The 72,089-nt window shown below is 36.6% G+C and overlaps 1 protein-coding gene across 7 annotated transcripts; it reads left to right on the plus strand.

The window, feature by feature from the left end:
- Positions 1-3,364: 3,364 nt before the first annotated feature.
- LOC143558373 (uncharacterized) lies at positions 3,365-56,893 on the plus strand. Of its 7 annotated transcripts, XM_077047218.1 has the most exons (5): positions 3,365-4,892; positions 5,679-6,721; positions 55,771-55,992; positions 56,065-56,389; positions 56,420-56,893. In XM_077047218.1, the coding sequence occupies exons 1-5, from the start codon at positions 4,724-4,726 to the stop codon at positions 56,674-56,676; spliced, it is 2,016 nt and encodes a 671-aa protein (XP_076903333.1). In that variant the 5' UTR covers positions 3,365-4,723; the 3' UTR covers positions 56,677-56,893. The 7 variants fall into 7 exon arrangements, with proteins under 7 accessions (XP_076903333.1, XP_076903330.1, XP_076903329.1 ...); XM_077047215.1 differs by having other exon boundaries at positions 55,771-56,389; XM_077047214.1 differs by having other exon boundaries at positions 55,771-56,893.
- The last annotated feature ends 15,196 nt before the right edge of the window (positions 56,894-72,089 follow it).

Raw genomic sequence — 72,089 nt, forward strand, 5'->3', positions numbered from 1 at the left:
CGGGTGTGACAAAACGGGTTAGAAAAATTGAATATTATTTGCTGATCACATTGAGTTTTTTTCCTTTTATGATAACCTTGTTACATGATGTTGATTATGAAGTTCAAAGCCTCGTTCTTATGCTTATACAACTATATCCGAAAGAGATAAAGAGAAGATGATTCGAAATGAAAAATGGGAGACGCTTATTGTGAGGTGGAGAATTTAAATGAAAGACAACGGGCAATGAAGTGATCATGGAAGAAATTCGATGGCATCGGTCTAAGGAGGAGATTGTTGGGTCTTATATTTTAGACCGACGCATCGAATTAATTTGTGGGTGAAAAATATATTGTTTGGTCTCAACCAAGGATGGACGGCTTGATGACCAAGTCATTCTAGACTAGTATAAATAGATGTTTTTATTCATTTGTCTAGTATAAATGAGTGTATTGTGTATTGAGTGAGATCTATGGTTTTATCCCTATGAAAGAGTCTCCTCCCCGAGGATTAGCTCTCCCGGGGTGGCTGATATTTCTTGTGTATGTATGAATGCATGCATGAGTGGTTCTTCTTTTAGGGAATCATTTGACTAATGAAATCATACTGACAGTTCTATCTGGTTTGTGTTTCGATTACATATATGTTTTCAACCTATTTTATTGATTATTGTTATTCGAATCAGGCTCCCTCCCAATACATCTCATCCGTCCATTAGATCGTTCAAGAGTGAATACGAGTGAGATTCGATCCTAACCCCAGATCCGAGCGACCGTTAATACCGACCATCATTCACGATTACGCACCGGGGCTCGGGTTCTGTCCTTTTTTGTAACTAATTTATTTTCTCTTTGATTTTTTTATCCTACACAAAACAATTTATTCTTACACTAAAATTTCTTTCTATCTAAAAACTGTTTCTTTCAATTCAATATATATATATATATATATATATAGAGAGAGAGAGAGAGAGAGAAACTCATTCTCAGATAGAAAACTTAAAAACTCTTAACAAATTAATTTTAATTAAAAATTACAAAATATTTTTAAATTTTTGTTTTTTCCATTACTCTTGACTAGAAAAAAATAAAAAAAAAAACGACGTTGTAATGCACATATGTATTATTGTGCGATACTGTTATATTACACATGTGTATTACTATGTATTTTTATGTTCAATAGTGTTTAATTGTATATATTCAATATTTGTGTATTGTATAAGTGAAGTAATGTTGTATTATATGCCAAAAATAAAAAAATAAAAAATAAAATTCAATATAGTGTAAATGTGCATTAATGTCATATTACACATGCGTACTAATGTATATTTGATGTGTGTATTTGCCTTATATTGCATCTATACAATAGTGTGTTCCAAATATGTACAATAGTGTTGTATTCTATGCAATACAACACTTCATACATGTGCACTACACCTCAACGTATAAGAATAATTGAAAAAAAAAAAACAACAAACAATTTTTTTTTTCTAAAGTTTAAAAGAATACTTTAAAAGTTTTTAAATTTTCTCTTTAAAATAAGTTTTCATTTGATCCCACACATATAGGATTGAGATCACGTGAGACTCATTTTGAAATTGATAACTTTGAGAACAATTTTTTATAAAACTGGAATGAAATATAAAAATTTTGGGTTTTTACTTTTTAATAAATTTTGTTTTATAACTTTTCTTGGGATTTTTTGTATGTCAAAAATGATTCTTAAAGTTCTCAATTTCAAAACGTTCTCTTAGGATGCTCACCACACACACACATATATATATATATATATATATGTGTGTGTGTGTATGTAGAAAATTGTTCAAATAAAAATAAAGAATTTCCTAAGAATGGTAAAAACCAATAAAATTTTGACATGTGGCATTACAACTTATAATGGTGAATTTTAGGAAACTGTGTTGGTTTTTGGTATTTTTTAAATCTCAACAATTGTTTATCTTGAACTAATGACTATGATTTATTCTAAGTTTTTGTAGGAAACTACTTATTTTTAGGATAATCATCCTCTATATATTTATACTAACAGGAAACCGCGCGATGTGACAGAAGCATGACGTGACTTTAGTCGGGTAACTTTTGTACTAGTGGCGAGTATTCATTGTCAGTTAACCATTGATACATAAAATGATGTATTTTTTACGGGTCCCTTACATTAGAAAACAATGCCTTTAATTTGCTACAGACCATTACATTAAATGTTGTTTGAAATATATCATTACAGTTAGGCTATCTCCATCAACAATCTTACAATCTCAATCTCACATTATAAAATTAATTTCTCTCTCTTCAATTTACAAAATTTAACCCACTCCAATCTTTTACTCCCATTAACAACCCAATCTCATCCTTTTTTTATTAAATAAATTCAACTTATAATTAGTTTTGATTAACTATATAAAATTTTATATAAAAAATATGATTTTTTAAACAAACTCCATTTTTAACGAAATTTATACCGGAATGCTCACAAAAAAAAACTAAGTAAGACTGTGTTTTTAGATTTTTCTAAAAAGTCAAATATAATAAGTTATAAAACAAAAACAAAAAATATATATAATTAATTGGTGAGAATAAAAAAGAAAAAAAAAATTACATCCACTCACATTGTGACATGTGGTCACAAGTTGACCAAATTTGAGATTGCAATCTCAATTGAGCCATCGATTGGATTGCCTTTTCTTTTTTTTTTTAAATAAATTGAGGGTTTGCAATCTTGGATTGCCAATGGTTGTAGTCTTAAACCTTATATATTATGACACATTTTAGAAATCACATTAGAAAAAATGCCACGAATATGTTTGTCTAATTAAGTTCTTGAAATTTTACAGTTCATTTCCATGTTTAAAAAGCCATCCGGGTAACCGTCGTATTGGCTACCGGAGACATCACTGGTACGATAGATTCAAGTCTAATTAGGGTGCCGGTATACTTATCGAAACGCCGGAAAATCCAGTATTACTGTTGCATACCAATGAACCAGTTTATACCCATGTTCAATTTTGTGTTAAATTTTTAAACTCCCTGTTATAACATTAGGCTTTCCTATTTAACTCACTAAGTTTTAGTATATTATGATTATTGGTAACTAAAATTTCTTATTTAATATTGTAGGAAATGAAAATAGTTATGTTCTTATTGACGAGGATGACAATGCTAGTGAATTTCATCTTTTGAGCGATCGTGAACTTGATGCATTCAATACTCGAATGCCATAAACTTTTATTAAAAACAACTTCATTGGAAATTGATTTTTAATTATGAAATTATATAGTTCTGGATTACTTTTTGAATTAAAGTTGTATTTTAAAAACCGTTTCTGAGCCCGACCCGGTACGGTATAAAAGTAGGTTATTGTTTCTATTGAGTAAATGAGATATGTGTATCACTTTAATGCATCATTTTAATTTATTATCTTCCAGCTGGATGATACAACAATGTCTAGCTAACCCCAAAAATATTTTTTCAAAGGTTGCCATGCTCATGAATAACATCATACTCATCATTACTGAAGCATGGCTCTTGAGGCTGTAACAAGATTATAAAAGTATGATCCTGATGATTTCAAACCGAAGCTATAAAGACCTGCTGGATACTATATAGAGTTTATTATAGATAAAATGACCAAAATGTCCATTTGAGCAGTAAATGTCGACAAAATGTTTATATGACAAACCAATTCTCAAAATGTCCACCCTAAAACTCATCGAACCGATAACTTTTTAATCATTACTCGACGGGATTTTTAACTAACCAAACTCAACCACTTGTCCAAAAAATCTCGTTGGAAGCCAAAATATTCACGTTGGACACCAAAACAAATCTCATCGAACACCAAAACAAATATCGTTAGAAGCCAAAATAATCTCATCGGACACATAAAAAGCCCATCGGATCCAACAATTAAAACAACAACAAAACACATTATCGACCTGATAATTTTATGATGCGTGGCAGAATCTGGCTGGTTAAAAATCTTGTCGATTAATGATTATAAAATGAATGGGTTGAAGAGTTTTAGGGTGGACATTTTGAGATTTGGTTGGTTAAATGGACATTTTGGTCGTTATCCCTTTATTATCTATGGTTGCTAATCAGCTGTCATAAGTGTTGAATAACTTAAACAAAGCATGCAAGGTAATGGTTGTTAAAACTTTGATTTTAAATTACCGCACCCTGTTCATGCGCGCTGGTTTATAGAATCGATCTTTTTGGAATTATATACATTTGATTATAAGGTTGTTCAATTCCGCTCATAAGTTGAAAAGATTTCAAAGAAAGTTTATCAAATTAAGTTCTTGAAATAACATCAACCTGTAAGTCTGTAACCATCTCCATCATCTTTTAGGAAGCACCAAGAAATGAAGGTATTAATCATGAATGGAACAGCATTTAGTAAGTAGGTCATATAGATGTCAGATTTACTTATTTACATACTAGCCAAGTATACAGTGCAGCTGAGAGCACAATCAATGAAAGATAACTGAACCTAGCAACCTATTGTTTTTTTTATTTATTTTCTACATCTTTAACTCTCATTTAAATGCGGGTCCTTACCATCATGTGATCTTGTTCATAGTCGGCGAGCAGCTTCTATAGGCAAAGTGTCATAACTGATCATAAGCTCCCATGTTATAGTATATAAACAACATAGTAGTAAACTGATCAAGCTACCAAAAATGAGCTAGTATTATTTAGAAACTTGCGTATAATATATATCAGTCTCGATGCAGGTTTACTCAGTGTGTCGGCATGAAGCCCTTTTGGGACTCTTGCTGATTTTGTTGTTTTGTAGCAGTTTGTGTCATGGTGATGACAAAGTTGTTGAGGTAGTTGGGATTGGAGAATGTGGTGATTGTAAGGAGAATAATATTAAGAACAGCCATGCTTTATCAGGTAACATTGCATGATATATGATATTACATGATAAAATCACGAAATATTTATTTAGTTTTAACTTGGAAAATTAACAAAATAGCTTTGACTTTTAAAATTACTAATTAACCAGAGCGTGACAAGTTCAATCTAGCAAGGCAGCTTTCAAAATGACGTAATAAATTCGACCATTTTGGTGTTCCTAGAGCGTCAGATCCATGTATGGAACATCATATTTGTTCTACTGCGCCAGAGACCTCACAAATTATCACAAACTAAAAAAATTTTTTTTTTTCTAATATAACACATGTCGCGGGAGATTTCACTCCAACTCAAGAGATTTACTCAAACCGAAGCTATAAAGACCTGCTGGATACTATATAGAGTTTATTATAGATAAAATGACCAAAATGTCCATTTGAGCAGTAAATGTCGACAAAATGTTTATATGACAAACCAATTCTCAAAATGTCCACCCTAAAACTCATCGAACCGATAACTTTTTAATCATTACTCGACGGGATTTTTAACTAACCAAACTCAACCACTTGTCCAAAAAATCTCGTTGGAAGCCAAAATATTCACGTTGGACACCAAAACAAATCGAGGGTCTAATCCGTTAGTGAGTGATTGATGACGCGTGTCCTCCTGTGATTGGTGGAAGTTATTGGAAATTGAAAATAAAAAAGTAAAATGGCTATTTTGTAATATCAAAAAGCTAAGTTAATTTTGTTAATATCCTAAGTCAAAATGGTATTTTCTTCATTTTCCTTATTTAACGCGGAGAATGTTACGTATTTTGTTCAGGGCTTAAAGTAACAGTCGAGTGCAAACTCGCAAACGGGATGGTGAAAACAAGAGGTGTTGGGGAACTTAATGGAGAAGGAAATTTTAAAATTTCTTTACCACGGGAGATGTTGAAAGATGGAAAGCTGGCAGAAGAATGTTACATACAATTTCACAATGCAGCAAATGAACCGTGTGCAGTTGATCATGATGGTACTTTAAAGATTATGTTTTTGTCAAAGTCAGACCAAAAGCACACATTTGGACCAACAGGAAAACTAAAGTTTTCATCGGCTGTTTGTACTTCTGCATTCTTGTGGCCATTTTTTAAGTACCCTCCCCTGCTGAAACTGCCACATTGGCCAAAAAAAGACAATTTTTTTGGCCACCATTTTCCACTTCCACCGAAGGTGTATCCTTCTTTTCCGTTCCCACCGAAAATACCATTTAAGAAATTTTTTCCTCCGCCTGTATATGATCCACCGGTTGTTGAACCTCCTCCTGTTCCAGTGTACAACCCAACACCCAACCCACCGGTACCATCAACACCACCTGTTGTTGAGCCTCCTCCTCCAACTCCTGTCCAGACGCCAGAGCCTAAACCCCAGCCACCAGTTGTCAAGCCAGAGCCAAAACCAGAGCCACCTGTTTACAAGCCAAAACCAAAGCCACCAGTTGTCAAACCGGAACCAAAGCCAAATCCACCCGATTACAAGCCAGAGCCAAAGCCAAATCCACCTGTTTACAAGCCAGAGCCAAAACCAAAGCCAAATCCACCTGTTTACAAGCCAAAGCCAAAGCCAAATCCACCTGTTTACAAGCCAGAGCCAGAGCCAAAGCCACCAGTTTACAAGCCAGAACCAAAGCCACCTGTTTACAAGCCAGAGCCAAAGCCAAAGCCACCTCTGTACAAGCCAGAGCCAAAGCCAAAGCCACCTGTTTACAAGCCGAAGCCAAAGCCAACTCCACCTGTTTACAAGCCAAACCCAAAGCCACCTGTTTACAAGCCAGAGCCAAAGCCAAAGCCACCTATTTACAAGCCAGAGCCAAAACCAAATCCACCTGTTTACAAACCAGAACCCCCAATTGTCAAGCCAAAGCCACCGGTCGTCAAGCCACCAAATTGTGAGCCCAAACCGAAACCACCTGTTTCTAAGCCAACTCCAGTCCCAGAATACAAACCAAAGCCAAAACCGAAGCCGCCTGTTTCCAAGCCACCTCCTATTCCAACATACAAGCCAAATCCACCAGTTTTCATGCCCCCTCCGGTGCCAGATTACAAACCAAAGCCAAAGCCTCCACAAGTTCCAATTTACAAGCCAAAGCCACCAGTTTTTAAGCCTCCACCAATTCCAATTTACAAGCCAAAGCCACCAGTTTTCAAGCCTCCTCAGGTTCCAATCTACAAACCAACACCAAAGCCACCATTGCCACCACTAGTAAATCCACCTTCTCCGATTAGCTTGCCACCACATGTTCCCATTTACAAACCTCTTCCACCAATTTATAAGAAACCCTGCCCTCCTATTTCTCTTCCAAAACTTCCTCCAAAAGATATCCCTCCCCTACCTCCTCATCAATAAGAATTAATCTGCGTGCTATCAAGAAACACACATAGACTTCATGATTCAAAACAACTTCAAGAAAACATGCCTGCATGATGACATAAAACTTGATACAAAGAAACTTGGGTTTCCCTTATGCATGATGCCAATGTATTGGAAGGAGTTTGTGTGTTAATTTCTAAGTTTGATTTCTCTATTGTATCAAGTTGTTTCAGTAATGGCGTTTTTAGTTGAAATAAGTTATTGTCAGGTTTACGTGATCGATCTGCATGTGTACTTAACTTGGCTATCGTGTGTTATTAATATTTTAGCTAAATGCGGCTTATAAAGGTGCAATTCCTCATCTTTAGTATCATTACAAAATTCACTAGGATAACAAAATCTTACTTTTTTTCTTTTTCTTATAATTTAGCACTATTATATCTTTCTTGATTTCTATTTGGATTGATTTAAGAATTTGAAAATATATATTGATATAGATAAAAAGACTATGGATTTTATTACTTTTATCTTTTTCTAACTCTTATAATTCACTTCTATTACTTTATTTGGATTGATTTAAGAATTTGAAAATTTTAATATAAAGAGAGTAGAAACAAAAGTTATTTTATTTGTTGAAGTAGAAAAAAATAATTGTAAATGAGTTGTATTTTTATTTGTAAAACTAAAATATATATGTTTATTAATTATAACTATACGTGCACGCATATATATTACTAGGCTATAAAAACATGTGTATTACACAAGTCGATTAAAGAATATATATTAAATTAAATATTAAATAGTTAGTATTAAATATTAGAAATTAAAAAAGAACAGAAAACAAACTTATTTATTACGTGAATAAAAAAGAACTGAAAAGACGAGAAACAAACTTATTTACTAACCAAAAAGAACAAGCATGAAAAGTAAATAAGGCGTAATTTGTGAATTAAAATTAATAACAATAAATGCCATTGCATTAACAATTTGGGAGTCGTTCTGTAGTTTTGTCTCGCTTTTTCTAATTTCTTTTTAGCCGTGTTTATTTAAATAAAACTTTTGCCATTCAAAAAGACACGTAGAACAAAATGGAAACAACCTTCCCGTAGAACAAAATGGAAACAACCTTCCAGTTAGACATGCAAAAAAACCGGTTCCGTACCTGACTCGATGGAACTGACCTGGAATCGGTTTCAATTTGTACCCGGTATACCCTATACCCAGGTTGGGTTAGTTTATACCTGGAAAACCCAACCCGGTTCTCTCTTTTGTTTCAGAAATCGGATCCTACCCGGTTTTGGTTCCAACCTAGTTCGGTTCGTACCCAGAAAACTGGTTCCACCGGGGATTGCATTAAATGAGTTGCAGACTTGAATAATAGCCGTTGAAACTGGTTCCAACGGCTTTATAGCCGTTTTAGGACCGTTGGAACCGGGTTTTGAGGTCCTACAACTATATAACATCGGTTTTGATCAATTGTTTGAGTACCCAAGTCAAAAACACCAAAAAAAACTTATCGTTTTACACTCCAGACTTACCTACATCTCAAATTGTTTTCACTTCCACCACCACTTGTTATGGCAAGGAAAAACAAAGGCAAAAATAAGGCGAATTTTACATCCGTTTTTATTGACCCGGTCCGTGTTGAAGATGACCCTGAAGCTGCACGGGTTATCCCGCATAACTGCAACGAAGATGTATGGCGGAATTGGCATTTGGTTGAGTTGATCAATGGAGACCTTAAGGCTCGTTGCAAATTTTGTAGCACTTTTTTAAAGCATGATTCGAACTCAACTTAAAAAAGCATATTGAATAGAAATTTTTGCAAGGTGTTGGAAGATGTTCCCGCATCGGACCAAGTCAAATTGGGTCGCGATGGTACAATATTACGTTACACCATGAAAGCGGTTCATAATAGAATGACGAAGATCGTGATTCAAGAAGGTTCGTTGTTTAACCACTTTGGCAGCCCTGTTTGACTACCATGATTCGAGAGTCTCTTTAACCTCGCTACACTCATGTAAGTCGTACCACCCTTAGACGTCATTGTCTAAAATTGTGGGAATGTGCAAAAAATTATTTAAATGAGTTTTTTCGAACCATACAAACGGGTGCGAATTTAACTAGTGATATTTGTTCGGCACCACATGGGGTTACCGGAATCCTACCTTTGTGTCACCGCTCATTGAGTCGATATGGTTTCTTGGAAAGTGATGAAACGCACCATCACGGTTGAAAAACTTTACATAAAATATACACCACCTTGCTACGGAAAGTTTTTTTTTGCTTGATGTGTTGCCCATATTATCAATTTGGTTGTTCAAGACGATCTCGCTAGTGATACCATGGACACCAGTTTGAAAAGCGTTAAATGTATGTTGCAAGATATTTTTATAGGTGGGAAAAGAAGACACCAGTTTGAAAAGCCTGTAGATGAGCATGAATACAGAGCAAAAATTGGTTCTTTATTGTATCTTACTGCATCAAGACCTGATATCATGTTTGCAGTATTTGTATGTGCTAGGTTCCAGTCAAGTCCTAAGATGTCTCATATGACAGCAGTCAAGAGGATCTTCAGATACTTGAAGGGAAAACCATATTTAGGGATTTGGTATCCAAAGAATAAATCTTTTGATTTGATAGCTTTTACTGACAGTGACTATGATTGATGCAATATGAGCAGAAAGTACACATCTGGGTGATGTCAATTCTTAAGAGACAGACTGGTGTCTTGGTAGTGCAAGAAACAAAATACCGTGTCAATCTCAACTACAGAAGTTGAGTACATTGCTACATCTGCCTGCTGTGCACAAGTCCTTTGGATTCAAAATCAGATGCTAGATTATGGTCTAAACTGATTGAACACTCCTATTTACATTGATAATACTGCTGTATTTTTCATAGTTAAAATCCTGTTCAACACTCCAAGACCAAGCACATTGATATCAGACATCATTTCATCAAGGATTGTAATGAAAAAGGTTTGATTGAAATGAAAAGAGCTGACACAAGTGAGAATTTGGATGACCTATTCACAAAACCACTTGATTGAACCAGGTTCAACTTTCTGTTGAAATCACTAGGCATGATCAAATCTGATGAGGTCTGATTAAGGATGTGTGCTTGCTGTGCAAACTGACTATCTTTTATGTAAATTTCTTGGTAAGTGTTTATGTTCTTTGTATGTGATTATGGGATTATGATAATAACCGATCTGTGCTTACTTGATTATCTGTTGAACTTAGGTGTCTTTGATACTTAGGTTAATGATCAGTGAGGGTGTGTGATGTCGTGATAAGTGTATTGCAATGATATATTAGTTAGGTGTGCTTATTTGATATCTTTATTGTGTGATATTATGTGTTTAATCTGATCTAATGATGTTATTAGGATATGTTAGACTATGCTTTGTGTGAAGGCTGCTTGCTTTGATAATGTCATGTGTGATTAAGATTGAATATGTTGCTTTCTTTTGTGTCAAAATGTGTTTTTGAGTCAAATTAATATGCTCAAATGAATATTGTCAAGATAAACTTTTAATCAAAACAATTTTGATAAAGCAGAGCAAGTTGATTATGGTGCAGAGATATGATAAGATTATTCAGTTCAAGCTTTATAGAAACTAGAAAGAAAAAGGATTTCAATGAAAATTGATCCAACCTTTGGGAGATGATAGTACATTAACTATTTAAAGCTAATCATATGGATTTAATAAGCTAAAAAGACTTTTAGTATAGTCATTAGCATGTATGGTGGCTTTCCATGATGATGTAAAAGTTGAGGTGATATAAACATAACGAATATTCTAAACTTAATGTGGAGATACATTGTTGAAGATGCTTGTTCCAACATACATCTCTCCACATGATAAGAAAAAAAATGATTATCCAGTCATACACAAGCCCGTTGGTATTTGGTCACCAAAATAAAGTATCTTTTATCTATGACAAAGAACAAATATGAGAAATGTCGAAGATACAAGAAAAATGTCAAAAAGATTAATAAATCAATCAAAAGTTGATAAGTATGTAAAGTTTTATTATTTAATCAAACAAAGAGGGTTTAAACTAGAACTAAAGAGATGGGGGCATACAAATAAGTCATGTCATGTCTCGAATGAAAGGATTGTAAGTCCGGATGGTATGTAAGTCCAACGTTCAACCTCTAGTAGTTTGAAAAGAAAATACAAAAATATTTAAATAAGTTCTGTCATAAAACAAAATTTTGACCAAATATCAGGGGGTTGGAGTCAAATTGGGGTGATCTAGAGAAAGCCAAATAAGCTTTGAGAAGAGCATCATAGCATAATAAGTGTTATCCATTTATGTCTTATGCTATAAACTGAACCTTAAGCATATCACCAATGCAATGAAATTCATGCAAAGTCTAGACCTGCTATTAACCTGTCTATTATGTTATAATAATGCTGAGAATGAAGTATGGAGAAGCTACTTAGTCAATATGATCCCATGTTGAGGTCTTTTCAACAAAGATAGAAAATTTTTTGAAAGGAATACTTGACTCAAATTTGATCTCAAAATGCTACATTTGCTCATTAAACTTTAAAATTGAAGTGAAAATGTTTATAATAAAGTTTAAGTTCAAACAGTGTTGCATTTTACTTAAATATGTTTGGATATGTAATGTCGAGTAAGGTTTGATATTTATTAACCTTCTCGGGCACACTTAGGTGTTTTTATCTAAGTTTACCATTTTCGAGCATGCTTTGATGGTTTACAAACTTTCGGGTAGACCTTACTGCTTTATTCAAAGTATAACTTACTTCGGGCAAGCTTGATAATTAACTATGTTTGAATCTGTTATTACTAGCAAGCTTTGATAGTTTATACTTTCTAGCATACTTTGTTGTTTTCTTTGAGAGAATGACTATTTCTAGCAAGCTACTTGAATGTGATAATGTCTAGCAAACTTTAAAGTACTTAAAGTTTTCTAGCAAAATTTGTTAACATTGATCAAGTCTAGCAAGCTCTCAAGTTCTTATTAACCTTCGAGCAAGCTATGTTGATTTGAATCAAGCCTAGAAAACTTTTGTGTCATTTAATGTTGTCTAGCAATCTTTAATGTTTTCAAAACAATTCTAGAACACTTAGGTGGTTTATGAATTTTTGATTAATTCTAAAAAGCTTTGTGATGTTTAAGTACTTAAATGATTTATTCTTGCATTTTCGGGTACACTTTGACATTATTTAGTTTCCGAGTAATCTTAGGTTATGGAAAGTCAATATGTCTAGCATACTTGATGATTTGCAGTTACCTGGTGAAATTACAAGTGCTGCTGGGTAAACTTTGTTTATCGGGTACACTTTATGCTTCGGGCACACTTGTTAATATTCATTTTATATTCCAAGTGTTTCCCAAGCATACTTGGTAATTTCACAATATTTCTAGCATACTTTATTTTTAGAGTACACTTTGTGTTTAGAGCACACTTGTGTATCTAAGGATAACAAGTCTCCTCTAGCACACTTTACTCATGTGAAGTATTTTTCGTGCATACTTTTCTTTAAGAGTATACTTGAATGACTTGTGAACTGATTATGTATTTTCGGGTAAGGTTTATGAAGTTTAGGTATTCGAGCAATGTTGATTATTAGAAATATATCTAAGTTGTATTTTGGGATTCTTAATTGATTCCTAGCAAGGTAGCCTATTTGATATTTTGTACTCGATTATTTGTCTTGTGATGTATTTCTCGAGCAATCTTGTATTTCGAGTAAGCTTCCTTCATTTTCTTTACTTAGTGTATTTTTAATTACTTAATAATATCTAAGCTTCTGAAACAAGCAAGCTTTGAGAAAGTGGAAAGTACCTAGCAAGCTTTGTAAATAATCACTTTTCCGAGCAAGGTTTGCTAACTGAACTTTATCGAACAAGGTTTTAAATGAAAATATATTTAATGGATAATGTTACTGGTTGACAGCTATTTACTCACTAAATGACAAAATGCATTTAAAGCCCACATTCAAAAGGGTATAAGAGAGGGAGTTAGAGAAATTTTACACATTCTCATCTCTCTCTCCTTCCACTTTAGCTCTTGTTTCGGAAACCCAACCAACTTATTGCAATAATCTCATAATCCTAACCCTAATTTACCAGCCCACACAATCCGACTCGGTAAGCATCAATTAAGTGTTTTCCGACAATGATTATGTGATAATGGGCTATGATTATTCATTTTTACTAACTCTTTGTTTCTTGTGTAGGTTATAAATTTGTTGAAGCTCAAGTTCTTAAAGAAATTTCTTTTTATCTTCTTCAAATTATAACTTATACCTATTCAAAGATTTGAACTTTATGACTAATTTATGTTTTGAATGTGTTTCTTGTTTCTGTTTGTACAGATATGGTAGGTGATGAACCAAAATATCTTTTCAAACACAAGCACAACATGTGTGCTTTATTACAAGTTACACCGGACAATCAAGAGGTGGCATACATGATACGGTGGCTTCAAAGATCAAATATTCGATTCGCCTTGACAGAGTGCCCTATCTTATATAGAAATCATCTGTTAGATTTCTGGCGCTCAGCCACACTTAATGATGACGTCAATGGCAGGCGGTTGGAGGCCACAGTGGCAAATCAAGAGATTCGGATAACTGAGAGACTTATCCGAACATGTCTTCAGTTGAATGATGATGATCACAATCCGATTCACTTTACAACTCATCATCTGCTGAAGATATTTGTTCAAACAAAAGGTTATCAAGGGAATGTCCATGAAGGACAGTTCCAGAAGGGAATGTTCCCAAACCTGTATAGGTTCTTGATTCACCACATCATTCAGGGTTTTGCTTCTAGAAAGGGATCTTGGACTCTCATGAGTTGGGACTTGGCCAATGCAACTGTTGCAGTGGTTTATGATCTACCTTTCAATTTTTCGAAGATGATCTTTGAAAGGATGGTGAGCATATTAAGGAAGCCGAATAAAGAAAAATTCCTAGCCTATCCCAGATTTTTGCAAATAATATTTAATCACGAGCTACATGGTTTACCCACAATGGGTACAACACATGTCCTGCAGAATCTAAATGTCTATAAACGGATTGCTAATCTGGCTAGCACAAGCAGATTCAATCCAAATGCTGAGTTTGATGTGTTACCATGGTTGATTAACCATGAGGCTGAAATTATGCATGTAACTAAGTTGATATCAGAGGAGGAGGAAAAAGGTGAAGAGGAGGATGATGAGTCTAGTGATGATGATAGAGGAGATGGAAATGAAGGGGGAGCTGGAGGAAAGTTTGTTGATACTGCACAAGTTCAGGGGGAGGATCAAACTTTACCCTTACCTACACCACCAACCACACCATTAGCAACACCATCATCAACACCTATCCCTACCCCACCAACTACACCACCTTTCTCACAACCACCACATGACCAAACTACCCAATCCCCACCGATCCAAACACCACCCACACACACCCAAAGCCCACCTGAAACCTTAAACCAAACACCACCTCAAACCACTGACCAAACAACATCCCAATCCTTAACCCAAACCCATACCCAAGACCTAAGCCATACACTACATGAACCATATATCCTAGAAATACTTCCCGAACACTTACAAACCTTTCCATCCACACCAATTACATCCCCAACACATTCCCAACCCTTAGAACAACCCATCCAACCTACATTCACAATAACCCATTCCAGAACACTTTTAATACCAAGCATCAACCCTTTACCCTCAACAAGTGAAAACATTTTTTTGAACCCAAGCGCTCCCACTGACCCAATCCTTCCACACTCCCAAACCTTTAAACTAACCGATGAACATATCCAACCTTTACCCGAACCTTTCTCTACTTCACCACCACAAACTCCTCCCTCTGGTACTTACCTGTTTGAGAGGAATTTGGACCTTCTGATGGAAAATGCTACCTTGAGAAAGAAAATGAAGAGGTGTTGAAAGAGAATGAGGAGTTGAAAAAACAGCTTGTCCATGCTCAATTGAGAATTCAAACCCTAGAGGCCGAGGTTGAGAAGACCTCAGCTGCCCCAAAACAGGGGAAGAATATTAAAGAGGCCACTGTTACTGATGAGGTTGTCGTTGAAATAATGGTGGATGCAGAGGTGGAAGTAGTTAATGTTGATGGTTTGAAAAGTATATTAAATGCATTTGATGATGATAGTGGTGAAAGAATGATCTTTGATGAGGATTATGAAGGTGATATATATGGTGATGATGAACAGATTTATGATGTTGATAATGAGATTTTGAATACTCTTTATGGAGACTTTGACGATGATCTGTTAAGGAAAGAAAAAGAGTTTCATGCTGAAAGGAAGAATCAAACCATTGATAATGTGGTAACAACTGATGACGTGGCCACTAATGTACTAAATGAAGCTAATGCCACTGATGTTTTAATGAATGAGGGTGCTGCAACTGAGGAGCTAGCTTATGGGACAGGTCCGAGCCCCGGTGCGGAAGCGTGAATAATCGTTATTAAACAGAGTGTGGAGCTCGGAACTAGGGTTAGGATCATAACAGGTATTTACTCTTGAAATATGTCTGGACGGATGAGGTGTATTGGGAGAGAGCCTGATTTGATTAACAATCAACAATAAAGTAGAATGAACAATTGTAATCAAAACACAAAAGATAGAAACAGGTAGTATGAAAATATTAGCCGAATGATTCTCATTAAAATGAACCACTCATACATACATTCATACATACAATCGATTAAGAAATATCAGCCGCCACCAGGAGAGCTCATCCTGGAGGCGGAGACTCTCTCAAAGGGATAAAACCCCTAAATCTCACTCATACACAATACAGTCACTCATACTAGAGAAATGAATAAAAACATCTATTTATACTAATCTAGCATGACTTGGTCTTCAAGCCATCCACCCATGGTTGAGACAAATAATATATTTGTCACCCACAAATTAATTCGATGCATCGGTCTAAAATATAAGTCCCAACAATCTACCCTTTAGACCGATGCCATCGAATTTCTTCCATGATCACCTCATAACTCGTTGTCTTTCATTGAAATTCTCCCCCTCACGTTAAGCTTCTCCCATTTTTCATTTCGAATCATCACTCTTATACCACTTTTGGATATAGTTGTATGGGCATATGAACGAGGCTTTGAACTTCAAAAGATCAACTTCAAGTAACAAGGTTATCACAAAAAGAAATAAACTCATTGTAATCATCAAATAATCTTCCATTCATCAAATCTGTTTCTTCCCCTATAAATTATCTTCCAACCATTCCCTGAATTAAGATAGCATTCAAGTTCAACCATAACCCATTCTTGAGTGTTCAAGTGACTATTTCATAGGAGGTTGAACTCTACTGATCATCCTTTCAACATTGTTGCTTGAGATGACTCTATCTTCTCATCCGTACTAGGAAATCTGAAAACTGACAAACGATGAAACATCTTTGAAAAACCTTGGATTATTAATCTTGATAAACTTTTCCTTAACTCGAGTCTTTTACTTGATTTGAAGCATGCCATTTGCAATGAAATTCAAAGATTTTTACTCCCCCAATTTCGTTGCAATTGTCTTTAATAAATGTGTCTTCAAATCAAGTGTGGGTGAAACAATCTTGATCATCCTCATTAAGATTGTAAAAATCTCAGATAAACATATTCAAAAGTTGGTTGACACTTAATGTGATTAAATCCTTAAGCTTGGTCAACACTTGTTCTTGTAAAGCTCTTGATGAAGTTGTGAAATTGGATGAGGTTTGAATTCCATAAGCTTGTTGATGATTGGAGAAAAATTACTAAAATACCCCTGGTATATATCTTCCGTAGAGAACAGCTTCGTAAAACGGTCAACGGTACCAAAAATCTCAAAAGTTTCTTCAAAACTTTGAAATATTTCATAAACTCTGTTTCCTAGCACAAAGTGTGCTTGGGATCACTTTCCTAGCACAAAGTGTACTCGGAATAACTTTCCTAGCACAAAGTGTACTCGGAGTAACTATCCTAGCACAAAGTGTACCCGGAAAGCAAAACACTTGTGATTTTTCAATTTTAGCACTAGCACAAAGTGTACCCGGAAGCACTTTCCTAGCACAAAGTGTACCCGGAAATCAAAACACTTGTGATTTTTCAATTTTCAACTAGCACAAAGTGTGCTCGGAAGTACAAGTGTGCTCGGATTACTTAGTGCTCGGAAACAAAAGTGTGCTTGGATAACTTAGTGCTTTTTCATTTTCCACCAAACATGCTCGGGATCAAAAGTGTGCTTGGGAGCAAGGGTGTGCTCGACACAAACTTGAGTTTTCTCTTCACAAGCATAATTGTTCAAGACAAAACAAAGTATGCTCGAAATAGAGTCTGCTCGAATAAATAAAAAAGTGTGCTCGAGACTTAAAGAAGATAGTTTTCTTGAGAAGACAAAGGACATACTCTGGGTTTCACAAAGTGTGCTCGAATTTGATGTGCTCGATATAAGATGTGCTCGAAATAACCTGTGCTTGAGCCAAACAAAGATGTGCTTGGGCAAAACACCTCCTGTGCTCGAAGCAACACTTAGTCATTTTCCATACTTGAGTTCAGTCTTATATAATCATAGTTTGCTCGAGACACCAAAACTTCATTTATGCATTATCAATCACTGATTTTCCTTGCAGAACCTGCTTGAATGTTCACTTTACATTTGCTGCAACAAACTATAATGATATTGCCTCTAATACTTGTTCATTCCTGACTTGTACATTCTTCACACCAGTTTGTACCATCGGCAATTTTTGTCCACCAATCATGTACAGTTCGAGCAGCATACATATCATAAACAACAACGAGCACACATAAACCTTAATTTTTCAGATCTGGAAACAAGTAAATCTGAAAATAATCATTATAGCAACATCCACGCCGTCTCGAAATCAAAAAAGCCTATCTTCATATCATAATCAACCTTTTCAGATCTAGAAATAATCAGACGAACAGTGTTGCCCCAAAAAGAGCCAAATAACACTGTTACATCAGATCTGGACCGTTCTGACCTAATAAACATGAAATTGATGTTGGATCTCCAAACGAGTCATCAACCCAAACATCAATCTATATACTTTTCTCCGAATCATAATTTCAAAACCCCCAAAAATAATTTCAACGAATTTCATCATTTAACGTCCATGGTGGATTCAAGTGCGAAATGAATCAGTTCAGCGGTTAGTTTGAACGATTCGGTAACCCAGGCTCTGATATCAATTGACAGGTCCGAGCCCCGGTGCGGAAGCGTGAAAATAGTCGGTATTAAACAACGGTGTGGAGCTCGGAACTAGGGTTAGGATCATAACACGTATTCACTCTTGAATGATGTCTGGATGGATGAGGTGTATTGGGAGAGAGCCTGATTTGATTAACAATCAACAATAAAGTAGGATGAACAATTGTAATCAAAACACAAAAGATAGAAACCGGTAGTATGATAATATTAGCCGAATGATTCTCATTAAGATGAGCCACTCATACATACATTCATACATACAATCGATTAAGAAATATCAGCCGCCACCAGGAGAGCTCATCCTGGAGGCGAAGACTCTCTCAAAGGGATAAAACCCCTAAATCTCACACATACACAATACAGTCACTCATACTAGACAAATGAATAAAAACATCTATTTATACTAGTCTAGCATGACTTGGTCTTCAAGCCATCCACCCTTGGTTGAGACCAAATAATATATTTTTCACCCACAAATTAATTCGATGCATCGGTCTAAAATATAAGTCCCAAGATTATGTAGAAGGTTCCAATAATGTTGAGCATGACAAGGAGATGGAGGATTTGTCAGATGATATTGATAACTTTGCCCCTGTTACAGAAAAAGAAAAGAAAAGGATATTGGAGAAGGGGAAAGAAATAGCTGATGATGAAGAAGAACTTGTTGTTACTAAGAAGATAAATGATGAGGATGATGAAGAGGATGAGAATGCTAAAGCAGCCAAAAGGTTTGAACATGTGATTAATGAAACAAGGGATAGGGAATTCATTGCCTAAACCCTAACTGTAGAAGAATTGGCTGAACAAAAAGATTTAATTGAACAAGCCAACATTTCCAAAACATTGAATCAAGAAGAGGAAGAGGATCAGGAGGTCATTGAAACCTTGATAAAAATGAAACGAGCTGAAGAGGTTGATAACTCATTAGCAATGGTCCTAAGTGTATTCAGTCAACCGCAAACTGAACCTGAAAAGGAAGCTGAAAAGGAAGAATTTGTCAAGAAGGGGGAGACTGAGGATACAGTGGAATCATTGTTGAAAAAGGCTTCCATGATACATGAGGAGTTTACATCCAATGTAAACAGGTTTGAAAAGAAATATTCAAGGAAGAGGAGGTATCTGAATTCAATAGTGATGATGCTAGCAGCTCAACTCCTTAAAACCCTATTTCTTTGAGAGTTATCAGACCATCTGATGTTCCTGATCCAGACGAACCGATTATAGAAGCACTTGATGATTCAACTTAAGATGATGATGATACAGAAGCTGATGAAGGTGCTGCTGATGATGATGATGATGATGACAATGATGACAACAATGATGATGATCAAGGCAATAAAGCTGAAAAAGTTGATATTGTGTCCCCTCAAGTTGATATGACTGATGAAAAAAGAACAAATATTCAACAAAGTCTGGATGAGGCAAAAAAAATAAAAATCCTTTAGTGATAAAATTGATCATATTTGGATATGGATTTGAAAGATTGGCTCCTTTATCTGATGAGGAGTTGCAAAGATTAGTTGATAAGGAAGATTATGTAATAACGAAAAGGATTGAAAAGAAAAATGTTGACTCATTGAAGTATAGAGAATATTTAAGAAGGCATGGTCTGAATGAGATGGAGTTGAGCCGGTTAAGTTTCCATGATTTGGAGGGAAATTACAATACAACCAGGGAAACTATTGAAAGAGAAGAAAATGAGAGATTTGAAAAAGAAAGGAGACTATCTGAAAATATGGAAGAACTTAATAAGAGGTATGGAGGAAAGTGTGGATACCTAATTAGAAGAGGAATGGCTCCTGAGCTTGTGGACAGTCTTACAAAGGAAACAGTTGAGTCTCACTTCAACAAACTATCAAAGAAAGATCAATCTGAACCTTCTGCAAAGAGGAGAGTGATTATAACTTTAAGAGAAAAGAAGAAGGCTGAAAATGAAAATGAGGAGTTGGAAAGAGCTAAAGCCCAAGATACTCCTATTCCTATGGAAGTAAAACCTGAGCCAATTGAACATAAAGAGCCATGGGAAGATGAGGAGATGATCAAGGTGTTGAAAGAGGTGATGAAGCGTAAAGGAATGACTGAAAATATGTTTAATATGCTGGGTCAAGCACAATTGAAAAAGGTATTTTATGAACAAAAGAATGAATAGGAAAAGCTTCTAAAAGAAGATGTGAATCCCAGAAGTTTTGTAGCCGGATGATTTGTACCAGCTGGTCAACTCAGAAATGAAAGAATTATGGATATAATTGTAAGATTATTCAGGGATGGAGGAGAGAATCTGGTTGACTTAATGACTATGCCTGCTGAGTTGGTAGTTGAGGTGTACAAGAAGAAGTTTGGAGTAATGAGAGCCACTAAACCAATGAAGTGTATTCCAATAAGGACCTCAGCTTCAAGAGAACAAAGATCAACAACCAGAAGAGAGCCAAGTAGAGCTGGAAATCAAAGGGAGGAAAGGCCACAAACTGATGTGGACTTACCAATGACACTCTACTATGACTTTGTCTCTCATACTTTGAAGGTGATAATGCAAAGCAAAAAATTAAGAGAGATTATTTTCAAAGATGACTTTGCAGATTATAAAAGGGAACAGCTTGAAAAGATTGCAAAATTGGAGTTGTATGACTACCATAACAGAAACAAAATGGCTGGTAGACAACAAAATGAGTTTGTTGGTGCATAATGTCAGTAGTTCAGTATCTAGGGTTTCTATGTGTCTGTAATCGTGTTAGATTGGTTATTTTGATATGGTGTCGCACAAGTTCGCCTGATGTAAGCGAACATGTGGACAAGCGAAGTTAAGACAACTTCGCCTAGTCTGTTAGGCGAAGTTGTCGAGGCCTATATATGCCTAACTTCGGCTTGTTTAGAAAAAACGTTTTTAGGAGAGAACGTGTTTGTGATTTGAGATCACGTGTTGAAGTGTTGCAATACAACGTGTTTATTAGTATTGTAACGTGTGTTTGTGTATCGTCTCAACGTATTATATATCTTACACTCATATCGTATTACGTGGGGATTCCGCACCCTCGTGTTACGAGATACTCCTGTGTAGATCCGGCTGGGAACCTACAATTGGTATCAGAGCATTTGCTCGTGATTGTGTGGTTCGGGATTATCAGGCGGGTGTTAAGATCATTCCGTTTGACTATTCGCGGAACGAGTTTACGTTGAAATACCTAGTTTTTGTGTCCTACCCATCTCCCACCATCAAATATAACCCATTACGCCCTCGCATATCTCGCAATACGCCAAATTAAAACCTGCAAAAACCTTGTGTTCATCAGGCGAAGTTTCCGTCACTGTTTGTAGGGTTTAAGAGAAGTTATAGAGAAGGCGAAGTTAAGAGCAGGCGAAGTTGTAAGCAGCGAAGTTAGGAGGTTTAAGCGTAGTGAAGTTGTCAAGCGAAGTTGAATATAAGCGAAGTTGAGCACAAGCAAAGTTGTCACAACTTCGCTGTCTGGTCACTGTTTAAATATTAAATACTTTCTTGTTATTTCGAGTCGTGTTTCTTTCAACTGTGACTTCGATAAACATTACAGAACTGGTAAAAATGGAGGTTGAAGCCGGTTCATCAACTAAAGCTCCAAAAATGCTTAAGGGTACCAATTTCGTTGCATGGAAAGATCGGTTTGAACAGTACGTGAAGTATCAAGACGCTAAGATTTGGGTTTGCATTCAAGATGGATACATTCCACCAACATTCTTGTTTGAAGGTCGTGATCAAATTAAGAAGTACAGTAAGATGGAAGAGGAGGAAAAGAAAATGTATGAGGCAGAGAGTAAAGCTCATGCAGCAATAACCATGGCTCTTCCACAAGAGATTCTTCATACCTTCAAGAAGTACAAAACTGCTAGAGAGCTATGGGAAGCACTAGAAAATAGATATAAAGATAATGTGGGGATACGTGCCTCCAAGACAAAGCTACTAAAAACCCAATTCTCTGTATTTAAGTATTTGAAAAATGAATCACTTGATGATATCATCACCAGATATTATCACTTGATGACCGAACTTAGTAATTACTCCATTGAATAAAAGGAAGAAGAGATAGTAGAGAAACTCCTTGATGCTCTTCCACCGAAATGGGAAATGTACACGGTTTTGATGAGAGAGGATAAAGACTTTGCCAATATTGATTTGGAAACAGCAGTTCAATAAGTTACGAAATTTTGAACTTAGCAAGGTTCGGAAGGAGACACCAACTGATCAGGTTCAGGATCCGGGAATGTATGGTGCGAAAGTCACTTCAAGTTCAAGTTCAAAGTCAGAATCCTCTGCCTACTACTCAAAGGGAGAATCAAATTCAAACTCAACTCGTGATGGTCATGTGATTCTCAATATGGATGGCGACGTATGTTTCGTAGCTGGAGGTAGTAATCCTTCAAAACCTCAAGCCACAACTGGAAATTTCTCGTCAAATGTTCCGAGCTACAACTAATCACAGATGCCCATGAGTGCTAAATCAGCTGAACAACAGTTTGCTCTTTATGCATCCTTCATTGCATCTTATGAGAACTACATCAAAGGTAAAATAGTCGACCCTGCAACTTTGGATGAAGACTATGATCAGATCGATGCTGATGATTTGGAGGAGATGGATCTGCAGTGGCAGATGGCTATGATAGTAACAAGGGTAAAGAGATTCATGAAGAAAACGGGTAGAAAGTTCGTTGGAGAAAGACCAGGGTTTGATAAATCAAAGGTTCGATGTTACAACTGTCAACAGAATGGTCACTTTGCTAAGGAATGTACAAATGAGAGAGTCGAACGAAGTCATAACAGGCCTGCACAACAGAATGGGGGTGGTAGTGAGAATAGAGCTATGGTATCTAGACAGAATGGTGGATACAACTGGAATATACAAGTTGAGGAAGTGTTCAAGCAGGCTAATTTGGTAAACATCGAAACTGGAGGAAGTGAGCGTGAGACGGGAGAAAATCAAGCATATATGGCAGAAGTGAACGATCAGCTCTCTGAGGTAAGTTCTGAACCTCATTGTATACAATGTGAAAATCTGTCTGAACAATTGAAAACAGTAACTGATCAGTTTATTAGTTTGGATGCACAATTTAAAACGTTAAAAGAAGATCATCACTACACTAAAACTAGAGAAAACAGTTACTCGGTAAAAATAAAAGCTAGTGAAAAGGATATCAGAAGTCTTAAAGCAAGTCTAGCTGATAAAATACAAGTAATTGATCTTAGTTATGAAGTGTTAGAAAAAAAAACCAAACTGATTGCTGAAAGAGATAAACAGATAGCTGATTACCAGGTTAAAGTGGTGGAACTAAACAGAAAAATTGAACAAATTTAGAAACTCTTCAACAATGCTTGATCACATCATAAGTGTTCAACGTTCCCCAGTTAACAAAGGGAGAATTGGATTTTCTGAAGTTCCACCACCGTATAACAATAACTATACCTATAATCCTAGTAATCAGAAATCTGCTGATGTTGAGATTAGTCAGACAGTTCCAGTCAAAATTTCGACTAAAGAACCTGAAGTTAATAAGAGCGAAACGAGTAAGCCAATTTCCAATGTTGAGATTTCTGTTCCTAGCCCTGTCTCATCAAATTCGAACAAGTCATCTGAATCGGGTGAGATAAAAGAAGAGGTAGTGTTACTAAAACGTGGGGAGGAATATAAGCCTGATGAAAAGAATTCTTCCCTAAACCCTTTCGTCCCACCATATGTAAGACGAACGGGTAGTAATGCAACCTCGACCTCTACAGCAATTGTTAAGACGAGAGTTGATCACAGAAGTTGTTTAAGATGTAATCAAGTAGGACACCTTATTGCTGATTGTCCTCTAAACCAGAGAAAAGTTAGAGGTATGAGGCATCCGAAAACTGAGAATAAAATGAATATTGATTATAATAATGGTAAGAATGTGAACACACCAAATTTCAGACATTGGTCTAATCCAAGATTTCAAAGAAATCGATCTCAGTTTTTCCCAGTTAACAACCAAATCAACAATTATAACTCTGTTAATTCACTAAGGTTTGGATGGCCTCATAGTAAATCCTCGAGAAGGTTTCCTTTCAGAACTTACAGAAATCATTCTCAAACTGACTTTGGGCAACCAAAGTGCTGGATGTCGGTCAACAGATTTAATCGACCCAAGACCAGTAGGTCTTGGGTCCCCAGATTTAATATTTTTCTCTAATTGTACAGGAACAGTCGAACAGGGCTGTAAACAATCTGTGGGTTGTGGATAGTGGCTGTTCCCGGCACATGACTGGTAACAAGAAATTGTTATGTTATTGGAAACCTGTTCAAGGAGGTAGGGTTAGTTTCGCTGGAGAGAGTCGAGGTAGAATCAGTGGTATTGGAACTGTGACGAATGGAAAAATGAAGTTAGAGAAGGTGAATTTTGTAGAAGAATTGAAGCATAACTTGCTGAGTGTATCTCAGATTTGTGACCAAGAATACACGGTGCATTTTACTAAAAACGAGGCATTCGTCCTTTATCCTAGTTTCAAGATACCAGAGGCATGGGTGGTAATGAGAGCTCCAAGAGAAAAGAATACGTATGTAATGGATATGAGGGCAACTGAGATGACAACAGGAGAATCATGTCTTCTGTCAAAGGCAACTGAGTCTGAGTCAGAGTTATGGCATCGAAGAATGGGACATATACATCTTCGCAAGATGAATTACATTGTCAAGAATGGGCTGGTGCTTGGTGTTCCCTTAAAGAATTTTAACTTTGAAGATCAATGCTTGTCGTGCAAGAAGGGAAAACAACACATAAAACCTCATCACTCCAAGAAGGTTAACTCAATTGTCAGTATCCTAGAGCTACTTCACATGGATCTCTTTGGTCCCGTGAATGTAAAGAGTCTAGGTGGAACGTCATACTGCTTGGTTGTAACCGATGACTACTCTCGATAGTCTTGGGTATACTTTCTGAAGGAAAAAGATGAGACAGTTCAGTTGGTAATTAACTTGATTACCAAGGTTGAAAATATTGTTGGGCAAAAGGTTAAGTACATCAGGAGTGATAATGGTGCAGAGTTCAAGAACTACCAGATGGAGATGTTCTGCTTACAGAAAGGGATAGACCATCAATACAGCGCCCCGTATACTCCGAAACAAAATGGGGTAGCTGAGAGGAAGAATAGAACGCTAATTGAAGGAGCCAGAACCATGCTGGCAGATGCTAAACTTCCCGTGGTGTTCTGGGTTGAAGCTGTTGCCACAGCCTGTTATATCCTTAATCGTGTTTTAACTGTTAAAAGTTTAAATAAAACTTGTTATGAACTCATGCATGGTAGAAAGCCAAACCTGAAGGGTCTTGAACCTTTCGGGTCCCCATGTACAATATTAAAGATAAACTCAAAATTTGGTGAAAAAGCCGACGAAGGTATTTTAGTCGGATATGTTGTTGGAACACCCAACAGAAGAGTCTTTAATTTATCGAACAGCAGGGTTGAGGTGGTATGTAACACTGACAATACGAGTTACAAATCACCAAAGCCTAGCACGGGACCTGATGAAGCTTTCGACTATGATAAACTATTCAAATATTTTAATATGCCTTACTTGGGTTTTGCAGAAGTTGATGAGAAAATTTGTAACGATTCCGACGAAACCAGGCATACCCTAACCGGTGGACAATAGTTACGTTATATTTAATGTCGGGTACATGAATTACCATAGTAATTATATGAGAATACATGGTTCACTGTATTGATTGTACGTGAATATATAATTCATCGTATTGAATATGCGATTAATCGATCGATAGTTATTGAAACCCGAACGAATCGAGGGTTCAATTATAGACGATATCTTTAATATTTAGTGATTTTACGAAGTATTAAAGCTTCGGGATAAGTGAATTAAAGCACAGAAAAAGAATTTTCGATTTAATGGTACGTCGGTACATTAAACGAAACCTTTAATACCAAACCAAGCAAGAGACGATCGATCAAGCCGAAAAAGATGCGCAATTATTAATAATATGATGTTTTAAGTTAATAAATGTCATGGTTTAAGTTTTTAAAGTTTTTAAAGTGGTTTTATATAAATTTCATTTTTAAGCCGAAAACGACCGTTTTAGCCTCGTTTTAAGCCGAACTAAACATTTAACCGAAAAACGAAATGAACCAGATTATCCAAAACATTATCCGGATTTCGAGAATCCAAACATGTGGCTAAGAATGGAGAGGTGGGTCCCACCCCACCCCCCTTGGATTTCCGATCGGCATTAAGGGGTTTACCCCATTGCCTTGTTATTTTTTTAACAACAAATCTTCAAGATCTTTCTTCTCTCTCAACTTCATGATCGAAAACCCGAGATTTTTAGCTAGAAAACCGAGGAAAAAATCGAGTTATGTACGTGTTCATCTTCGTTTCTTGAGTTTATTTGCAAGAAAATGAGGTTTCAAAGATGAAAACCGATTCTTGCATGATCAAGTGATGTATACGGGTTATACAAGGGATCTTGGTCCAAGAAAGGAGTTAAACGAACCAAAAAACGAATTTTTACGGTTTAAACTTTAGTTTTGAAACAATAACCGAAACTATAGTGTAAGAGGCTTGATTGTGAGTGTAACTTGCTTGGTATTGTGGTATGTTGGTTTTAGGTTCTGTATTTAGTGGTAAATAAGGCGGAAAGACGAGTTTGTAGCTTGTAGTGGCGGAAAACAAAAGGTATATTCGGTTTATGTTCGGTTATAGATTTTTGGACAGATTGTGGATGGTTTACAGTTAGGTCATGAAATTTTACAGAGGTGTTAAATACATGAAAATATGAGTTCTGTGAAATTTTGGTAATATTTGGACAAAGGATGAATATTTGGTGAATTTAATGCTTGGTTTTGGCTAAAAATGGTGAAAAATATTTACCTATCATGAAAAATTCTGGAAAAATCCAGATAAGCTTTTTATAACATGTATAAGTCACACAAAAAATTTTAGATCAGTTGGAGAAGTCTAAGTAGGCTTTTCGGTTAAACGAGTTCTAGGGTTTTCTAGCTCGGTTTTAGTAAATATGGCATGTAAAAAGAGATTTTCGTTCTGGAAAAATTACAGGGGACTATGTGGACGGTAGGGGTCATCCAGGAAAAGTTTGGGATTTTTCTAAGGCCGTTTGGTATTTACGACATATTTAGTGTTTAAATGGTGTTTAAAAATAGATAAATAAATTTTAAATATAAAAATTAATTCTGGAAATATTTTTATAAAATTCCCCACTGTCAAAAAGTGATTTGTGCAAAATTTCAAGATCCGAGATTAAACGGATAATTATTTGTGCTAATTATCAAACTTTTAAAGTTTAAAACGCGTAAACCGGTAAAGTTCGCCTAAACGAGCTGACCGGTGTATAAAAACCCAAAAAATGAACTATTTTCATATAACTGAGTTAACCAAGTAAAAATAAATTATCCGAAAATAATTCGGATGATTTGGGTAATTTTATCCGATAAAACAGTTTCCGGTGCACTAAAGACGGAAACGGGTCCCGCGGCCAATCGGGGCGTCTAAACCGAGTTCTAATTTCACAACTTTAATTAGATTATCAGTCAACAACTATTTTCAGGTCGTGTGTGACCAAACTCATTTTGAAACGTAAAATCGCATATCCGTGCTAGGCACGCAAAACGGGGAAAAACAAACTAATATTTATTTTGACTAATGAACTCTAAACGAAATCACAATCTGAGTCCGGAGAAGTGTTCTGGGTTAACATTGCCCCCGGAACGGGTACAATTCTGGGTTAACAATGCCCCCGGAATGGGTAAAGTACTGGGTTAACAGTGTCCCCAGATGTACCGGTTAACACGGTTATAGATTATATAAACAATAATTGTATAATAACGATCGTAGGGATCATATTACAGATCGGACGTATTAACTGATAATGATTGTTGTTACCTGCTTGCATGTGCTAAGGTGAGTTTCACGAGCCCCTTTTTCTGAATTGTTTTTTTTAAATATTTTCCCGGGACGGAAGCATGTTACTACTGAAATGTTTAAGTACATACTGAACGCATGGATTTGCGTGTTTTTATATATATTTTATTATACGGGAATCGTACGGAAATGTACTAAGATGGTAATTGTCTGAGTTGCTAACATTCTAAGGCCCCGGAACACGAGTGATTAACTGAAAGCCGGTAGAGTGTGGATAGTACTATTGGTCTGACAAACCCAACTGGTGCGGCATGGATTTGCTGATGTTTCCCAGCCAGTTGCACATGTCTATTTTGTTGTTCTATATATTTTGCTATGTAATGTTAGGCATAGCGGTTTGGGGCAGGTCCGTGGGCGGAGTATGCCATGGGGTTGTGTGTGGATAGTCAGAGGTTTCACTTGTGGGCTCAACATAATTACATCGATAATATTATATTATGATATGGATTTATCATGGTTTACCCAAATTGTGAAACTCACCAACTATTCGTAGTTGACCCGTTTTTCTCACATGCTTTTCAGGTACAATTAAGATGAAGTGATTGCTTACGTGCTAAGTGCTTGATGTGTGTAAGATTTGCGTGTGGGATGTTAGGATACATTATATTACATAGAATTATGTATCGTATTGTATGATGTGTGTATCACCTAGACGGTAATGAATTATGAGATAATGTAATTTGAAGTATATTAATGTATTCAGTTTTCTTTATAAACAATGTGGTTGATATCAGAGGTGTCTGTTGCATCCCGTTTACATTTCCGCTGCGGTTACGGGGTGTTACAGAAGTTGGTATCAGAGCCGTTGGTTATAAAGAATTAGGATGTCTTTAAAAGATACCTAAAATATAACCAGTAGCTCAAGTATTATAGGATCTGAATATCAACTAATAATTTATAGTGACGAGATCTGGATGAACTTGGACGGACAAGTGAGTTATTATGGTCCGGAACATAATAACAGACTTGTCCGCACGAGGGAATTCGGGGGAAGTCACGGGGTACATTAATAGGTAAAAATGGCAACATATGTGTAAAGTATATAATATTATTTATGCGTACTAATTTGTATATATATATGTACATATCTTGTGGATATATGTATTAAGAAATAGGACCCGGATAAGGAACCGGGGGATGAAATAATAAAAAGTACCCAGGATGCTGAAATTTCTAGAGCATCGGTTGATGATAAGTCTGACTTATCGGGCCATAGTTATGATAGTACCAAGTTAGATCTCCCGTTTGACATTAACCAGAAATATCTAGTAACCGTCACTCCCAACCAAAATTAATAAATCCCTTACCCTACCAATACCGGTACCGTATATTTTAATAACCCCCTATGTTCACCCGAACCGCCGACCCTCACGTACGGACGGACCTATACCTGAATCCATTCTTATTCGGACCTATTATAATGATAATAAATTTGATAATAAATGAGCAGATAAAAATAATATATAGAAATATATATATGTATTTCTCACTCTCAAACATATGAGTCATACCACCTCCAGATCGAGAATCACCGATTTTAGCGAACCTAGAACGCCTGAGGACATTGACTGAGAAAGTGATAGAGTTTCCCATAATAGTAATTGATAATATTTGAAGGCAACATGGGTTGCGCGATTAACTCGAACCTTGCAACTCCCTATGTTATCCTTACATCCGTTAGATGCCTATACCCACGTATACTCGAATAGAATGATTACCCATACACAAAGAGGTGTTGGAATCATTATAGCATAGTTGGTTGTTCGCTCGTAGGTGGTATACCGTGTATGCCGGATATACAAATAGACACGGATATTATAACTTCGTGGCACGTAATCGCTTGGTGCTCACGGTAATCATGTATCGGTTATGCTGACATGCAGAAGGATATTGAAATCAAGCATATTAAATATTAATCTTTGTTGAGAAAGATCTATATGTCAGTTGGTGACAAGGGTTATGAAACATATTTAAACGTTAACCGACGTTAGGTTAAGTCCATATATTATTATATTTGTGGAACATATATACTAGATACTGGTATGTGTAATATGTATGATAATATTTGGTGTGTATGTGTACCTGTTGTTATGATTGAGCTGGTAACGAGTTATACGGTGAGATTAATATTGATTACTGCGTACGGGATGGGTACGGCAGAATGACATAAAAAGAGTAACTCCGAGGATGGAGATTGATATGATTCAGTCGATTGCTCAAAGATAGCAGATGATGATATCGAATGTCGTATCACAGATCACTGCTAGTGTTGATGCAAATGTGATCGCAGAATTATAGATCGAGCAATCACATGAATATGAATATTTCAATTCTTAGTGGTATTACTAAGAGTGATAATGTCCCACCCAATACTATTATGACTACAAGTATTAGTTATAAACTAAACATGAATAGTAGTCGTAATGAATTAGATCCGGTATGAAGGAGTTTGTTGGTTGTGTTAAGGAAATTATTAATAGTTTACTGATGGTAAAGGGAGGAATAGATTAGCGAGTGGATAGAAAAGATCGAAATGGTTAAGGATATTGGTAAGAGTCTAGAACATTGTGTAGTGAAATATGCTACAGATATGTTGGTAGATTATGTTGTATCGTGATGGAACACGATGGTACAAAATTATAGTTAGAAAATTTTTACTCAGATGATATGGTCGGAATTTAAAATTCTTATGCTAGAACACTTTTATTCAAGTAATTAAGTTCAGAGATTGGAAACTGAGCTATGGAAGATAGAAATGTTGTGTGCTGATCACTTAGAACACGCTAATCGTTTGAAGGAATTGTCATGTCTTGCAACATGGCTAATTACTCCTGAAACTAAGCGAAGTGAGCGCTATATTGGGGACTAACTCCATCGATAAGGAGTATAGTCAATCCTGTAAAATATACAACCTTTGGAAGGGTTGTGTCATAAGCCAGCATTGATGTATTTGACTCTATGGGAAGCGGACTGGAAGGACGTTAGATGAGACGTCGAGTGTTAAAGAAGAGAAATGATAAAGGTATAGTGCAAGATAGGTTTTCGAATAAGTAGGTATGTCCTAAAACCCAGAATTATACTAAGACTAGTTCTGGTGTGAAAACATGAACCGCATGAAGGGTCCTTCCCTAAATGTGGAAAATATGGTTATCGGCAGGAAGGAGAATGTCTTGGGATAGTAGGCCACAGGTGTGGTACAGATGGATGTAATGCCCCAATTGTAGAACCAATTGAAGCCATGTGAACCGGCAACCCCAACCCATTCGTGTACAACCACTCCGAACCCAACAGCTTCAATAACAATCCATCCAAAGAAATCAAATTATGCCAAACAGTTGTACTTGCTATGAATGTGGCAGTACAGAACGTTTCAAAGAGAAATTGCCCAAAGTTGAACCAAGGTGTCGTTGGAAGACGAACCTCATGACAAGCATCAACCTCTGATCAAGCAAGGAGCCGAGCTTTTGTGAGTAATTCGAATAAAGCACGTCATGATCCAAAGGTGGTATTAAGTATGTTGTAGTTTTAAATCAATAGGCTTCAGTGATATTTTTGCGGTTGCCGATAGAAGTTAGTTCCTGTTAACCTCCTACCATTTGGAAAGATACCGATTAGTGAAACTATAGAACCCTATACTGTAGAATCGCTAACGGTAAATCCCTAATGGTTAACTAAGTTGTTCGGAATTGTCCTATTATTCTGAACGATTAACGTTCCTTATTGACCTACGACCAGTAAAGTTAAGAAGTTTTGACGTAATAGTTAACATGGATTGGCTAACTCAACATGAAGCTGAAATCAAATATGAAAAGAAGATGATTAGAAGCTCTCTTTCGGACGATGAAGCGGTTAGATACAGAAAAAAGTATTTAAAAGAAAACATATAGAAGATGTTTCGGTGATACGTAAATATCCAGAAGTTTTCCCAGAAGAACTTCCTGGATTACCGCCAACCCGACAGGTCGAATTCAGAATCGATTTAGTACCTCAAGCTGGCCCTGTGGCTAAAGCATCTTACCGACTTGCACCAACTAAAATGCAAGAATTATTGGATAAGGTTTTATACGACCTAGTTAGTCACCATGGGGTGCACCAGTGTTATTTGGGAAATGAAGGACGGAAGTGTTAGGATATGTATTGATTAGGGAGAATTGAATAAAGTGACGATCAAGAATAGGTATTCACTTCTTCGAAGTAAATGATCTGTTTAACCAACTGCAAGGGGCGATTTATTTTTCAGAAAATTGATCTTAGATATGGTTATCACCAAATGAAAAATCCAAGAGGAGGACGTTGCAACAACGGCGTTTCGGACTCGTTACGGCCATTATGAATTCTTATTTATGCCGTTCGGGCTAACAAATGCGCCGGACTTCATGGACCTCATGAATCGAGTCTGTAAACCCTACCTCGACAAATTCGTCATCGTGTTTATTGACGATATTTTGATCTACTCGAAAAGTAAAGAAGAGCACGAGCAACACTTAAGAATAATTTTAGAGCTTCTGAATCAAGAGAAGTTGTATGCAAAATTCTCCAAGTGTAACTTCTGGTTACAAGAAGTGCAATTCCTCGGTCACGTTGTAAACCATCAAGGAATACACGTTGATCCGAGTAAGGTTGAAGCAATTAAGAATTGGCAAGCGCCTAAATCGCCAAAGGAAATCCGCCAATTCTTAGGCTTAGCTGGATATTATCGTCGATTTATAGAGAAATTTTCCAGCATCGCCCAACCTTTAACTCTCCTGACTCAAAAGGATCGAAAGTATGAATGGGGAGAAGAGCAGGAAACGGAGTTTCAAACGTTAAAGCAAAAAAAAATTGTGCCAAGCGCCGATTTTAAGTCTCCCCGATGGAGACGATGGTTTTGTCGCGTATTGTGACGCATCGCGTAGAGGGTTAGGATGCGTGTTGATGCAGAATAATAAGGTTATAGCCTATGCTTCCCAACAGTTAAAAGTACACGAGAAAAATTACACTACTCATGACTTAGAACGGGGAGCGGTTATCTTCGCACTTAAAATCTGGAGACATTATCTCTACGGTATGAAGTGCACCATCTTCACCGATCATAAAAGTTTGCAGTACATATTTAATCAGAAAGAACTGAATATTAGGCAACGAAGATGGGTCGAGTTGTTAAACGATTATGACTGTGATATCCGTTATCACCCAGGCAAGGCTAACGTCGTAGCCGATGCCTTGAGTAGGAAAGATCGGGTTAAGCCATTGCGAGTGCGAGCGCTGGGGATGATAGTCCAGTCGAACCTTTCGGACCTGATTCGAGTCACTCAACGTGAGGCGTTGAAAGAGGAACAATTGGAAAGGAGGGACTTTACGGCAATGAGAAGAATTTCGAACAGCACATGGATGAAATTCTCTATCTCAAAAATCGGGTTTGGATCCCGACCCTCCATGACCTTAGTGAATTAATCATGGACGAAACGCATAGATCGGAATATTCCATACATCCGGGATCGGATTAGCCTATTGATGATACGAATATCTGAAAGGATTTTATTAATGGCCGAGTTTGGAGAAAGTTATGGTTACGTATGTTGGTGAATATTTAAGTTATGCAAGAGATAAGGCTGCACACCGAAAACCCTAGGGAACGCCACAACGACAGAAAATTCGCCAATGATAGTGGGAATAAATTACAATGGATTTCGGGAAGCAAATTCCCAAGATATATCAAAGGCATGATGTAAATTGGGTAATCGCGGATCGATTAACCAATCCTCGCATTTCATCCCAATCCATGATGATTACCACAACGAATTCTCGCCCAAATTCTTGATGGTGGAATGGCATCTCGTCGTGGAGTACCATTTTCAATTATCTCAGATCGAAATAATCATCCTACTTCCATTATTGGAAGGCAGGGAAGGAAGCATCGAGAGCTTGAAGCTTTCTATGGGTGAAGTAATTATCACCAATTTGTTAAATTGAAAATGGGCGTCACTCAAGCCATAAGATTTGAATTGATTCGAGAAATAACCAATCGGATTTATAATATTTAAGATAAGTTGAAAGCAGCGCGAGATTGGCAAAGGATTTATGCCAACATTCAAAGGAAACCATTGTCACCGGAAAGAGGTGACAAGGCATTTTTAAGGCATCACCTTAGAGAGGTGATATGAGGTTTGGCAAAACCGAAAATAGCTCCTTAATATATTGGACCTCATGAGACTATCTCCATGATTGGTCATTTAGTTTATCGATTAAAGTACTCCAGGGGCTAAGTACTATACATGATGTTTTTCCATGTATTCGGATTGAAAAGTACCTAAGCGATGAGGCAACGAAAGTACTAGTAATGGAGTTACCCATAGAAAACATGCTTGATATCATAAATAATTCCGTAGAGATAGTAGACGGGAAAACTAAACAGTTTGGACACACCAAGTTTTATTGATTAAGATTAAGTGGAATTCACAGCGAGGACCAGATTATACTTGGTAACGCGAGGGTGAATTCAGAAGGAAAAACCCCCACCTTTCTCTCGGAAGGGGATAGTGGGCGTGAAAAATTTAGAGGACGAAATTTCTTAACGGGGGGAGAATGTAACGATTCCGACGAAACCAGGCATACCCTAACCGGTAGACAATAGTTACGTTATATTTAATGTCGGGTACATGAATTACCATAGTAATTATATGAGAATACATGGTTCACTGTATTGATTGTACGTGAATATATAATTCATCGTATTGAATATGCGATTAATCGATCGATAGTTATTGAAACCCGAACGAATCTAGGGTTCAATTATAGACGATATCTTTAATATTTAGTGATTTTACGAAGTATTAAAGCTTCGGGATAAGTGAATTAAAGCACAGAAAAAGAATTTTCGATTTAATGGTACGTCGGTACATTAAACGAAACCTTTAATACCAAACCAAGCAAGAGACGATCGATCAAGCCGAAAAAGATGCGCAATTATTAATAATATGATGTTTTAAGTTAATAAATGTCATTGTTTAAGTTTTTTAAAGTTTTTAAAGTGGTTTTATATAAATTTCATTTTTAAGCCGAAAAAGACCGTTTTACCCTCGTTTTAAGCCGAACTAAACATTTAACCGAAAAACGAAATGAACCAGATTATCCAAAACATTATCCGGATTTCGAGAATCCAAACATGTGGCTAAGAATGGAGAGATGGGTCCCACCCCACCCCCCTTGGATTTCCGATCGGCATTAAGGGGTTTACCCCATTGCCTTGTTATTTTTTTAACAACAAATCTTCAAGATCTTCCTTCTCTCTCAACTTCATGATCGAAAACCCGAGATTTTTAGCAAGAAAACCGAGGTAAAAATCGAGTTATGTACGTGTTCATCTTCGTTTCTTGAGTTTATTTGCAAGAAAATGAGTTTTCAAAGATGAAAACCGATTCTTGCATGATCAAGTGATGTATACGGGTTATACAAGGGATCTTGGTCCAAGAAAGGAGTTAAACGAACCAAAAAACGAATTTTTACGGTTTAAACTTTAGTTTTGAAACAATAACCGAAACTATAGTGTAAGAGGCTTGATTGTGAGTGTAACTTGCTTGGTATTGTGGTATGTTGGTTGTAGGTTCTGTATTTAGTGGTAAATAAGGCGGAAAGACGAGTTTGTAGCTTGTAGTGGCGGAAAACAAAATGTATATTCGGTTTATGTTCGGTTATGGATTTTTGGACAGATTGTAGATGGTTTAGAGTTCGGTCATGAAATTTTACAGAGGTGTTAAATTCATGAAAATATGAGTTCTATGAAATTTTGGTAATTTTTGGACAAAGGATGAATATTTGGTGAATTTAATGCTCGGTTTTGGCTAAAAATGGTGAAAAATAGTTAAATATCATGAAAAATTCTGGAAAATTCCAGATAAGCTTTTTATAACATGTATAAGTCACACACAAAATTTTAGGTCAGTTGGAGAAGTCTAAGTAGGCTTTTCGGTTAAACGAGTACTAGGGTTTTCTAGCTCGGTTTTAGTGAAAATTGCATGTAAAAAGAGATTTTGGTTCTGGAAAAATTACAGGGGACTATGTGGATGGCAGGGGTCATCCAGGACAAATTTTGGGATTTTTCTAAGGCCGTTTGGTATTTACGACATATTTAGTGTTTAAATGGTGTTTAAAAATAGATAAATAAATTTTAAATATAAAAATTAATTCTGGAAATATTTTTATAAAATTCCCCACTGTCAAAAAGTGATTTGTGCAAAATTTCAAGATCCGAGATTAAACGGATAATTATTTGTGCTAATTATCAAACTTTTAAAGTTTAAAACGCGTAAACCGGTAAAGTTCGCCTAAACGAGCTGACCAGTGTATAAAAACCCAAAAAATGAACTATTTTCATATAACTGAGTTAAACAAGTAAAAATAAATTATTCGAAAATAATTCGGATGATTTGGGTAATTTTATCCGATAAAACAGTTTCCGGTGCACTAAAGACGGAAACGGGTCCCGCGGCCAATCGGGGAGTCTAAACCGAGTTTTAATTTCACAACTTTAATTAGATTATCAGTCAACAACTATTTTCGGGTCGTGTGTGACCAAACTCATTTTGAAACGTAAAATCGGATATCCGTGCTAGGCACGCAAAACGGGGAAAAACAAACTAATATTAATTTTGACTAATGAACTCTAAACGAAATCACAATCTGAGTCTGGAAAAGTGTTCTGGGTTAACATTGCCCCTGGAACGGGTACAATTCTGGGTTAACAATGCCCCCGGAATGGGTAAAGTACTGGGTTAACAGTGTCCCCAGATGTACCGGTTAACACGGTTAAAGATTATATAAACAATAATTGTATAATAACGATCGTAGGGATCATATTACAGATCGGACGTGTTAACTGATAATGATTGTTGTTACCTGCTTGCATGTGCTAAGGTGAGTTTCACGAGCCCCTTTTTCTGAATTGTTTTTTTAAATATTTTCCCGGGGCGGAAGCATGTTACTACTGAAAAGTTTAAGTACATACTGAACGCATGGATTTGCGTGTTTTTATATATATTTTATTGTACGGGAATCGTACGGAAATGTACTACGATGGTAATTGTCTGAGTTGCTAACATTCTAAGGCCCCGGAACACGAGTGATTAACTGAAAGCCGGTAGAGTGTGGATAGTACTATTGGTCTGACAAACCCAACTGGTCCAGCATGGATTTGCTGATGTTTCCCAGCCAGTTGCACATGTCTATTTTGTTGTTCTATATATTTTGCTATGTAATGTTAGGCATAGCGGTTTGGGGCAGGTCCGTGGGCGGAGTATGCCACGGGGTTGTGTGTGGATAGTCAGAGGTTTCACTTGTGGGCTCAGCATAATTACATCGATAATATTATATTATGATATGGATTTATCATGGTTTACTCAAATTGTGAAACTCACCAACTATTCGTAGTTGACCTGTTTTCTCACATGCTTTTCAGGTACAATTAAGATGAAGTGATTGCTTACGTGCTAAGTGCTTGATGTGTGTAAGATTTGCGTGTGGGATGTTAGGATACATTATATTACATAGAATTATGTATCGTATTGTATGATGTGTGTATCACCTAGACGGTAATGAATTATGAGATAATGTAATTTGAAGTATATTATTGTATTCAGTTTTCTTTATAAACAATGTGGTTGATATCAGAGGTGTCTGTTGCATCCCGTTTACATTTCCGCTGCGGTTACGGGGTGTTACAAAATTGCTTCACAGATTTTGTATGACGAGGAGGAGAATATTGTGCAACGTCCGCAATACGACGAAAGTCAACCTTCCTCGTCAAGTGCCGTTGATACTCTTGCTGCCTCTACTGAAGAATAATTCTACAACCCATTTCACTCTCAACATCAGTCACCCACTGATGAACTCTCTTCGAATTTAGAAAACAATCTGGAAGTCGGTCCAATTCAGACTACTGCAATTCACAAAAATCACCCTTTGGGGAATGTGATAGGTAATCTGTCTGACGGTGTTTAAACAAGAAGAAGCTTGGATGAACACACATGTGTTTACGCAAGCATTAAAGACACGGGTATCATAAATGAATGCTTGAACACCTGCTTCATCAGCCAGGTTGAACCGAAGAATTATCAAATGGCTCTAAAGGATAGTTCGTGGGTCGAAGCCATGCAAGAAGAGTTAGCACAGTTCGAAAAGATGGAAGTACGGAAATTAGTTGAAAAACCAAAGAATGTAAATGCTATTGGTACAACGTGGGTTTTTAAATGTAAGAGAGATGAGAAAGGGATAATCATAAGGAACAAGGCAAGGCTGGTAGTAAAAGGGTTTAATCAGTAAGAAGGAATCAACTACAACGAAGTGTTTGCACCAGTGACAAGATTGGAGGCAATTCGACTATTCCTGGCACATGCTTCACACAAAGAGATGAAGGTGTTCCAGTTAGATGTGAAAAGTGCCTTTCTTAATGATAAAGTCGATGAGGTGGTGTACGTTGAACAGCCTCCGGGTTTCCCTGATCCAGATTTTCCTGATCATGTGTACAAACTGAGTAAAGCTCTATATGGGCTACATCAGGCTCCTCGTGCCTGGTACGCAACTCTGTCTGATTACTTGCTTGAGAATGGGTTCGAAAGAGGAAAGATCGATAGCACGCTGTTTGTCAAGAGAAAAGAGGGTGATCTTCTACTCGTTCAAGTCTATGTGGACGACATCGTTTTTGCTGCAGCAAGAGTCGCCATATGTCAGGAATTTGAAGCAGTCATGAAAAAGAGGATTGAAATGAGCGCCATGGGCGAATTAACTTTCTTTTTGGGATTGCAGGTAGATCAGAAGAAAGATGGGATGTTTATTCATCAAACAAAATATGTCCATGATGTGCTCTAACGCTTCAAGATGGACAATAGCACTCCATTTGATACTCAAGTTTGCATCAACCACAAACTGGGTGCTGATTCTGACAGTGATGAAGACGTGGATCCCACCCAATATCGAGCAATCATAGGTTCTTTAATGTATTTAACTGCATCTAGACCTGATATTATGTTTGCAGTTTGTCTTTGTGCTCGGTTTCAGGCAAGCCCGAAGGAATCTCACATGAAGGGAGTGAAGCGAATATTGCGTTATCTCAAAGGCAAGCCTAAGTTGGGATTGTGGTACACGAAAGGGGGAGAACTGGATTTGGTAGCTTACACAGATTCTGACTATGGTGGTTGCAATCAGAACAGGAAGTCAACCACCGGTGGATGTCAGTTTCTGGGAGGAAGATTGGTGTCGTGACAGTGCAAAAAGCAGACCTCAATAGCCATTTCCACCTGTGAAGCAGAGTACATGGCAGCATCGAACTGCTGCTCCCAGGTTCTTTGGATACAACAGCAATTGCGCGATTACGGTCTGAATTTCACTCAAACTCCTATTTGCATTGATAACACTGCTGCAATCTCAGTAACTAACAATCCTGTCAAACACAGCAAAACTAAACATATTGACATTCGTCATCATTTTATACGGGATTGTGCTGAGAAGAAATTAATTGTGCTAGAAAAGGTTGATTCGTTGGATAATTTCGCCGACCTTTTTACTAAAGCGTTTGATCGATCCCGTTTTCAAAATCTGGTTGAGCTAAATGGGATGATCAATCCCGAGTAACCTTGTTTTTCGTTTTTATTTAAAAAAAAATCACTACCGCTTAGAATTATGTCGGTTGCTTCAGTTTGAAGGACACATCCTCGGATATGTTTGGTCCTTACTTCTACTAGTAGATTATGAGGATTGCCATTAACCAGATGACTGAAAGTGACCGGGGCGGTTTATGATGGGTTTTTATTCTTTCGCTGAAAAATAGTCGTTCATACTTAGTTAGAAGGACACATACTCGTATGTGGTCGGTCCAGCTGATCCATTGGATCTTCAGGATAGTCGTTTACCTGAAGACTTTGACTTGATCGGGGCGATAGAATTAACATTTTTAAGGGGAGATGATATAATTTTTCAAGTCTATAACTTCGTAAGAAGTTTCAATACAATGTTTAAAAGAAAATTGATCCAACCATGAAAAGTGATAGAAAAACTAATTTTGTGTGCTTAACTGGTGAAGTTATTAGGCCTAAAAGACTCTAGAATAGCCATTGTAAGTTATGGTAGCTTTATATGGTGCGTAAAAGTAGAAGTGATACAAACTAAATCTCCTCGATTTAATGTGGAGAATCATTCTGAGTTGTGCATGTCTCCATATACATCTTTCCGAATGATAGGCAGAAAAGTGATTACCCTGTCATACACGAGCCCGTGAGTGTTCTGATTCCCGAGAAGATGGTGTGTCAAGTACCTGCAGTGATCCAGATTCGGGACTTACAGTCGTCTACTATTTGAAGCTGTATTAATATCTTTATTTAAAAAAAATGTTGTTAAGCCTTTTTGAAGCTTATGTTATTTCAAATATCAACCAAGAGGCAAGAAAGAGAACGGGAAGAAGACTCTAAAGATCAATATGTACTTACTGTTTAATCAGACACTACGGGTCAAGGTCAACTCGGGGTGACTTGGGGAAAGCCAAATACGCTTTGAGAATAGATAGGAGGCATCACAATCTCTCATGTGATGTCCATCTAAATTTTGAGCTTAATTGAACCTAATCCGTATCACAGAAGCTATGAAAACCATACTAAGTTTTATACCTGCTTACAGCCTGTTTCTTTAAGTCATAATACCGCTGAACATGGATCTATGTGACAGCCACTTAATTAGTATGATTCCTGTTCGGATCTTTTCTAAAACATGCAAGTTCTCGTCAAGACTGAAATTTGATCCCTTTTATTTACTTACTACAATTTTCACACGCATATTTTGTTTTATGGTTTAAAACTTGGTCACTTGGTTATTTGATCGTAAAGTTTAAATCTTTAACGGAGGATTTTAAAAGACAGTTGCACTTTGATCAAATTTATAAGGTCCTGTTTTGTAAATTAAGTTAGGCGAACTTGTGTTAAGGTAAAGAGGCGAAGTTGTCCATGCTTGGTGTTAAGTGAAAGAAAATGAAAAATCACAAGTACTCCCGAGCACACCCTTGCTACCGAGCACACTTTTGCTCCCGAGCATGCTTGGTGTTATGTGAAAGAAAATGAAAAGGCACTAAGTAATCCGAGCACACTTTGTTTTCGAGAACTAAGTAATCCGAGCACACTTTGTGCTAGTTGAAAATTTAAAAATCACAAGTGTTTTGATTTCCGGGTACACTTTGTGCTAGGAAAGTGCTTCCGGGTACACTTTGTGATAGTTAAAAATTGAAAAATACAAGTGTTTTGCTTTCCGAGTAGACTTTACTACCGAGCACACTTTGTTTTCTGAGTACATTTTGTTTTCCGAGCACACTGTGCTTCCGGGTACACTTTGTGCTAGTTAAAAATTGAAAAATACAAGTGTTTTGCTTTCCGAGTAGACTTTACTTCCGAGCACACTTTGTTTTCTGAGTACACTTTGTATACCGAGCACACTGTGCTTCTGGGTACACTTTGTGCTAGTTAAAAATTGAAAAATACAAGTGTTTTTCTTTCCGAGTAGACTTTACTTCCGAGCACACTTTGTTTTCTGAGTACACTTTGTTTTCCGAGCACGCTGTGCTTCCGAGTACACTTTAGGCGAACTTGTAAAGAGGCGAAGTTAACCATGGTTGACCTTGGGCGAAGTTAATGATAATTTGTTGACTAGCGAAGTTGTCACAGGGGCGAAGTTCAGGTTAACTTCGCCCTTGCATTTTCAAACCTATATAAGGGTCAACCTGGTCAAACCCTCGGCGAACTTATATACACTCCTAACCCTCGGCGTACTTAATCCTTGAATCCGTATTATCTGTTTCCAATCCGTGTTAAAGGTGTGTAGGCTCTGTATTACATGTAATCCATACTAATGGTGATAATCAAGGGCCGTGGTGATTCGATGTGTGACATTGTTTATGCTAACTTTTAAACAATTGATAAACCAATATGTTTCTAATGTGTTCGTAACTCAGTAAATCGTCTAGATCTCCATAGTAACATCTTTTCTTGTTTTCAATCACAAATTCACCAAACAACCCAGGATCGGACCTCTGTACTCGCCGTTTCAGATTCAGGCGAAGTTGTTCTCAACTTCGCCTTATGCATAACTTCGCCTGCTCATGTTTAATTAATTAATTCGCCTGGTTGTTCTCAGGCGAAGTTAGGGTTAAGGCGAAGTTGCACTCAACTTCGCCATATGGTTAACTTTGCCTGCACATAAGATGTTATCATAACTTCGCTCATGGTAACAGGCGAAATTATGATCTTCTTTGTCGATGTTCTAACTTAGACCGTTTGTTGTGTAGATATGGCTACTGTAGCAGGAGCTGGTGTTGCTGGTGGTGACGAAGGTGGTGACAACAATCGACAGTTCTTTCCGGGTCACAACATGTACATTACTTTAGATCCGGATGCTAGTGGTATCGACGATTATCGCGAGATCATCTCTTTCCTAGTTCGCTCACGTATTTTTACGCTATTACTACAACTCTCCCCATTTCTCTACCGAATATTGAAGATTTCTGGCGAACGGTAGAATATGACTGTAGAGTTGAGCCTCCGGTTATGCGCGCCACAGTGAACAATCAGGAGGTGCAGTTCTCAGCAGATCAGATCATAGTCGCTTTGCAGTTCGGGACTGAAACTAGAGATGATCCTACAGATTTTTCAGCTCCATTCAGAGATGGTGCATTTTTACGTTTGGGCTATTCGGGTCCTTTGGATGACACTCAAAGGCGAAAGGGATTCTTGCTGGATCAGTGGCGTTTTCTGATGCACGTGATGATTGTGTGCATGTCGGGTCGTCAAGCTGGTACTGACGGTATGGGGGCAGCCATGCAGTCTGCTATGACAGCCCTGACTTACAACAAGCCCTACAGCTTCAGTCAGATGGTGTTTTATGAAATCGATCATCAGAGACGCACGGTCGCTCGTGAAAGATTTTTAATGTACCCCAGATTCTTACAGATGATTTTGAATCATGTAGCACCTATGCTACCTCAACGACATCCCATCCGTTATGTTGAGAGTGTAAGTAAGAGGATATTTGCGCAATGTAGGTCGTCAAGCGCACGTAGCAAACCATAGCTTCATCCGCGGCACACTCCATTGTTTGGTTATTTAGTGAACCTTGCTTATAATGCTCCTCGTGGAGATGAATTTTGGGACCCGGCACCACAACAGGCTGATGTTCCTCAACCACCACCTGTGGTACAGCAGGCTTTGCCTGCTGATCCTGTTGTAGCTCCAGAGGAACAGGTAGATCTTGAAGCTGCGTTTGGTGGCCAAGGGTTTTTTGATATGGAGCAGATTGATCCAGCTGCAGAGGTTCAAGCACCAGAAGCTGAGGTATCTGGTGTGAATGTTTCGATGGTAGCTACGTCTGTAGCAGATTCTGAGAAAACCGACTCTGTCTCCTCCGCTGACGTTATCCCTGAAGCACGACAGATTCTGGTCACACAAGAAAGAATACATGGTAAGAGAAAGAAAGACTCAGATGACAGTGAATTTGACTTCGAGGAGGAGTTAGACCAGTTGATACGTCGATCAAAGAGGGCCAGAACTAGTGAGGGTTCGGGAGCTGGTGAAAGCTCAAGGGTGGTTCGTTTCTCTCCACCCTCATTATCTGGTATAACCATGGTTCCGGCTACGATGACTGTAACAGTACCGATCACCTCCAGTGTTCCCGTGGTGACATCATCATCATTTGGTATTCCACCAACCACGTTTCAGTTTTCGGCTCCGGAGATAGTTCCCTTGCCACCTCCTACTGTTACTCCATCGGAGGTTGTTGCAAGATTTGTTGAGTCGAGTTTAGTTGCTACTACGGGGTTATCTGTCACAATACCACCCGCGGTTACTTTTCAGTCTGTTTCTGACACTCTAGCTAGTTTGGGAATACCTCCACCTTATGCTCAAGACGTTTCTCATATGCGGTTTTATTTTGATGCTACCTTATCCGATTCTGAAAGGATAGCTGCTCTTGAACAGGTCGTTGCTGAACAGTCAAGAATCAATCTAATCCAGACTCAAGCTATCCAGCGCCTTGTGGCAGAGAATCAGATCCAATCGTCCCTCCTTGTTGAACATGGTAAACTTTTTGATGCTCAAAAGCAGTTCTTAGCATCTCAGAAGGAGACGAGCTGCAAGGGCGACGAGTTGAGAACAAAGAAGAGTCATGATAGAGACGATGATCCCAATGCATCGAAAGGTGCAGGTGGTGAGTTGCCAAGAACTGAACAAACTCTTGGGACTTCCACATCTCAGGAGGAGTCAACTAGTACAACAGGTGGATCAGGTGGTGAAGATGTTGTGGTTGTGGATGATGAAGAAATGTTGGATGATGATGTTGTGGGTGATGACGATGTGTTACCTGTTGAGGAGATAGAAAAGATAGGAGAACAGATTGTGATTGATAGTGGGATTGAAGAGGGAGAGATTGTGGATGACAGTGTAGAACATGACATTCCAGACGTTGACAAAAATAATGTGAGTCAAGATATGGATGTGTCAGATGAGTCTGAGTGAGAAGAGCAGCCGAGATGGAAAGAAGGCTACGCTCAGTGGTTTGTAAAGACAAAGAAGCCAGCGGTTCCAACCATGTTCAAGAAGAGTTACAATATCAAAGGGTATGCTGAGTCGAAGAAGGGTATTATATGCTGGTTGTATGATGAGCAGTTGAGGTTATTTGTGATTAAACGCTTTGATGGATTCAGTATTTTAAGAGGATGTTGAGATCTCTCAATACCTTGCCAGAGTGTGAGGTGAAGGATTTGGCAAAATTAGGGTTGATTAATAGAAGTGATGATAATATGGCCAAAATTATTGGGAAGATTGTGTGGAAAGAAAGTGTGAAAGAGAAAAAGTTTGAGTTGTTAAAGCCGCAGAAATGGAAGGTAGTTGAAGATAAGGAAAGAGGAACGCGAGCTGATGGCAAACCTTGGATGGTGATGAAATATAAGCCGGTTCGGTGTTTGGAAGAATTGCCGATGAAGACAATGTCCAAGGATGTTTTAAAGAATCTAAAGTGGTGGTATGTTGATAGCCAAACAGCTGAAGCGGTTATGGAAGATGAAGATGAACAAGAAGTTCTGAGAGTGTATGATCCCATGCACTTGGTAAACTTGTCTCAAGCTGACTTGCAGGTGCTAAACGATAAGAAGATATTCTATATTCCTGCATGGAAAGATAAAGCCAAGAAGTACCAGAGAGTGGTCTCTGTTTGTGTTAGACATGGCGTTCATGCTTGAAGACGGGTGACACGAGATTTTTGGGATTACTAGACACGAGATTGAAGATAGAGATATGAAGCTACTGCCAAGGGGGAGTCTGTTGGTGCATAATGTCAGTAGTTCAGTATCTAGTGTTTTGCATGTGTCTGTAATCGTGTTAGATTGGTTGTTTTGATATGGTGTCACACAAGTTCGCCTGATGTAAGCGAACTTGTGGACAAGCGAAGTTAAGACAACTTCGCCTAGTCTGTTAGGCGAAGTTGTCGAGGCCTATATATGCTAACTTCGGCTTGTTTAGAAAAAAGTTTTTAGGAGAGAACGTGTTTGTGATTTGAGATCACGTGTTGAAGTGTTGCAATACAACGTGTTTATTAGTATTGTAACTTGTGTTTGTGTATCGTCTCAACCTATTATATATCTTACACTCCTATCGTATTACGTGGGGATTCCACACCCTCGTGTTACGAGATACTCCTGTGTAGATCCGGCTGGGAACCTACAGAGTTGTCTAAATATTTGAAGACTGAAGCTGAAAAGGGATTTCATTTGTTGAATCAAAGAAAGAAGTGGGAGATGACTAAGCATGAAAAGAACAAAAGAGCAAAGCGTATAAGGATCATAAGGGATGCTGAATATGACTATGTCTCAAAAGTCAGAAATAAAAATCCTTTGTCCAACATGAACACTTGCATATGTATGAGAAAGAGAATGCCCAGACCTAACCATGAAGTCCAGAAGAATGGTAGTATTCCTGAGATTGACTACAAAGAAAATGAAGACCACTACATTCTTCATAACTCTGATGGACTTAGTTTGGGTATTATCAGAAATGATGATGACCTGACCTTTTTGCATAATGAGGACTTAAGGGACATAATGAACATGACAGTTCCTGAGAATCTTCCTCATCTACAACTGCTATCTATATTCAAGCAAAGGGCAGGATCAGTGATAGTTGAACGAAGACAAGTAGCTCATAACGCAAGAAAATGAAGATTTTTTAGTAGTATAGGCTTTGCTTTGTAATGTCCACTAGACAAAATTCTCAACTATGTAATCTTTTGATTTAGTTATGTAATTTGACTTTTAAAATTTGATATGTATTTTGACTAAGTGTATGTAACCTTAGAGGTGTTTTAGGACAGCTGAGGTGTTCCAATCTAGGGGGAGATTGTTGAGTCAAAGTTTTGACATGATATGACTTAAGGAAGATTGGAATCTTCTCAACACTCCTCAGAAATGGCTAAGTATGGATAGCGAGCACACTTGGACATCCGAGCAAGGTTTTAGTTGACCTAGCAAGGTATTTTACCTTTCGGGCAAGGTTATCTTTTTGAAGTCTTCTTAAGTGATAATCCGAGCAGGGTTCACTTTGTCTAGCAAAGGTATTTTCAAGTCGAGCATAGTTTGCTTGCTAGCAAACTCTTGACTAAACCAAGCTTCTGAAGCCAAGTATTTGGAAGTTCTAGCAAGGTTTCATAAATAAACAGTAGTCCGAGCATACTTTTGGAAAGTTAATCAACAAATATTCTAAGGACTTTCTCTAGCAAGGTTCAAATCCGAGCAAGCTACAGTGCTACCAGCACAGGTCAAACAGTGTTACCAGCACACTTGAGTTTGCTTAATAAGTTATATTCTAACGAAAAGTTGAAAGGATTCATGAAGAACAGTTTGCTCGTAGGACCATATCGAGAAAAGTTTGCTATTGTCAAGAAGATTGAAGACTGCTAAAAGAGTATTTTCTAAGGAAAATACTCTAAGTAAAGTCTACCAGGAGAACTATTTACCAGCACACTTCAAGGTTATCAGGTCTGCTCGAAGAAGACAAAAGACACAAAGTCTACCCGGAAGACCTAATTTTACACTTAGAATATTTTGTAATATGTTTTATGATTATGTACCAATCATTACGGTTTCTAGAAGGTCAGGTTAGCTGCCATGTGGTGGTAGGCCTATAAATAGAATAATTTAGAGCACGCCTACCACGGGTTTGCCGCTTTACACTTTTCAGACCTATGAAATATTTCTGATTGTGAGTGTGACGGCTGTCCTAGATTAGTACGGATAAAACATTCCTTACAAGAAACCCTAATCGATTTACATTTGTATGAATCTTTCTATAAATGGAAATCTTTTAAGTTATTGTTTGTGTTTGTTATACTTCTAATCATTAAGCAACAAATTCTGAGTGTTTCTGATTCCGCCGCTTACATTCATTATTTCTTTACTTTGAATAGAAAGTCGTAACCTGCTTGTCGACACTTAACCTTGGGGGTTACGACATTAGGATTGTAAGCTTGAACGATCTTTTATGGGACCGACAAGTGGTATCAGAGCGGGGTTACCGAATCGTTCAGACTAACCGCTGAACTGATTCATTTTGCTCTTGAATCCACCATGGACGTTAAACGATGAAGTTCGTTGAAATTGATGTTTGGGTTGATGACTCGTTCGGAGATCCAACATCAATTTCATGTTTATTTGGTCAGAATGGTCCAGATCTGATGTAACAGTGTTTTGGCTTGTTTTGGGGCAACTATGTTCATGTGATGATTTCCATATCTGAAAATGTTGTGAATAATATGAAGATATATTTCTTTTATTTATTTCGAGATGACTTCGATATTGCTAAATTGATTCATTTCAAATTTTGAAACTAGTTTTTTGATCTGAAAGAATTAGGGTTTTGGGTGCTCGATTTTGATTATGAGGTTTATGATGCACAAACAGGATATGGTATGTTAGAAAAATATTGCCGATGGTACAAACTAATATGGAGAATTTACAAGTAAAAAATGCACAGGTACTAGAGGCAATATCATTATTGTTTGTTGCAGCAGATGCAAAGTGAATATTCGAGCAAGTTCTGCAAGGGCAAATCAGTGACTGATGAGGCAGAAATGAAGTTTTGATGTCTTAAGCACACTATGAACATATAATATTGAACTTGAGTATTTATAATGATTAAGTGTTGCTTCGAGCACATGATGTGTTTAGCCCAAGCACATTTTGTTTGGCTCGAGCACATCTTATCTTGAGCACCTCTTATCTCGAGCACTTAAAGATACAGATTCGAGCACATGATTTGTGAAACCCCGAGCATATCTTTGGTCTTCTCAAGAAAACTATCCTTTTGGTCTCGAGCACACTTTGTTTTTCGAGCAGAATCTTTTTCGAGCATACCTTTTCTTATCTTGAACAATTATGCTTGTGAATAGAACACTCAATTTGTGTCTCAGCACACCTTTGCTCCCAAGCACACTTTTGCTCACGAGCATGCTTGGTGCTAGTAAAGAAAACATTCATGACAAATAAATACATATCTTTTGAATCTCGAGCACACTTCCTACTCGGGAGCATATCTATAAGGGCTTGCTCGAGAAAGGATTAATATGTGTGCTCGTAAACAGAAAGTTTGTATTTATGAAACATTTCAATGTTTTGAAGAAACTTTTGAGATATTTGGTGACGTTGACTGTTTGACCAAGCTGTTCTTTAAGGAAGATACATACCAGGGGTATTTTGGTAATTTTTTCTCCAATCATCAACAAGTGGAATTCAAACCTCATCAAATTTCACAACTTCATCAAGAGCTTTAAAAGAACAAGTGTTGACCAAGCTTAAGGATTTAATCACTTTGAGTGTCAACCAACATAATTTTTTTTATTTTTATTTTTATTTTTATTCTTGCAATCTTGATAAGGATGGTCAAGATTGTTTCACCCACACTAGATTTGAAGAACATTCGTTAAAGACAATTGCAATGAAATTGGGGGATTAAAAATCTTTGAATTTCATTGCAAATGGCCACTTCAAATCAAGTAAAAGACTCAAGTTCAGGAAAAGTTGATCAAGATCAATAATCCAAGGTTTTTCAAAGATGTTTCATCGTTTGTAAGTTTTCAGATTTCCTAGTACGTATGAGAAGATAGAGTCATCACGAGCAACAATGTTTAAAGGATGATTAATAGAGTTTAACCTCCTATGAAATAGTCACTTGAACAGTTAAGAACGGGTTATGGTTGACTTGAATTTTATCTTAATTCAGGGAATGGTTTGAAGATGATTTACAATGGAGGAAACGGGTTAGAAAAATTGAAGATTATTTGCTGATCACATTGAGTTTTTTTCCTTTTATGATAACCTTGTTACATGATGTTGATTATTGAAGTTCAAAGCCTCGTTCTTATGCTTATACAACTATATCCGAAAGAGATAAAGAGAAGATGATTCGAAATGAAAAATGGGAGACGCTTATTGTGAGGGGGAAAATTTAAATGAAAGACAACGGGCAATGAAGTGATCATGGAAGAAATTCGATGGCATCGGTCTAAGGAGGAGATTGTTGGGTCTTATATTTTAGACCGACGCATCGAATTAATTTGTGGGTGAAAAATATATTGTTTGGTCTCAACCAAGGATGGACGGCTTGATGACCAAGTCATTCTAGACTAGTATAAATAGATGTTTTTATTCATTTGTCTAGTATGAATGAGTGTATTGTGTATTGAGTGAGATCTAGGGTTTTATCCCTATGAAAGAGTCTCCTCCCCGGGGATCAGCTCTCCCAGGGTGGCTGATATTTCTTGTGTATGTATGAATGCATGTATGAGTGGTTCTTCTTTTAGGGAATCATTTGACTAATGAAATCATACTGACAGTTCTATCTGGTTTGTGTTTCGATTACATATATGTTTTCATCCTATTTTATTGATTATTGTTAATCGAATCAGGCTCCCTCCCAATACCTCTCATCCGTCCATTAGATCGTTCAAGAGTGAATACGAGTGAGATTCGATCCTAACCCCAGATCCGAGCGACCGTTAATACCGACCATTATTCACGATTACGCACCGGGGCTCGGGTTCTGTCCTTTTTTGTAACTAATTTATTTTCTCTTTGATTTTTTTATCCTACACAAAACAATTTATTCTTACACTAAAATTTCTTTCTATCTAAAAACTGTTTCTTTCAATTCAATATATATATATATATATATAGAGAGAGAGAGAAACTCATTCTCAGATAGAAAACTTAAAAACTCTTAACAAATTAATTTTAATTAAAAATTACAAAATATTTTTAAATTTTTGTTTTTTCCATTACTCTTGACTAGAAAAAAATAAAAAAAACGACGTTGTAATGCACATATGTATTATTGTGCGATACTGTTATATTACACATATGTATTACTATGTATTTTTATGTTCAATAGTGTTTAATTTTATATATTCAATATTTGTGTATTGTATAAGTGAAGTAATGTTGTATTATATGCCAAAAATAAAAAAATAAAAAATAAAATTCGATATAGTGTAAATGTGCATTAATGTCATATTACACATGCGTACTAATGTATATTTGATGTGTGTATTTGCCTTATATTGCATCTATACAATAGTGTGTTCCAAATATGTACAATAGTGTTGTATTCTATGCAATACAACACTTCATACATGTGCACTACACCTCAACGTATAAGAATAATTGGAAAAAAAAAAAACAACAAACAATTTTTTTTTAAAAGATTAAAAGAATACTTTAAAAGTTTTTAAGTTTTCTCTTTAAAATAAGTTTTCATTTGATCCCACACAAATAGGATTGAGATCATGTGAGACTCATTTTGAAATTGATAACTTTGAGAACATTTTTTTATAAAACTGGAATGAAATATAAAAATTTTGGGTTTTTACTCTTTTATAAATTTTGTTTTATAACTTTTCTTGGGATTTTTTGTATGTCAAAAATGATTCTTAAAGTTCTCAATTTCAAAACGTTCTCTTAGGATACTCACCACACACACACACACACACATATATATATATATATATGTGTGTGTGTATATATATATATATGTGTGTGTGTATGTAGAAAATTGTTCAAATAAAAATAAAGAATTTCCTAAGAATGGTAAAAACCAATAAAATTTTGACATATGGCATTACAACTTATAATGGTGAATTTTATGAAACTGTGTCGGTTTTTGGTATTTTTAAATCTCAACAATTGTTTATCTTGTACTAATGACTATGATTTATTCTAAGTTTTTGTAGGAAACAACTTATTTTTTGGATAATCATCCCCTATATATTTATACTAACAGGAAACCGCGCGATGTGACAGAAGCATTACGTGACTTTAGTCGGGTAACTTTTGTACTAGTGGCGAGTATTCATTGTCAGTTAACCATTGATACATAAAATGATGTATTTTTTACGGGTCCCTTACATTAGAAAACAATGCCTTTAATTTGCTACAGACCATTACATTAAATGTTGTTTGAAATATATCATTACAGTTAGGCTATCTCCATCAACAATCTTACAATCTCAATCTCACATTATAAAATTAATTTCTCTCTCTTCGATCTACAAAATTTAACCCACTCCAATCTTTTACTCCCATTAACAACCCAATCTCATCCTTTTTTTATTAAATAAATTCAACTTATAATTAGTTTTGATTAACTATATAAAATTTTATATAAAAAATATGATTTTTTAAACAAACTCCATTTTTAACGAAATTTATACCGGAATGCTCACAAAAAAAACTAAGTAAGACTGTGTTTTTAGATTTTTCTAAAAAGTCAAATATAATAAGTTATAAAACAAAAAAAATATATATATATAATTAATTGGTGAGAATAAAAAAGAAAAAAAAATTACATCCACTCACATTGTGACATGTGGTCACAAGTTGACCAAATTTGAGATTGCAATCTCAATTGAGCCACCGATCGGATTGCCATTTCTTTTTTTTTTTATAAATAAATTGAGGGTTTGCAATCTTGGATTGCTAATGGTTGTAGTCTTAAACCTTATATATTATGACACATTTTAGAAATCACAGTAGAAAAAATGCCACGAATATGTTTGTCTAATTAAGTTCTTGAAATTTTACAGTTCATTTCCATGTTTAAAAAGCCATCCGGGTAACCGTCGTATTGGCTACTGGAGACATCACTGGTACGATAGATTCAAGTCTAATTAGGGTGCCGGTATACTTTTCGAAACGCTGGAAAATCCAGTATTACTGTTGCATACCAATGAACCAGTTTATACCCATGTTCAATTTTGTGTTAAATTTTTAAACTCCCTGTTATAACATTAGGCTTTCCTATTTAACTCACTAAGTTTTAGTATATTATGATTATTGGTAACTAAAATTTCTTATTTAATATTGTAGGAAATGAAAATAGTTATGTTCTTATTGACGAGGATGACAATGCTAGTGAATTTCATCTTTTGAGCGATCGTGAACTTGATGCATCCAATACTCGAATGCCATAAACTTTTATTAAAAACAACTTCATTGGAAATTGATTTTTAATTATGAAATTATATAGTTCTGGATTACTTTTTGAATTAAAGTTGTATTTTAAAAACCGTTTCTGAGCCCGACCCGGTACGGTATAAAAGTAGGTTATTGTTTCTATTGAGTAAATGAGATATGTGTATCACTTTAATGCATCATTTTAATTTATTATCTTCCAGCTGGATGATACAACAATGTCTAGCTAACCCCAAAAATATTTTTTCAAAGGTTGCCATGCTCATGAATAACATCATACTCATCATTACTGAAGCATGGCTCTTGAGGCTGTAACAAGATTATAAAAGAATGATCCTGATGATTTCAAACCGAAGCTATAAAGACCTGCTGGATACTATATAGTGTTTATTATAGATAAAATGACCAAAATGTCCATTTGAGCAGTAAATGTCGACAAAATGTTTATATGACAAACCAATTCTCAAAATGTCCACCCTAAAACTCATCGAACCGATAACTTTTTAAACATTACTCGACGGGATTTTTAACTAACCAAACTCAACCACTTGTCCAAAAAATCTCGTTGGAAGCCAAAATATTCACGTTGGACACCAAAACAAATCTCATCGAACACCAAAACAAATATCGTTAGAAGCCAAAATAATCTCATCGGACACATAAAAAGCCCATCGGATCCAACAATTAAAACAACAACAACAAAACACATTATCGACCTGATAATTTTATGATGCGTGGCAGAATCTGGCTGGTTAAAAATCTTGTCGATTAATGATTATAAAATGAATGGGTTGAAGAGTTTTAGGGTGGACATTTTGAGATTTGGTTGGTTAAATGGACATTTTGGTCGTTATCCCTTTATTATCTATGGTTGCTAATCAGCTGTCATAAGTGTTGAATAACTTAAACAAAGCATGCAAGGTAATGGTTGTTAAAACTTTGATTTTAAATTACCGCACCCTGTTCATGCGCGCTGGTTTATAGAATCGATCTTTTTGGAATTATACATTTGTTTATAAGGTTGTTCAATTCCGCTCATAAGTTGAAAAGATTTCAAAGAAAGTTTATCAAATTAAGTTTTTGAAATAACATCAACCTGTAAGTCTGTAACCATCTCCATCATCTTTTAGGAAGCACCAAGAAATGAAGGTATTAATCATGAATGGAACAGCATTTAGTGAGTAGGTCATATAGATGTCAGATTTACTTATTTACATGCTAGCCAAGTATACAGTGCAGCTGAGAGCACAATCAATGAAAGATAACTGAACCTAGCAACCTATTGTTTTTTTATTTATTTTCTACATCTTTAACTCTCATTTAAATGCGGGTCCTTACCATCATGTGATCTTGTTCATAGTCGGCGAGCAGCTTCTATAGGCAAAGTGTCATAACTGATCATAAGCTCCCATGTTATAGTATATAAACAACATAGTAGTAAACTGATCAAGCTACCAAAAAAGAGCTAGTATTATTTAGAAACTTGCGTATAATATATATCAGTCTCGATGCAGGTTTACTCAGTGTGTCGGCATGAAGCCCTTTTGGGACTCTTGCTGATTTTGTTGTTTTGTAGCAGTTTGTGTCATGGTGATGACAAAGTTGTTGAGGTAGTTGGGATTGGAGAATGTGGTGATTGTAAGGAGAATAATATTAAGAACAGCCATGCTTTATCAGGTAACATTGCATGATATATGATATTTACATGATAAAATCACGAAATATTTATTTAGTTTTAACTTGGAAAATTAACAAAATAGCTTTGACTTTTAAAATTACTAATTAACCAGAGCGTGACAAGTTCAATCTAGCAAGGCAGCTTTCAAAATGACGTAATAAATTCGACCATTTTGGTGTTCCTAGAGCGTCAGATCCATGTATGGAACATCATATTTGTTCTACTGCGCCAGAGACCTCACAAATTATCACAAACTAAAAAAAAAAATTTTTTTTCTAATATAACACATGTCGCGGGAGATTTCACTCCAACTCAAGAGATTTTAATCGAGGGTCTAATCCGTTAGTGAGTGATTGATGACGCGTGTCCTCCTGTGATTGGTGGAAGTTATTGGAAATTGAAAATAAAAAAGTAAAATGGCTATTTTGTAATATCAAAAAGCTAAGTTAATTTTGTTAATATCCTAAGTCAAAATGGTATTTTCTTCATTTTCCTTATTTAACGCGGAGAATGTTACGTATTTTGTTCAGGGCTTAAAGTAACAGTCGAGTGCAAACTCGCAAACGGGATGGTGAAAACAAGAGGTGTTGGGGAACTTAATGGAGAAGGAAATTTTAAAATTTCTTTACCACGGGAGATGTTGAAAGATGGAAAGCTGGCAGAAGAATGTTACATACAATTTCACAATGCAGCAAATGAACCGTGTGCAGTTGATCATGATGGTACTTTAAAGATTATGTTTTTGTCAAAGTCAGACCAAAAGCACACATTTGGACCAACAGGAAAACTAAAGTTTTCATCGGCTGTTTGTACTTCTGCATTCTTGTGGCCATTTTTTAAGTACCCTCCCCTGCTGAAACTGCCACATTGGCCAAAAAAAGACAATTTTTTTGGCCACCATTTTCCACTTCCACCGAAGGTGTATCCTTCTTTTCCGTTCCCACCGAAAATACCATTTAAGAAATTTTTTCCTCCGCCTGTATATGATCCACCGGTTGTTGAACCTCCTCCAGTTCCAGTGTACAACCCAACACCCAACCCACCGGTACCATCAACACCACCTGTCGTTGAGCCTCCTCCTCCAACTCCTGTCCAGACGCCAGAGCCTAAACCCCAGCCACCAGTTGTCAAGCCAGAGCCAAAACCAGAGCCACCTGTTTACAAGCTAAAACCAAAGCCACCAGTTGTCAAACCGGAACCAAAGCCAAATCCACCCGATTACAAGCCAGAGCCAAAGCCAAATCCACCTGTTTACAAGCCAGAGCCAAAACCAAAGCCAAATCCACCTGTTTACAAGCCAAAGCCAAAGCCAAAGCCAAATCCACCTGTTTACAAGCCAGAGCCAGAGCCAAAACCACCAGTTTACATGCCAGAACCAAAGCCAAAGCCACCTGTTTACAAGCCAGAGCCAAAGCCAAAGCCACCTCTGTACAAGCCAGAGCCAAAGCCAAAGCCACCTGTTTACAAGCCAGAGCCAAAGCCAACTCCACCTGTTTACAAGCCAAAGCCAAAGCCACCTGTTTACAAGCCAGAGCCAAAGCCAAAGCCAAAGCCACCTATTTACAAGCCAGAGCCAAAACCAAATCCACCTGTTTACAAACCAGAACCACCAATTGTCAAGCCAAAGCCACCGGTCGTCAAGCCACCAAATTGTGAGCCCAAACCGAAACCACCTGTTTCTAAGCCAACTCCAGTCCCAGAATACAAACCAAAGCCAAAACCGAAGCCGCCTGTTTCCAAGCCACCTCCTATTCCAACATATAAGCCAAATCCACCAGTTTTCATGCCCCCTCCGGTGCCAGATTACAAACCAAAGCCAAAGCCTCCACAAGTTCCAATTTACAAGCCAAAGCCACCAGTTTTTAAGCCTCCACCAATTCCAATTTACAAGCCAAAGCCACCAGTTTTCAAGCCTCCTCAGGTTCCAATCTACAAACCAACACCAAAGCCACCATTGCCACCACTAGTAAATCCACCTTCTCCGATTAGCTTGCCACCACATGTTCCCATTTACAAACCTCTTCCACCAATTTATAAGAAACCCTGCCCTCCTATTTCTCTTCCAAAACTTCCTCCAAAAGATATCCCTCCCCTACCTCCTCATCAATAAGAATTAATCTGCGTGCTATCAAGAAACACACATAGACTTCATGATTCAAAACAACTTCAAGAAAACAAGCCTGCATGATGACATAAAACTTGATACAAAGAAACTTGGGTTTCCCTTATGCATGATGCCAATGTATTGGAAGGAGTTTGTATGTTAATTTCTAAGTTTGATTTCTGTATTGTATCAAGTTGTTTCAGTAATGGCGTTTTTAGTTGAAATAAGTTATTGTCAGGTTTACGTGATCGATCTGCATGTGTACTTAACTTGGCTATCGTGTGTTATTAATATTTTAGCTAAATGCAGCTTATAAAGGTGCAATTCCTCATCTTTAGTATCATTACAAAATTCACTAGGATAACAAAATCTTACTTTTTTTCTTGTTCTTATAATTTAGCACTATTATATCTTTCTTGATTTCTATTTGGATTGATTTAAGAATTTGAAAATATATATTGATATAGATAAAAAGACTATGGATTTTATTACTTTTATCTTTTTCTAACTCTTATAATTCACTTCTGTTACTTTATTTGGATTGATTTAAGAATTTGAAAATTTTAATATAAGGAGAGTAGAAACAAAAGTTATTTTATTTGTTGAAGTAGAAAAAAATAATTGTAAATGAGTTGTATTTTTATTTGTAAAACTAAAATATATATGTTTATTAATTATAACTATACGTGCACGCATATATATTACTAGGCTATAAAAACATGTGTATTACACAAGTCGATTAAAGAATATATATTAAATTAAATATTAAATAGTTAGTATTAAATATTAGAAATTAAAAAAGAACAGAAAACAAACTTATTTATTATGTGAATAAAAAAGAACTGAAAAGGCGAGAAACAAACTTATTTACTAACCAAAAAGAACAAGCATGAAAAGTAAATAAGGCGTAATTTGTGAATTAAAATTAATGACAATAAATGCCATCACATTAACAATTTGGGAGTCGTTCTGTATTTTTGTCTCGCCTTTTCTAATTTCTTTTTAGCCGTGTTTATTTAAATAAAACTTTTGCCATTCAAAAAGACACGTAGAACAAAATGGAAACAACCTTCCCGTAGAACAAAATGGAAACAACCTTCCAGTTAGACATGCAAAAAAAACCGGTTCCGTACCTGACTCGATGGAACTGACCTGGAACCGGTTTCAATTTGTACCCGGTATACCCTATACCCAGGTTGGGTTAGTTTATACCTGGAAAACCCAACCCGGTTCTCTCTTTTGTTTCAGAAATCGGTTCCTACCCGATTTTGGTTCCAACCTAGTTCGGTTCGTACCCAGAAAACTGGTTCCACCGGGGATTGCATTAAATGAGTTGCAGACTTGAATAATAGCCGTTGAAACTGGTTCCAACGGCTTTATAGCCGTTTTAGGACCGTTGGAACCGGGTTTTGAGGTCCTACAACTATATAACATCCGTTTTGATCAATTGTTTGAGTACCCAAGTCAAAAACACCAAAAAAAAAAACTTATCGTTTTACACTCCAGACTTACCTACATCTCAAATTGTTTTCACTTCCACCACCACTTTTTATGGCAAGGAAAAACAAAGGCAAAAATAAGGCGAATTTTACATCCGTTTTTATTGACTCGGTCCGTGTTGAAGATGACCCTGAAGCTGCACGGGTTATCCCGCATAACTGCAACGAAGATGTATGGCGGAATTGGCATTTGGTTGAGTTGATCAATGGAGACCTTAAGGCTCGTTGCAAATTTTGTAGCACTTTTTTAAAGCATGATTCGAACTCAACTTAAAAAAGCATATTGAATAGAAATTTTTGCAAGGTGTTGGAAGAAGTTCCCGCATCGGACCAAGTCAAATTGGGTCGCGATGGTACAATATTACGTTACACCATGAAAGCGGTTCATAATAGAATGACGAAGATCGTGATTCAAGAAGGTTCGTTGTTTAACCACTTTGGCAGCCCTGTTTGACTGCCATGATTCGAGAGTCTCTTTAACCTCGCTACACTCATGTAAGTCGTACCACCCTTAGACGTCATTGTCTAAAATTGTGGGAATGTGCAAAAAATTATTTAAATGAGTTTTTTCGAACCATACAAACGGGTGCGAATTTAACTAGTGATATTTGTTCGGCACCACATGGGGTTACCGAAATCCTACCTTTGTGTCACGGCTCATTGAGTCGATATGGTTTCTTGGAAAGTGATGAAACGCACCATCACGGTTGAAAAACTTTACATAAAATATACACCACCTTGCTACGGAAAGTTTTTTCTTGCTCGATGTGTTGCCATATTATCAATTTGGTTGTTCAAGACGATCTCGCTAGTGTATGTTGCAAGATATTTTTATAGGTGGGAAAAGAAGACATCTTGAATACAAAACGTATTGCAAATCGGTGGAAAGAAAATATTTGTGGCCGAACTGGGACGTTCCAACCTGTTGGAACTCAACTTTCCGTATGCGCCCGTGTGCTTTTTCCAAACAAGAAACATTACAAGCATTTCATAAAACTCTTGTAGATTGGTGTGAAGCCGATATGTTTTCAGACGGTGCTTAGGTAATTATTAGTTATTTCATGGAGTATCTGAATGTTTTCAAAACCTCAACCACTAAATTGTTGGGGGTTTACTATCCTACTAATGGTTGGGTTTTGCAAGAACTATACAACATCTCGTTGAATTTTAAAGAGTTTAAAAACAACAAACATCTTCTCAATTGTCTTGTTGAACCAATGAAGGAGAAGTTAAAAAAATATTTTGAAGACATACCACCAATGTTTACATGTGCTGCCAACTTAAACCTCTATTTGAATGTTGCCGATGTTGAGACGTTGATCCAGTCATCGAGGAAATATATGACAACATGGGTATGCATGAGATCGGCCCGATGTTATCGACGGAAGCGAAGGATTCTTTCAACAAATCCCTTCAAGAAATTTATGATCATTATTTCCAAATTTATGGTCCAGGCTCAAAGTCAACTTTTGTGAGGCAAACAACAGTAGGTCATGTAAGGACAAGCTTATAACAATGAAGAATGTTGTTCGTGAGTCGATAGCTAAGTAGCAATGGTGAAACACACCAACAAGTGAACTTGGTAGACATAATGGAGCAAACTATGTTGAAGGTGCATCGGTCGAAGAAATTTTCAACCTTGATATTGTGCCTTGGTGGAAAGGAAAGCAAAACGAATTTCCTATTATTTCTGCCATGGCTCGAGATTTTCTAAGCATCCAAGCTTCAACAGTAGTTTCGGAATCGGTTTTTTCTCTTAGCGGAAGGATAATATCGATGCGAAGAACAAAAATCACTCTGGAGTCGTTACAGATGTGCATTTGCCTAAAGGATCATTTGTACGTAGTGGATCGTATATGTCATTCGCCAACCAAAGGCGGCGGAACATGCCAGGACACGACGAATTGCTCAAGAACACAATGACACTATTAAAATGACAATATTTACTAAACTCATTTATTTCATTCAATAACACAAGTACAACTTGTTCAAAGATTAAATACAAACAATTACAACAACAATTAATTCATTAAAATATCCTAAAGGTATAATCTAAGTGATGCCCCTTCAATCTTCATAAGCAACTTAAAAGTAAACCTTTAGCATTCATAAAAATAGATTTGATCAACACGAATGTTGGTGAGCAATACACTAGTTTTTGTTATATGTATATAATGAGGCAAAATCACAATTTCTATGTGTAAATAGAATATCGCAACAACCATTGTAAATGTAAAGTAAATAACTGAGGCTCCTTTCTATTTGGTAACAACCAAAATAGTCGGATAAATAACAAGGCCCTATTCTATTAGCACAAAGATAAAATAGTTAGGGGAGCGTATGATCATACTTTATGAGGCTTAACAACATTAAAATAAACACTTGTGCACGTAATCAATTTGAGGCATAAACAAATGATCAAGCAAATATTCATATAAACACATAATGTCGACTTATGGTATAGTGTTGAGGTCTTAAAACATGTAAGTTTGAAAATGGTACGCATGCCACCCCAAAAAGTATAAAAGCGTAAAAAAGGGGGTGTGATTACTCAATTGGAAATTAAGCGACTGGTGATATAGACGAGCCGGTCCTTAAGCGGGCGACCCGAAGGTTCGGTTTTTAACAACTAAGTCCAAGAAATACGTGAGTTTAGAATTGGGTATGTGTCCATAAGTAAATATTAAATAAAAGTAAAATAAACTAAACTTGAATTTAAATTGGGATTTTATTTGTAAAATCTTGAGTTTAAACGAAAGTTCAGTTTTGGTTCGGTCCTGTAGAAACGTGTTCGTGTCGTGAACAAGACGTAGTTCGATATCTAGAATCAATGTGAAGGTGCAGAATCCCTAAATGTGATAGAAAACAACATGGTTTCACATTATATTCTTTTTATTTCTCATATATCTCAATCAATAGCAGTGAACTACAATAAGATATGACAAATATAAGTGCAAATACTTTAATGACCAAAAATCTAACGAGTGTATAAGCCTAGAACCTATTTATAGACATTATAACAAACATATATGCCGGATATGTCACTTATATGGCGTATATCATATACTTAGTATAAGTACATATGTGTCGTATAAGTACATATGCGCCGTATATGTGTACTTATACGTTCCAAAACATTAAAACATATTCCAAACAACACTATCCTCTAATACGCAACCTACAAGACCTAAGCGATAAACATTATGATCTAACAGACTTCCCCTTGGATATTTCTTGGTGTTGGTGTTTAAGCAATAGGCATTCATGCTCCAACAAACTCCCCCTTGGATATTGCTAAGACTAGGTTTTCCGAAACTTCAATCAGTAAGTCATCTTCAATAATTCTCCACCTCAAGTCTTGATTGTCTAACAAAATCCTCCTCAAGCTTCTCATGTCATGATGAGACCTGTTACCCATGATAATTGTAAGTTGAAAATCTTAATTAACAATGTAACCATACTTAAAAACTTGTAAAGATTTTTCAACCGTTTGACAGTTTATCACTACCGAAATCAACAAAAAAAATGTTTTATCAAGTCCAAATTAATGATCTAGAATAAACAATGATATTTAAATATGTTTCCAATCGATTTTATAAAATTCAGTATTCCCACATCAGTAGAATAAAAAGAAGTAAAAGAAATATAAAGAAAATTGTCCTTCTATCACAGCTTTATATTTCAGCTCTATTATGACTAGTGTTAAATCAGTCATTGGTATTGTTGTCCACCTAAACCTTTCAACAAATTTTTCTGAAATTTATTTGATATACTTTATTGGTTCAATTAAGCATGAATCATACATGGCCCTGATCTTTCAAACCCAATTTTTATATCTCATACAGTGAAGTTTCATATGAAAATCGTTTTTCCTTTCTTAAACCGATTTGTTGTGACTCGTGCAAAAATAACAAAGAACAAATCAAAAGGTTAAAATTTCCACTAAGATCGGTATTACTACACATAGATAGGGTTCCCTTTTAATAAAGTATTGTAACATCCGGTGTCTCGAAAATAATAAATAAAGAAACATTATTTTTAGTTACGCGTTAGTAATCGTCTTTAATTATATAATAAAATAATATAATGGATGGTAGGCTTAAGTGAGGATAGACTTAGAGTAAATCATGGACTATGTGTGTCAATGGGCCTAATGTCCATGGGCTTGGGGTATATATATATATATACCTTAAACCCTTAAACCCTAGTCACTTTCCATTTTACCAACACACACTCAAAACACACATACAAAAACTCTCTCTTCCATTTTCGGATCCAAATCCGAGGAAGAACCGGAGCTTCTTGTTGTTCGAGTATCTCGACGAGCAAAATATACACCAAGATTTGGTTGTGTTCGCAAAACCAATCCAACTAAGGAACGTTTCGTAACGAAAAGATTGTTCATTTATGCTTGGCTCGGTTAGTATTTATATATCAAGCTAAATCGGTTTTAAAAACGAAAAATGTTTGAACTTTATCATAAACAAACTAGATCTTGGATGAGTATGAAAAGGAAAATGGTAATAAGATGAAATAATAGTAATAATAGATAAAAGTAATCAAAATAATACAAGTAATAATAATAATAATAATAATAATAATAATAATAATAATAATAATAATAATAATAATAATAATAAATAAAGAAAAGAAAGAAGAAAGAAAAAAAAAGAAAGAAAAGAAAAAGAAGGAAAAAGAGAAAGAAAAGAAAGAGGAAAGGAAATGAAGCAGGCAAAATGGGTATATAAATAACATAAAAGAGTCTTTAAGCATCAATATGAGTTAGTGGAGTGGTAAATCAGTTGATGTGGGTGTGAGAGGACCTGTATTCAAATCCTGGATTCTGCTTTCTTTTTACGAAATAATAACCAGACCAGAATCAGTTTAAATCGATTATCTGGTTCTATTCGATTAAGACCCAGTTCGATTTGATTACCTAGTTCGATTCGATTAAGACCCGGTTCGATTAGAGTAGGCCTAGTTCAATCTGAATGGGCCAATACTCTATTATAATCTGAGGGGCCTGATCTAGCCAAGCCCATGGACTGATTAAGCCTATTCCTTAATTAACTCAAGCTAGTCCAACGTAATAAACCAACCTCATCAACTCCGTTAAAAACCGTTAAATTTTTATGGGAAAGCTCGTCGATGAGTGATATATATATATATATATATATATATATATATATATATATAATAAATATGAGCATATTAAATGAAAGAAAAACATACATTCGTTAATCAAGGTAACCCCGATAGATTAGTTTAACTAAACAAGAGAGTCTAGCTTAACAAGTACGTTAGTTAACAAAAATACCAACTTATTTAGTTACACGATTAATTAACATATATATATATATGATTAACAGTTATTCACGCACAACTAAGGAAAGGGATTACCATTAGCTCCGAACGTAACCGTATCCAAGTGAGTTTCTAGCCCCATTTTCTTATTATGTTTTCGAGGTTACGTGCATACTCGAGGTGGTTAGTTAATACACTTGCCTTAAGTGGTAAGCTTATGGTATGTGATTGTTTTATGTATAATGTATGAATGATATTTGAATTCTATAGAAAAATTGAGAGTATGTATGAAAGTTTATAAATATAAATATAATGAAAGGTATGGTATGGTTGTATGGAAAGAATGGAACCAGACCCTAATAATATCCGAGGTAGAAGGGAACCGGACCCTAATAATACTCGAGGAAGAAGGGAACCAGACCCTAATAATATTCGAGGCAGAAAAGGAACCGAGCCCTAATAATACTCGAGGAAGTAGGGTGAAATGCTCTCTAAAATGTGTGTGTGTGTATGTATGTATGTATGTATGTATGTTTGTATGTTTGTATGTATGTATGTATGTATGTATGTATGTATGTATGTATTAGTAACATAAAGCAAGAAAGAAGTAAATTATGAAACTAATAAAGTAAGAATGCAAAAGTGTATGAATGCAAGGTAAGTTAAGTATACGATACGTGTCTTCAGATACAAATATATGTGAATGCAATGTATGTTGTCTGACTAACTAGAATTCACTCAGCGTAGCTGACTTTTAGTATGCACGCAGGCGAATAAAGAAATTGGCATCTGAAGACTTAATTTATGATGTTTGAACATAAAGACATGTTTTATATTGTTTAAATTTTAAGACATTTTAATGAATGGTTGAAATTTATCTATTTCGCGAAAAGTTTTAATTAACTATGATATTTAGATATGTATTTATGAGTAAATCCATCGTCCAAGTAGGGCATCGGGACCGGGGCTTTACAAGTTGGTATTAAAGCATAAGTTCGAGAGAAATAAGCATCCTACATGCTTAGACTCGAACAGAGAATAGGACTTAAGTAATAAAAGAAAGAAGATGTCAATTCAAGAAAGTCCTGTGTAAGTCAAGCAAGCTTGGTTAGGTAATAATGTGTAAGAAAGTTTGCTTAAGTGTTAAAGATAGGTTTATGTGACTATATGAATTGTTTGATTGAATGCCTAATTGTTTAAAAGTAGAATCTAACACAAGTGGACTCACAAAGGGAACTGTATAGGACACAGAAAGTAATGTGATCAGCTAATCACAGCTGGCAACTGTTATTACCTGTTAGCCTTACTATCCTTGTACTAAATAGTTCCTTGAGTGATGACGTTTGTGTTTCTTTATAGAATACGAATGGCTGAAGCAAGAGATGTTGGTATAGGAGGTCGTACGGGACGTCGTGGTAGGCCACATATTTCCCGGGAACCTTCTAGAGAACCAGTTACCAACACAAGAGAAGAAGGAGGTGAAACTGAGCGAGATCAAAGTAACAATGAAGGGTATCAACTTGATCATGATGTGCAAGCTTCCATCGTTCAAGCTGTAGCTGCTGCAGTGAAGAAACTGCATCCTAGTGGGTCTGCTGAAAGCCATGCAATGATTGCTAAGAAGATAAGGGAGAGTGGTAAGAAGTTTGATGAGAATGAAAAAGGTGACTCGAGTGAGGTTAGGTCTGTGAAGGTTGGCGAGGGAAGGAGGGGTCGGGGTGGATGCAACTATAAGTCATTCAAAGGTTGTGATCCACCTAAGCTAACTGGTTTGGGCGATGCAATCGCTACTCTCCAATGGATAACCACAATGGACAGGGTTATCCGAATTAGCGAGTGCCGTCCCGATCAAGCTGTATGCCAACCAGTCATTTGGTGATGAGGGTATGTTCTGGTGGGAGACAGTGGATCAGAGAATGACTCAAGAGGAGATTAAGGCAATGAGGTGGGAAGATTTGAAGGAACTGGTTATGAAGTGGTTTTGTGCTGATGCTGAGGTTGAGAGGGCTGAGATGAAGTTTCTGAATCTGAGGGCGGGTAAAATGACACACCGCGAATACACTACTGAATTCAATCGCATTTCTAAGTTGGTGCCCGATATGGTGAACACTGAGGTGAAAAGGATCAAGTGCTACTTCAGAGGGCTGCCACCGATTGTCCGCACTTTTGTAGCGGCTAGTAAACCTGCTACTTTTGACTCTACGGTTGAACTCGCAGAGATGGTTTATGACAATCTGGATGTGGACGATATGGTGGTGGAAGATAAGAAATGGGCCAATCCTGCTAAGCGACATGGTACCCAGATGTGGAATCCCAAGGATAAGAAGTAAAAGGTGTGGGAGAGAAAGCCCTGTAAAACATGTGGTAAGATGCACGGTGGTGCGTGTAGGTGGGGTGTTGGTTCTGATACGTGTCACAAGTGTGGCAAAATCCATGTTGGGGAGTGACAGCTTTGTTCGAATGCTTGCTACAAGTGTGGAAAAGTGGGACAATATGTTAATGAGTGCAACGCAAAGCGTGTGTGTTACAAATGTGGGAAGACTGGTCATATGGCAAGGGAGTGCACTGATGGTGAAGCTGGGTGGAAGTGGAAGGAAGGATGCTGACCAGGCTAGACCAAGGACCAGAGCTTACATGCTAACTCAGGAACGGGCCAAGCAGATCCCAGATGTTGTGACATGTACGTTTCTAGTAAATAGTATTTCTGCTTCAGTATTGTTTGATTCAGGTGTGAATAGAAGTTTCGTAGCTACACCATTTAGTAAATTAGCAAAAATGAAATGTTGTCGTGTGCCTGAAACTTTTATAATAGAAACCGCTAGTGACCTCGATTAGGATAATGAGAATGGTTATTGATTGTTAGATAGAGTTAGAGGGACGTGAGTTCCCTGTTACCTTGTACGTTATGACCTTAGAAGGGTTCGATGTGGTTTTAGGAATGGATTGGCTATCCGAGTTTGAGGCTCAGATAGTATGTAAGAGTAGGTTGATAAAGTTAAAGTCCTTGGATGGTGGTATAGTGACGGTTTGTGGTGATAAAGAAAGTTCAGGGATTAATATCATTTCGATGATAAAAGCTAAAGGTTTGTTAAGGCGAAGGTGCGGTGCTTACCTTGCGTTTGTTGTCAAAGTTATGGCAGAGACGAAAAAAGTGAAAGATGTTCTTGTTGTGCGCGACTACCCATAAGTATTCCCTAAGTACCTTCCGGGGTTGCCACCGGAGCGAGAGGTAGAATTCCAGATAGACATAATATCAGGAGCACAGCCCATAGCGAAAGCACCTTACTGCCTAGCGCCATCCGAGATGAAAGAATTGATGTCCCAACTACAAGAAATCCTCGACAAAGGTTTTCTAAGACCGAGTGTTTCCCCGTGAGGCGCACCGTTGTTGTTCGTTAAGTAGAAGGATGGAAGTATGAGAATGTGTATAGACTATCGTGAGTTGAATAAACTTACGGTGAAGAACAGATATCCGTTGTCAAGGATTGATGATTTGTTTGATCAACTACAAGGTGTGAGTTGCTTATCTCGAATAGACCTTAGATTACGCTATCATAAGCTAAAGGTGAAATCGGCAGACATCCCTAAGACAACACTTCAAACACGATATGGACATTACGAGTTCCTCGTGATGTCGTTCGGTCTAACTAATGCTCCCGCAGCATTTATGGACATGATGAATAGGGTATGTTGGCTGATGTTAGACAAATCAGTCATAGTATTCATTGACGATATACTGATTTATTTAAAGAGTGAATCTGACCATGCTGAACATCTAACAGAAGTTTTGGAGGTCTTAAAATAAGAGAAGTTGTATGCTAAGTTTTCAAAATGCGCATTCTGGTAGCGTGAGGTACAGTTTCTAGGTCATGTGATCAATCCTGAAGGGGTTACTGTGGACCCAGCTAAGATTTAGAAGATAATGAATTGGAAAACTCCGCAAGACCCGACTGATATACGCAGCTTCTTAGGGTTGCCTGGCTATTATAGGAGATTTTTCATTGAAGGCTTCTCCAAGATAGCCGCACCGTTGTCCGGTCTGACCCGAATGTCTGTAGTATTCAATTGGGGTAAGTTCCAGGAAGAAGCTTTTGAGGAATTGAAGAAAAGAATCACACAAGCTCCAGTCCTTGCTCTACCCGATGGTGATGAGGATTTGGTTGTTTGTACTGATGCCTCGCATCGTGGGTTAGGTTGCGTGTTAATGCAACGAGGAAAGGTGATAGCTTATGCGTCCAGACAGTTAAAGGTTCATGAGAGTACCTACCCGGCGCATGACTTAGAGCTAGCAATAGCAGTGCATGCTCTTAATATATGAAGACATTATTTGTATGGTACTAAGTGTACTATTTATACAGATCATGAGATTTTAAAGTACTTCTTCGAGCGGAAAGCACTGAACATGAGACAGAGGAGACGGTTAGAGTTGATAAAGGACTACGACTGTGATATCAAATACTATCCTGGTAAGGCTAATGTGGTTGCTGATGCGCTAAGCCATAAAAATGAAGAAGTCATTGCAACAGTGAAGTCTTATAAGTTGATCATTAACTCAGATCTCTTCGGAGAAATCATCAAGGTGAAGTCTTAGGTACTTATAGATGAAGAGTTAATGAAAAGCGAAAGAATTTTCGGACAACAAGACGAGCTGATGGATAACACTCGTGGTGTGAAGACTAGATTTGACCGTATGTGGATTCCACGCCATGGAGAACTTAGAAGTCGAATCTTAGATGAAGCTCACAAGTCAAGATACTTGATTCATCCGGGATCCACCAAGATGTATCAGGATCTGAAGAGAGACTACTGGTGGCCGGGTATGAAGACTGATGTATTAGATTATGTTAGTAAGTGCTTAACTTGCATGCAAGTCAAAATAGAACACCAGAAACCTTATGGGAAGATGCAGCCTTAAGAGATACCCAAATGGAAATGGGAACACATCACCATGGATTTCTTAACTAAGCTACCTCGTACAGCTAAACATCAGGATACCATTTGGGTGATTGTGGACCGTTTACTAAAAGTGCTTATTTTATACCTATACGAGAGGCTATCTCGTCAAAAACGTTAGCAAATATGTTCATAAAGGAGGTTGTGGTTAAACATGGAGTGTTGTTATCGGTCATATCTGATAGAGATACTCGCTTTACTTCAAGATTCTGGAAGAAGTTCCGTGAAGCTATGGGGACAAGATTGAACATCAGTATGGTGTATCATCCTCAAACAGATGGGCAGTCTGAAAGGACTATCCAAAGCCGTAAGTATTTGCTACGTGCTTGTGTTTTAGACTTTGGAGGAATTTGGGATAATCATTTGAATCTAGCAGAATTCTCTTATAACAACAGCTACCACTCGAGTATTGGTATGCTGCCGTTTGAGATGGTGTACGGTAGACGTTGTAGAACTCCTGTTTGTTGGGTAGATATTGGTCAGAAAGAGATCGGAAGTTTAGAAGTTGTGAAAGAAACCTCTTCAAGGTTTGATCAGATCAAGGCAAGAATTAAAGCTGCTCAAGACCGACAGAAGTCATATGCCGATAAGCGGCAATGACAGATTGAGTCAAACGTTGGTGATAGTGTGATACTCAAAGTCTCGCCTTGGAAGAGAATTATTCGTTTTAGGAAGAGAGGAAAATTGATTCCAAGGTACATCGGACCGTTTAAGATCGTAGATCGTGTGGGTGAAGTGTATTACAAGCTAGATTTACCCGAGGAGTGTCTTACAACTTAGATTTACCCGAGGAGTTGGAAGAAATTCACTCTACATTTCATGTTTCTCACTTGAGAAAATGTCTTGCTGACGACACATCCCATGTGCCATTGGTAGACATCGAGGTTGATTAACAGTTGAACTACATCGAGCAACCCATAGAGATAGTCGACCGCAAGGAAAAACAGCTTCGCCGTAAAGTTATTGTCACACCCCAACCTACGGTGGAAATGCCGGGGCGGACTGATTGCTCACAGCTTTTCAAAGGTTACTATCATGCAATATTTAAATAACAATATCTATTAATTGAATTCAATTTTTAAATAAATCAAAATACAAACAAGTACATCATTTAACAATACAAATTTTATACTTCTTGATTAAAATATTCTTCTAACTAAAGTCTTCACCAACCTGCATATGCGTATAAAATAGAATTTTGTCAACAACACATGTTGAGTGAGAAACACACCAGTTTAAGTGTACATATAGTATAGTATAAGAATAAGTATTTGCAACAAGTCATATGAGAATAACAAATTAACCAAATGAGCAAGTATAACTGAGATGTCAAGAAGCACAAAGGCTAACGACTGGCGTATGATCATACTAGACTGAGATTATGTTGGACCTCTCCGAATGCGAAAGCATACAAAGCAAATAAACACATAACCAAGTAAGGTATAAGTTGTTAACACATAAGACAAAGTTGCAGTTTTGAGTATAAGTATATATGAGAAAGTATATTTACGCATATGTCCCAAAAACGTGAGAAAACAAGTAAAAAGAGGGCAATGTGGTACTCACCTTACAGACGAGCAAACGGGAATAAAATATAATAAGAAGGAAGACGACGATTCACACGTTGATGGTATAGCCTAATAAAGAGATATAGAATGCAGGTACGCTAAGTTAATGAATTAAATCGGATAAGCGAGTTTGATAATTATAAAGTTAATAAGTCATATTATATTCTTAGTTCATAACATCCTTTTAAAATAATATATATCATTATATAAAAATATTACATAAGTAAATACACCTTTTAAACATATTATTAGTTTTGTTAATTATAAAGTTTACCTTTTATTTATACATAGATATATATGTACATATGATTTAATACTTAACAAGATGCGGGAAAGCAAAAGTAATATTGTATGTTTTAAAGAGATATATTTTTTATCGATTCATCTTTATAAGTTACATAATACTTGAACCATATGTTATTACATCTATATTTTATTTAAATCTTTTAACCAATTTTTAATACTCATATATATAAAAATATACACATATATAAGTATATATACATGTATATGGTTAAATCAATGTTTGAAAAAAAAACTAGTTATCGTTAAATCTTTGGTTAAAACACAAATTTATTATGAGTTTTTAAATACTTATAATATTAGTTGAGGTTTAAATATGATTAAATAAATAGCAAAAATTGATTCTAAAAAAATAAAACGCCCTGGCCGGGACTAGAACCCGCGCCAGTGGCTGGTTCAACAGAGCATACACGCACACACCCAGCCAACTGAGCTGGGTGTGTTCGTTGGTTAAGAACAGATGCCAAACAACATAAGCAGACAACGAACTAGATGAATCTATAAAACCTAGAATCCCAATTCGTTAGATCCGTTTATAACTAATCAAAACAACTTAGGGTTTTTGATTAGTATCAAAACACGATTCAAAACATGTATTCAATTACCTTGTATGACGAACGGAGATGGGTGAATTGAATCAAACAGGGTCGGCGCTTCTTGGTTGATGAACGAGATAAAAACGAGTAAACTGGTCTAATTAAATAGGGGTAAAAGGTCGGCCACTATGTAAGGAACATATATGTACAATTAATTGTGATATTATAAACGATTCCGTGATCAATGGTTAAACAAGATTGTCGGTTTGATTAAAAATGGAAGAACGGATCAACCGGATATCATTAACTTGTTTAAAAACGTCGGTGAGGCCGCGTTGGACAAGTATAAACGATTACGAGATCCATATCTTCAATTACACGAGATTTGCTAACCAAATTTGGAGTTCAACAACTTCGGGTACAAGAAATCGCATACGGGTTCGGGCTTGGGTCCTGGATAACCAGTTTGATGATGTGTTATAATAAAATTACAAAATGGACCTTGGAGTTTGAAAGTGATACAAAGAAAGATAAACGTTTATATTTTTGGGCTAAAAATGCCAAAACCTAAAAGTTATAATTATAAGTAATTAAATATTAATTAAAATAAATCAATTTAGCTTGATAAACGCAAATTATAATTTATTAATAAAAATAACCCGAACATTGAACCGAATCGGATAAAAGTAGAAGTTTGAAAACCCGAGTTGTTACAGTTATTCCCCTGGTGAAGGTTATATGGAAGCATCGTAAGGGGTCAGATGCTACTTGAGAAGTTGAAGAAGAGATGCACAAATTTTACCCAAATTTGTTTAAGTAATAGTTAAGTTTCGGGGATGAAACCTCTTCTAAGGAGGTTACTCTTGTAACATCCGACGTTTTGAAAATAATAAATAAAGAAAATTTATTTTTACTTACGCGTTAGTAATTGTCGTTAATTAAATAATAAAATAATATAATGGATGGTTGGCTTAAGTGAGGATGGACTTAGAGTAAATCATGGAGTATGTGTGCCAATGGGCGTAAGGTCCATGGGCTTGGGGTATATATATATATATATATATATATATATATATATATATATCTTAAACCCTTAAACCCTAGCCACTTTCCATTTTTACCAACACACACTCAAAACACACACACAAAAACTCTCTCTTCCATATTCGGATCCAATCAGAGGAAGAACCGGAGATTCTTGGTGTTCGAACATCTCGACGAGCAAAATATACACCAAGATTTGGTTGTATTCGCAA

The sequence above is a fragment of the Bidens hawaiensis genome, unplaced genomic scaffold, assembly GCF_021521415.1.
Source record: "Bidens hawaiensis isolate Kalapana, Puna unplaced genomic scaffold, B.hawaiensis_p1.1 tig00019446_1, whole genome shotgun sequence".
In the NCBI taxonomy this organism is placed as follows: domain Eukaryota; kingdom Viridiplantae; phylum Streptophyta; class Magnoliopsida; order Asterales; family Asteraceae; genus Bidens; species Bidens hawaiensis.

Bases quoted from the DNA above. Each gene is read 5' to 3' on its own strand.
- LOC143558373 (XM_077047214.1), top strand. From the start codon at position 4,724: ATGCAGGTTTACTCAGTGTGTCGGCATGAAGCCCTTTTGGGACTCTTG. The intron at 4,893-5,678 runs GTAACATTGCAT...TATTTTGTTCAG, and splicing joins GAACAGCCATGCTTTATCAG to GGCTTAAAGTAACAGTCGAG. The intron at 6,722-55,770 runs GTTTACAAACCA...CCGGAACCAAAG, and splicing joins AGCCAAAACCAAATCCACCT to CCAAATCCACCCGATTACAA.